General features: G+C 38.4%; 1 pseudogene across 1 annotated transcript; it reads right to left on the reverse strand.

Annotated features, from left to right (window-relative positions):
* Positions 1-26,798: 26,798 nt before the first annotated feature.
* On the reverse strand, positions 26,799-38,142 carry LOC114314307 (E3 ubiquitin-protein ligase DA2-like; annotated as a pseudogene). Its single transcript, XR_014341249.1, has 9 exons — positions 38,037-38,142; positions 29,838-29,888; positions 29,548-29,741; positions 28,878-28,929; positions 28,741-28,786; positions 28,524-28,606; positions 28,276-28,420; positions 28,098-28,161; positions 26,799-26,850 (listed from the first exon to the last, which is right to left on the reverse strand). The product of XR_014341249.1 is annotated as an E3 ubiquitin-protein ligase DA2-like (transcript).
* Positions 38,143-72,089: the final 33,947 nt, after the last annotated feature.

The raw sequence follows: 72,089 nt of genomic DNA on the forward strand, positions 1-72,089 counted from the left end.
AACTAGCCCATGGCCCTTCGCAATGTGGGGCTTGGATATAGTAGGACCACTTCCAACAGCACCCGGCAACAGAAAATTCTTCCTTGCAGTGATAGACTACTTCACAAAGTGGGTAGAAGCAGAAGCACTAGCATCAATAGAGGAGAAAGATGTGAAGAAGTTCATCTGGCAGAATATCATCACTCGGTTCGGCATACCCAAGGCGTTGATATCAGACAACGGCACCCAGTTCGACGGCAAAATTTTTAGAGGCTTTTGTGAGAAGTACAAGATAGAATTCTACAGCTCTACCCCGGCATACCCCCAAGCAAATGGCCAGGCAAAAGCATCAAACAAAGTCGTCTTGGATGGATTGGAGAAAATGTTAGAGAAAGCAAAAGGAAAGTGGGTTGAGGAGCTTCCTCATGTTTTATGGGCTTACCGTACCACACCTCGACAATCAACAGGAGAAACACCATTCTCCTTAGCCTACGGCATGGAAGCAGTAATCTCACTGGAAGTTGGCCTCCCCACCATTCGAAGCGAAAATTTTGATCCAGACTTAAATGGAGAGGCCATCGCATTAGAGCTCGACCTTGTAGAAGAAAGAAGAGAAAGAGCACTAGTTCACATCGCCTCATACCAACAGGAGTTATCTAGGAAATACAACAAGACCGTACATCCAAGGCAATTCAAGATCAGAAATTAGGTACTGCGCAAAGTAATGGGGAACACCCTGGTACCCGGAGATGGCAAGTTAGGGCCCAATTGGGAAGGACCTTACAAAGTGGTTAGATTAGCTGGCAAAGGGGTATACCACTTGGAAGACGAGGACGGCAAAGCCATTCCCAGGCCATGGAACACTACCAATCTCAAACTATTTTATTTTTAGCTTTTCTTTCAAGTATTTGTAATTTTTTCTTTCTTAGTAAAACACGTAGTTCCTTTTCAATATAGTTGTTTCCTTCTGTAAAAGATTGTTTTAGTAAGTTAGGCGCACTGAAAGCATAGTTGGCTAGAATAACCAACTTTACACTCTTTTTAACTAAGATTAGGATCAGTACTTAAGAAGTTGGCTGGAAAAACCAACACCCCTCCTAAGCCCAGGATAAGGATCCAGGCTACAAGACGTTTGGTTGGAATAACCAAACACTTTACTCTAGGTTGGCAGGAATAACCAACTTAGAGGTTGGCTGGAAAAACCAACACCCCTCCTAAGCCCAGGATTAGGATCCAGGCTGCAGGACGTTTGGCCGGAATAACCAAACACTTTACTCTAGGTTGGCAGGAATAACCAACTTAGAGGTTGGCTGGAAAAACCAACACCCCTCCTAAGCCCAGGATTAGGATCCAGGCTGCAGGACGTTTGGTCAGAATAACCAAACACTTTACTCTAGGTTGGCAAGAATAACCAACTTAGAGGTTGGCTGGAAAAACCAACACCCCTCCTAAGCCCAGGATAAGGATCCAGGCTGCAGGACGTTTGGTCAGAATAACCAAACACTTTACTCTAGGTTGACAGGTATAACCAACTTAGAGGTTGGCTGGAAAAACCAACACCCCTCCTAAGCCCATGATAAGGATCCAGGCTGCAGGACGTTTGGCCGGAATAACCAAACACTTTACTCTAGGTTGGCAGGAATAACCAACTTAGAGGTTGGCTGAAAAAATCTACACCTATTGTTCTTCAACCGAGATAAGGATCTCGGCTGAAGAGGTTGGCTGGAAAAACCAACACTTATTGTTCTTCAGCCGAGACAAGGATCTAGGCTGAAGAGGTTGACAGGTATGGCCAGTTAGATTACAAAGTTAAGACCGGGATAAAGTATCTTGGCCAGAGAATATTATACTTTATTCAGATTATACCATAGACATAAACCGAACAGACAGTTGAAGAAAACAAGAGACGATTTCATTGAGAATGCAAATCAAGAGTTATAGAAGGGTGAGATTTCAGCCCGGTTACAGTTTTCTTTCCAAAAGTAAAAAAAGAAGAAAATACAAAGTCAAGCAAACAGGTCGTTAAGATTAGCATCCAGTTCAACTCAGAGCCCGGTTTTAGTGGGTAGCTCGTAGGGGTGGGTGCGGGTCGGTTGCAGCCACGGAACCTCCAATCCGCCATCCGTCTGCCAGCTTGGCGAATTTGAGAAAATCAATCCGCATCCGTCCGCCAATCTGATGGATGTGGATTGAGCGGATTGGCAGTTTGGCGGATGGATGCGAATCGGTTTGGCGGTTTATAATTTTATAAATTTTCAACATAATTCAACTTGTACACTTCCTCAAAAAAAAAAAAGAAAAAAAAAGAAAGTATTACAGTTAATGACTTTAAAAAATATTACAATCACTGTATGCTTCATCTAAAACAAGAAAGTTTGAAACCTTAGAATATCACAATCACTGCATGCCTCATCCACATACTATAATCACAGTATGCCTCATCCACATAAAGTATTAGAATATGTGGTTCTTAAAATATAAAAACAATTCAAACCACCAAAGCCATGAACAGAGCAATAGGAGAGATTGTATGTCTTTGTATTGTTACATCTATATCTGTTTTTGAAAACAAAAACCAACCAACATATATCATATTTTCTATTTATTATTTTTAGAAATAGATTTAAACATAAAAAAATATAGATAAATGATACGTTTATTTTTTTCAATTCAAAAAAGATATTCAAGTTAAAAACTTCTTTTCAACAGAATATTTAAACTTTTTTTTAATTGAAAACACAAACAGAATATTTAAACAAATTGAAAACACAAAGTCTTATAAATTACTAGAGGTGTTCGCAGTTTGGCGGTTTGGTTGCGGCCAAAGGAATTTCAAATCCACCATCCGTCCGCCAGATTGGCGGATTGGAGAAAATCAATCCGCAACCGTCCGCTCGTCATCACGCATCCGTTCAAAATGTGGCAGATTGGTTCAGTTCGGTCGGTTTTGGTGGATTGGTATATCCGCTGCTCACCCCTAGTAGCTCGGTTGTCAGGTCTTCCACCGGTGGTTCAACCCGTACTGACTGGATGGCAGGATCATTGATGACCGGGGCATTGTTAGGCACGGTCTCTTTATCATCATCCTCAGATTCAAGGAATTTTTGTTGAATGGCGGCTGCATACTCTGCCATACAGCTCGGTATGAAGTACGATGGAGGGTTCATGAAAACCTCAGTCTCTGGACCGTGACCGAACTGTTCCACCGTCGCCTTCCACCCGCACTTAAAAAATAGATCCTTGGCAGCTTCGCACTGCAGAATGTAGGTTTCTTCACCTTTTTTGAAGTCGCGGTCTTCTGCATCACCGATCTTCTTCTCAAGGTCAGTTATCTCGGCCGTCTTCTTCTCCTCAATGGTGGCAAGCTCACGCAGGTAGTAGTCTTTCAGCTCGGTCAAAGTTTTTTATTTCTCCATTTCGGCTGTGTTAACTACACCGGTGAGGCAGGCAACCTCAGATTGAAGCTTGGCCATTTTTTGTTTGGCCTCGTTTAGCCTCGTTTAGCTCGGTCGTTTTCTGGTTAGCCTTTGCCAAGGCTTGCCTTATTATTTTGCGTAGCTCCAGCACACGCTTATGAGCAATCTGGTTCTTCTGCATGGCCTACATAACTATGGTAAGCAAATTGGAGTAAGAACCGAGCTAACAGTTGCACAAAAAAGGAAGATAAAGGAAATAATACTCACTAGCACCATTGATTTGGTGGCCGAACGGATAGCTTTTAGCTCGGTTAGGTGGGCATAATGATCCATATCAGGGGGCAGACACATGCTCTTAGCCAGATTGAAGACCAGCATGTGATCTTTGTCTGCTACCACTGAATCTGTGTCTCGGATGGCTCGGTTCTGGTATGATAATTTCGGTGCCCAATCAAAAGAGTTAGCTCGGTCCGAGCTCTCAGGTTGCGGGCTTGGTACTGCGGTTGGAGGAAGCACGGTTTCATCCTCATCGACAAGGCGTGGCTTGGGTGGAGAAATCTGAGCACACTTACTTGCCCGAGATGTTGAAGGCTGATGGGTTGGCAGGGTTACCACGGCCTCTTGTGTTTGGCCGGTCGGTGGTACCTCGGGCTGGTTTGTTTCGGTCAGAAGGGCTCTTATGGCTCTCTTCTTGGCCATTTCTTGTTCAGCAGTTAGTCGGATCAGGTTAATTTTAGGCAAGGATGGGTCCGGTTTAGGAGAGGCTTCCAACAAAAAGTCAGTCACCCTGGTCTTCCGTTTACTACTGTGTCTATACGTCGGTTCAAATTCCAGTAGTTCAGCCCAACTTCTATTGGGATATCGCAGTGCGGCGCGAAGCGTGTTTAACTTGGGGTAACTGTACTGGGACTTGAGAAAGTTCAAATTTGCAAGAAGTAAAAAGTCAACAGTTAGTGCGGTTCAGCGTATGAAAACCGAGGTAAAAGAAAGCATAAAACTAAGCCGAGGTAATTGTACCAGCAACTCCTTTGTCCCAGTTTATTCGGTCGCCTGGGATCTGGGCCTCATGATCTTCAAAATTCGCAGAAACCTAGAAAAAATCATCGTCGTTAACATCCTTATCCGGGGTATCTTTTATTATCTTTTCACGTTGGCGCCTTATTCTTAAATAGTAAACCCAGCCATCTTCATTTGATCCTATGGAGTATTGGTGGAAAAGCTCTGCTAAACCGAGGTTAAGGCCATCTTGGCGGTTTAGCTCGGTGATGCCATTGATTATGCGGTATGAATTTGTGGAAGGGTAGGGCAGAGGTTGGTTTGTCTGAGGAACTCGCATAGAAGGGGCTATACAGGGAATATTAGTCCGGTTTCTATAATGGAAAGAAGTGTAAAGGGAACAAAGCCAGGGTTTCCCCAGGGTATGGTATCTAGTTCGGCTAAAGTGAGATGAACGTCATCAGGGATATGGTAGTCCCTTCGGAACTCAGCCATAGTGCCTGGTGAGTTCACTAAAAACCTATATTTACCCATAAAGATTTAAACTATGTATAAATTAGCTTGCAGTATTAGCTCGGCGCCAAGCAGATAATGGGTATCTCGGTTGGACGTGCAAAGGAGTGCCTGGGCAACCTAGTCAGAGTCTGCAAAGTGAAAAAGAAAGGTGTTAAGCACAGATCGTGGGACCGTGCTACAACAAATATAGGCAAGATAAATGAAGTCCTAGCTTGGTTACGTGGAATGCTATCCAGTCTTAGCTCAGTTTAAGAAAGGGGCTTTAGCCCGGTCAAGCCATTGGGGCAGCATTCTTAGTTCAGTTTGAACTAAGGGAGCTGGTTTAGCCCTAAGATTTAGCTCGGTCGGTGGTTGAGGCTTTCTAGCATGGTATTGCGCAAACCTAGTACAGTGCAATAGCTCGGTTAAAAGAAACAAAAGGTCCCCAACTTATGGAAACCACAAGTATGGCATAAGTTTTAGTGCGGTTGTTGGTTGTGGCTAGGCTTGCATCTAATACAAACAGTATCCTAGTTCGGTTGATGTATGATTTTGGATCAGATACATCGTTCTTCAGTTTATTCGTGAGTACTAGTGGTTATATTACAAAGGTTTTTTTCAGAAAATGGAAGCAAAAATGGAACATATGCTTTGAAAAACATAAACATGCTTTGTGTTGCAAAAAGGGGTGCGAAATCAACAGAAAGGAAGAAGATTCAAATCACTTACCAGTTCAAGATGAAGACACTGAAGATGGAGGTAGTATCAGCAATAACACAAGCTCCACAGTTGCAAGAGAATAAGGGAGAAGAAGTTCGAAGAGAGAGAAAGTAATGAATAGTGGAGTGATAGATTCAAAATGAAGGGTTTGCTTTGTGTAAAGGGAAAGACAAAAAGGTAGGACTGTTCAAAAAACATGGAGTACGAAGACGGCGTGACAACTGCATTTGGCTAATCAGAGTCTACCACGTGTCCTTGGAATAGAAATCAATTCAGTTAGAGACTGAAGAGATGTTTTGACCGGACAGATTGGTAGCACGGTGTAAATTTAGCTCGGTTGGAAGGCTAAAGTTTTTTAGCTCGGTTGGAAAGCTGAAGTTTTTTTTAAGCTCGGCTGGTAACAGGTAATCCCTATCATGCTGCGTAGATAGAATTAAGGGGCAATTAAGAAGGTAATTTATATATAAATTGGGCCAATCTGGGTAATGGGCCATTCTGTGGCCACAGTAAGAAGGGCTGAGTAAAAGGGCCTTGTAATTAGTCCGGTCCAGAAGAGCCTTGCAGATAGCCCGGTCCGAAGGAGCTTGGTGGTTAGCTTGGTCACCACTGTCAGTGCGGTGCCAATTAGCTCGGTCGTACTATATTGGGCTGAGGTATGTTGAGCTTTCCTCAGAACCTTGCTATTGGTTAGCTCGGTCCAAGCTCGATGTGATTAGTCCGGTCTCAGACAACACAGTTGGAATATGTCAAACTGAGGTACACGCAGTCAAAGGAAGAACCGAGCTAAGTAGGAGCTCGGCCTAGTCTGCGACTTTAGCATGGCCATGTTATCTCGGTCGTAGTGACATCTAACCGTGGTAGAACCATCTCACTTGGTTTAAGCAGTGAGGGGGGTGTTGAAGGATAAGCATTATCTTTCAGGAAGGTGATTCCTAGGAGGACTCTACATGGAGGAGTAAGAGTCCTACTTGGATTGTGCCACACGGAACCTATAAAAGCTCACAACATCACCTATGGAGAAGTAACATAACTTTGATTCTCGAATACACAAAGCTTTTGTCTATTTTGCTGACTTAGGCATCGGAGAGGTATCCGGTACACACCTGCCGGCTAGCTCACGTTTGTGTTTTCAGGGAGTAAAGTGACGACGTTTGGAGGAGCACGGACATGATCAACAGGATTATATGAGAAGATTATTTCTTGCTCGTACAGGTAGTAACTGTTAATCCAAACAAACAAACCAAAGAGAGCAGAGATAATGAGAGTAGAGAAGTAGAAAGGCAGCTAAGGTTTCAGATCCAGAATCGGCGGTGGCTTGTTCTTCACTAGGAGCCTGATCTAAGTCAAGAGAATCGTTGACATGCTAGAAACCCCCTACCCCCATCACCGTCTGTTCCACCAAAGGCAGCCGCCGCCACCACCAGTCGCCGTCGTTTCACCCCTCTCTTCTCGGCGACGAGGATAGTCAGTTGGACACCACCATGAATACTGTTTGTGGCAGTTGGGAAACGAGACGGCGATGCCGAAGGAGGAGAGAGGGAGCTTCTGGAACACTGCCAACGAGATCTGCTATCACCGGTGAAATTTGTTTGCCGATCGAAATGGAAGAGGAGAGAGACTATTCGACGATCGAAATTGAATGGACTACTGCGACGATCTATTCACAGTGACGATCTGAGGAGACGCCGCTGACCTCGGCTGTGATGGAAGCGACGTCGTTGACAGCGGTGGTAAGGAAAGCAACACTGCTCAGAGTGAGAGGGGGATGATGAGAGAGGGTGGTTTGAAAGAGGGTTGAGAGGCAGATGTGTATAACGATATGTATATGGGGATAATTAGGTCATTTCGGTTAAACATGTCCGTATAATGGGAAAGAGTGCTGCTATTAGTACCTGTCAAAATTCTTTGGACCCCCATTTTATAAATTTTTTTATTACAATTATACCCTAAAGTAAAATTACATTAAAAGACATTATTAAATGATACACCCACCTATCAATAAGAACTAATACTCTATAATGTTGGACCCCCACCCCCATCCCCACCACCTCCAACTCCAACTATACGTATTCCATGTTTGTAAACCCAAGCCTATTACTTTTCATAACCAACTAATATAAACCCTAAATCTATTATTTTTCATAATCATCTTAAATCCTGAATGTGTCATCTTCATCACCATCATCAATGCTATTGAACTTGAAAGTTTTGCTTCAAGTATAACGTATACTTCATCACTTATTTCACTGTGTAGAGCAATGAAGGACGAGGACAACAATTCTAGTGAGACCGGCGTTCCATTAATAAGTTTATCTGTCTTGTATTAACATTTTTGGTCATTTTCGGTCGTTCTTGTTTCGTTCGAGTTGTTCGGTACTAGTTTGCTGACTGTTAGAATTATGTTCGGTAATACAGTATTGAAAAAAATCCTTTCGTTCAATACATAGTTTCCGAACATTAATGCAGATAGTCAGTTATGTAATTTTCTTTGTTAAACTAACTTAGAATGACAAAGAGTGAATTGGAATGGATTCAAGTTACACAGTGATGAACAAATTTTGTTCAGACATACAGTGCTGACAGGATCATTATTGTTCGACAAAACAGTTCTGAACAAAATACATTTTTTCTGCTACACAGTGGTGAACAAATTGGGTGGGTGTGCATTTCATTGTGAAAATATTATGGAGATTAGTTTTCTATTACGAAAATATTATGGAAATATTATGGAGATTAGTTTTCCATATGTATACATTGTTTTCTATTCCTACAATTTGTATCAATCTTCACTTTCTCATCTGAATTTCCCAATCAATGGCAAATTCCACAGAGACCCACGTCGTCGAAATCCCAATCGACGAAGAACACCAACCCCACAAACTAATCTCCACAATTCAAAACCACCCATTAATGAAAATCGCTCAAAGCCCAGGTCACCTCTTACTTCTCAAGCTCTTGCAAAGAGAAGAACACTTCTGTGCTCGCCGAATCACAATTAAAGAAACAAGAAAAGACACAATTGGAAGAGAAATATTCCAACTCTGTTTTTTCTTCTTCATTTTCCACTCCTTATTCTCAATCATTCTCTTCACTTCAACCACCAGAAACCAAAATGATTACAAATCTTTGTGTGAAAAATGGTGGGTTCCATCGATTTTGTCGGTTTCGGTTTCGATTGTTGTGATCTTCTTGGTTCAGATTAAGTTCTGGAGGTATTGGAAAGTGGAGAGAGAGTTACAAAGACAGAGGAGCAATGACAGAGCAGTGACGAGGTGGATTCAGAAGATGAGAATGTAAGGCGCGAGTTTTGATTTGTCGAAGGAGAGTCAGGGAAGGAGAGGGATGAAAAATTAGGTGGGTGTGCATTTCATTGTGAAAATATTATGAATATGGGTAGATTTGGTAATAAGTGGGGTGTCTAAAAAAATATTATTAAAATTTAGGGTTTAGGGTTGGGGTCCAAAGAAATGGGGGGTCCAAAGAATTTTGGTAGTTGCTAATAGCAGCACTCAATGGGAAATTCTATTTATACGCACCTAATTATTTTAGTGCACACACTTAATGAAATATTGGAGTAATTCTATTTCCGCACACTAATTCTTCTCAGTATACACACTTAATGAATACTTTCTCAATACACACATTATAAAAATATAAATTCTCAGTACACATCTCTATATTCCAATATTACCCTCATTTTCAATTTTAAAACCCTAAGATTATATTTGGTTTCAATTTTTGAATCAATTTTTTGACATTTTGATGAGAAAAATATAAATTATTGTGACAAAAATAAATACCAAAAAAATATTTTTTTATTTTTAAATTTGTTTGCCCCTAAAAAGATGAAACCATATTAAGATAAGAAATTTTTTTCATATTTATTTTTGAAAACATATTCTAAAACTATACTAAATAGAGTTTATTATTTATTTATTTATTTATTTTTTCACTCATCTTTTTCTGTCGTTGCCGCCACTTTCAACCTTCTATCGTGTGATGACCGAGCCTTTCCTTTCTTATCTTTTCTTTTCTTTCATCTCTTTGTCCTTTTTTTATTTTTGTTTGGACTTGGAATGCTCGAAAACTGTTTTCAGAAATTTGAGTTCTTATTCTTGTTTTGTTCGGTGATTGAATTTCACCCGTTCCAGAGAGGGCGCGGTCGAGTCCGGGGTGCTCGGGAGCCGAACCCGAGAATTTTGGTCTGCTGGGCCAAGGTCGCACGTGAAGGGCCTAGGCCGTACGTGCGGGATGGGGGCCGCACGTGCGGGAGGCCAAGCTGCACGTGCAAGAAGAGGGGTTTTTCAGTGGGTTGCACACTGCAAAAAAAACACGTGTGTGAGGAGGTGCGGGGAGGCGCCGTACGTGCGAGAGTGATGGCCGCACGTGCAGGAGGTACTCGCCGCACGTGCGGGAAAAGCCCAGATCCGAGGCTCTGTTTTTATTTCTCTTTTTGGCCGAATTGTACCTCATTTTTGGGTCTCTCTCTCTCTCTAAACCCTATTTTCTCCCCCTTCTCTCTAGAAAACTCCCTCAAACATCTAAAACATTTAGATTCTTGCAAATCTTGAGCCAAGATCCTCAACATTTTCCCCAAATATTGAAGATCCAAAGTTAGGGCTTCACTTGGGTGGTGGAGATCCGAAATTTCTCTCATCCTTGAGGCTAGGTTTTCATCTCTCTCTTTATCAACAAGCTTGAGGTAGGGATTTCTTGAGTTATATATACTAGTTTTTCTATATGGATGTTGATTTAAAAGTGTTCTTGAAGTTTTGTGTTAATTTTAGATTTTGGATTCAAAATGTAGAGAGTTTTGAAATGTGGGTTTGTATGTTTATCTTTTTACCACTTCTTGAGGGTTTCCCTCTATTAAACTCAAGAGCAAATGGTTTTGGTGGAGTTTTCTTGGAAAATGATGAAGATGTGTTTTTTTTTTTGAAAAACCCTAGAAATTGGGGATTTTTGAAATAAAGAAGTGCCTTTGAAATTATTTGTTTTCTTGTGTTATGAGGATGTGTGGGAGTGAGTTTCATCAAAGGTTTAGCAAAAAAAAAAAAATAATGTACTTCATGTATGAGATATGAGATGTTAGCTTAACATTTTTGCCAACACTTAAAACTTGTAATGTTGTAAGATGGTAAGTTGTGAGTGCCATTGATAATGTGAAAATGCTTAATCGTAATGTAATGGGAAATGAAATCAAAGATGGCATGCTAGACATATTGAAAGTTTGGTCATGATGAATTATCGTTGAAGAATTGTTGTGGTGTGTCAAAGACACATGATTATTTTGCAAAATGGGAAGTTGTAACTATGTGTTGAAGACATATGGATATCTTGTGGAAGAACATGGAAATAAGGAAATAATAGTGTGATTGTTGAGTGTTGTTGTAGAGATAAATTTGATTATAGAGAAATGCTATGAGTTAGTAGTTATTGCATCATATTCTCAATTGTTTTATTATCATTATTGCACATCTTGACTTGAGTTGGAAAACATATATTTTGAGAAAAATCATTGTAATGAGAACTGTGAAATTGCGTATGGGGTAAATACGTTGGTAAGTCCGGATAGGGGGTGTAGTTGAACTTGATAAGTTGGCCTGAGTGTCCTTGGTGAAAGACCAGAAATCCGCGCGGAGAGGTGTCGAGCTTCCGGTTAATACCGATAAAAATGACAATTTGGTAGTACTCGTAGAGTCTACTTGTAGGCACAAGCCTAGGGATTACCAGTGTTGTTTTTACCGCCCCTATTGATTTAAATATTGGAAGTTTGAAATTGATGAGATTACAATTTATTATTGAGAACGTGGTGATTTTGAAATAGTGCATTGAATATATTATTGAGAACATGATGATTTTGGAAATAGTGCATCGAAATAAAATTCTCCTCCATTATTAGCACTTGCACGGCCTTCATTATTAGCATTCGCCAAGCTAAGGGCGTGGAAATGCTTTGAAGAAGAGTAGTTTAACTCTTATTTGTTGTGATATTTTTTTTGTAAGCCAATGGCTAATGTGTTTGGGTTCAAGAGACCATTATTTGTAACCAGGCTATTGCCTTGGAACTTGTAAGCCCTTGAGGGCCTTATTTGTTGTGATTCAATGATTTCTTTTACATGCTATAGATTCATGTACTAGTTTGTAAATAAATGTATAATGGCATATGAGAATACTTTGGAAAACATTTGGAACTATGTAAATGAAAATTTGTTAATATCTCATTTTGGAAGTGGGTTGATGTGATAGTTATGTGGGATTATTTCAGGGCGTGACTTATCGTCACTTCTAGCTCATCTCCCTCAATCCTAGACATCCACAGTTAACATTGAGTGATTTGTGAGAGACTTGTAGGAATATATGATTCATGATAGAAAGTGATCGCAAGTGGATAAGAAAAGAAGTGACATGAGGGGATAACGGATAAGAGAGGTGGCACTGGCAATAGAGGACGGTTATGGTGTTTTAGAAATACGGTTTGAGTAGAAAAAGATGAGAGTATTATGGTATTTTTATTTTAAGACAAAATTGTATTAATGAAAATTTTCATTAGTGTGTAAACTGAGTGAAATTAGTATGTGGAAATAAAATTACTTGAAATATTTTTTTAATGACAATTATACCCTAAATTAAAATGACCATAGTAGACATCTGCTAACACCCATAGTATTATATGAAAATATTGTCAGTACACATCTTTTAAAAAAAAAAAAAAAATCTCAATATACACCTTTTGAATAAAAAAAAACTAAACCCTAATTTATGTTCATGTCATCTCTTGATGAAATGAATAATAAAGACATCAATCTAAAAACCCACAAATTAAAACATCTAACTGCTGATAGTCATGGAGCATACCAGAAGACTTTTTGGTTGCTCTTGCCCCGTTTTCACATTTATAGAAGTGTTGATTTGATTAACCCACATCTGGCATGCATCCAAATCTTTGTGACCAAAGGTGTATACAGATGGGGCCCAAAGACAAGGTTGGGACTTTGACCTTTGGAACCCATGCATCACAAAGCAGTATATCTTCAATAGAGGATTTTATCTACAAATCTAGAAGTCGGGTCACTCAATAAGTGTGTGGAAATGAGGGTTGAATGGTATGTGTACAATGGTTATTAGTGAAGGGTATAATTATAACTTTTAGTTTGTGGATTGAGAAAATTAATCAATAATCAAATTAATAAGTGTGTATACTGCGAGAAGATGTGCACTGAGATAATTCAGTGTGTGAAAATAGAATTTCTCCCGTATCATGGACCTATTATTTTCACGGGTGGACTGCTGGCCAAAGGAAATTCAAATTTGGACTTTTTGTCCGAGCATCTATTATGTTTTTAAAAAGTGGGCATCAATTCTTTTGGATAATTTTTTTTTGGGTAAATTATAAATACACTCTTGAGATTTACTCAAATTATGAATTACCTCTTGTGGCTTTAGAAATTACATTATGCCTCTTAAGGTTTCTAATTTCATAATAAATAGGTCATTTTATTAATAAATCAAGTTAATTAACGGTTTTTGATAATATTAAAATTTTATTTCAATTAATAATTCAGATAATTTTATTATTATATAGGTGAACAATTAGAAATTTTACTTTTTTAATTAATTCTGTTAAATAAAAAATTCTGATAGAGAGGTATTTGTAATTTATCCTTTCTTTTTTAAGGATACAAGTAATTATTTATAATATTTTTTTACTTATCTTTTACAATGGTTACTTGCTTGTCTTTATCTAGTATTATATACAGAATTTCATTTATAATTTCTAATTAATTGTGTTTAAATTTTTCGTTAATTTTTTTTATAACTTTGTGAGACCATGAAATATCCTCTTACATGGATTGTCGGTGAGATTCAACGAAGATGGTTCCATGAACCTGTAAGAGATAAATATGGTTGATGCCACCCAACTGGGGTTATTGGCCGGGGACACTTCAATGATAAAGTTAGAATCCATGAATGAAGAATCAAGAATTATAAAGAGTGTTTGTGTGTTGTGTGGAGTAGAGAGATCCCCCTTACATTCCATGAGGTGCCTTTCTTTTATAGATGTGGAGTGAGCCGAATAGGCCCAACAGTTGGCCCCCTTGGTAGGCCTTATTTGGGTTAGCCCAATAAGCTGATATATATATTTTTGGCTCCCACAATTGCCCCAAAACTTTCATTGTCTTCAATAAAAGGAATGTGAGGTTTTATTGTTGAGTTATGCTGTTCAAACAGATGCTAGGTCTCTTGACAAAGAATATAGTTGATAAATAAATAACATGAATACAATTCATAAATGAATGAATGAATGAATGACTGGATGAATGTATGTATGTATGTATGTACAAATATATGTATACGAGTGAGAGAGATTAAATAAATGATGGTGATCATAGTACGAAATTATATCACATGAGTTCCAAACAAATCATAATGATGGGCCACGGTATTGTTACCCCTGGGTGAGGGTGTAGGACATTGCCGAGTGCGAAGAGCGCTTCAAAATATGGATTTTCGTATCGAGCTAGAGATATTTCTATGTGCCGAGCATGAAAATGATTTCCTGAACCAAATAATGTAAATTAAATAAAGTAGATATATCGGCCAAAAAATGGATCACGGTATTAGTACCCCCAGGTGAAGGTGTAGACCTGTGGTATTATAACCCCCGAGTGAGGGTGTAGGTTGCGGTATTCTAACCCCCGAGCATGGGTGTAAGCCGCGGTATTCTGACCCCCAGGTATGGGTGTAGGCCGCGATATTCTAATCCCTGGGCATGGGTGTAGGCCGTAGTATTCTAACCCTCGGGCATGGGTATAGGCCGCGATATTCTAACCCCCGGGTATGGGTGTAGGCCGCGGTATTCTAACCCCCGGGCATGGGTGTAGGCCACGATATTCTAACCCCTGGGCATGGGCTCCATGCCGAGTGCGAAGATTACACTATGCTTGGAGACTTTTACCGATTTTAAGTGACGATCAAGTGCCAATATTACAAGGATTTTGAATAATGCATCCTGTCAATGATGGCCTATTTAATTGCCAAGTAAATGTTGAGCCAATTAGCATTGGCCGATTTGCAGTTTGCATTTAGTCCAACGTAGACTTGCCCCATTGCTTTCGAATGACAGGTATTAGTCGAAAGGAATGCAGATTGGACTGGCCCCATTGCCCTATGTTATGGGGAAGACAGAGGATTATTTCCGAGCCCCAGGATCTTGTAGCTGAAAGTGCTTGCCGATCGGGTATGATGTGAACGTTGATTTTGCATTTAATATTCTCGATTGGCCGATGTATTGAGTTTGATATGCGACTCAGAATTTGCAGAATTGGATTGTACGGATGTATTCAGAAGGGTCCAAATAGTTGGAAATGACTAGGGGATCCCTATAATCGGACTCCGGATGGCGTAGTTGTAGCCAAAATAGAACTGAGAGCTCAGATTAGTAGGGTGTAATTCAACCGTGAAGCACAGGATAGTTCCTCTATTGGTTGGCTAGCCGTCTTCTCTAGCGAACCTGTTCACTTTCTACGCAAACATTGATCGGCCCGTATGGCTTCGTTTTAGCTCCGATTTTGACGCGGCTTATGGCATTGGACTCGTCTCAATGAGGACTTCATGCCAGTATGGTCAGAACTTGATTTTGACAATTTTGACAATTTTAATTTTTTGAAAATTTGGACTGTTTTGCAACTACTGACAACCTTTGGTTAGTTCTTGGCTCCTCCAATCGGTGGGTTTGGACTCCTTGAATTGACACAAATCCACTAGTATTTTTAGATGTGGATTTCGACAAGCCGAGATACGAGTATTATGTCGAGATATTAGTGCCGAGCAAGATTGTTTATGCAGTCGATATAAGATACGTGTGCCATCCGTGATTAGCATTGCTGTTGAGCTTGATGACGACGTTATAGCCACGGAATTTTGGAAAGCAAACTTGCATGGATTCAAGTTGGTAGCCAAATGATTTGCATGTGATAATAATTTCAAGTGTTGCCGAATAACAAACATGGCCGAGCTATCTTGCCGAATAATGGTGAGGGATAATGTTGCCAAGTAGGGAATGTTAGCTGAATAAGCCATGAATAATGTTGCCAAATAGGGAGAGTTAGCTGAATAAGCCATGTTGCCGAATAATGTTGCCGAGTAGGGAGAGCCGAGCAAAAATGGCTGCACTTATGAGAATTAAATCATGAGATTGTTACAGAAAAGATAAATGAATTAATAATTGTAAATATACTTGAGTTATTGTTTGTTTAGTTATTTATTTTTTTATTATTCATTTATTATTATTTTTTGTTTGATTTTCTTTTTATTATTTATTTATTTAATTTGAAGATGACAAATGGTGAAGAAGTTCAAGTTGTGGGTCTTGCCCCAGGTGGTGGTTGATGGCCTAGCTCCAAGAGCCTACTGGTGAAATTGCATGCCGATCGAATATGATTTGTCCGTTAATTTTGCTTTTAATGTTCCCAATTGGCCTATGTATTGATCTCAATATGCGGCTCAGAATTTGCAAAATTGGACTCTAAAAATGGATTCTACACGGCGAAAAACTTAAGGGTAGTCGCCCCCAAAGTCACCGGACCACCCGATTAACCCAAACACTTTAAGATATAACGATGCACCTTGCATCGAGAAGCACATAATAAATTCTCATGTCATCTTCTCCATGCAACACATCGCGAAAAGCAGATTTTTTTTTTTTTTAACTTCAAACTCCTAACTTTGAGCCTTTGTATCTCCCTCGTTTTAAGTCCGATTTGCCTCATTTTTGCGGTGTTGAATTCGGCTCGTAACCTAGTGTTCATTTCATCAGTTATACGCCTTATGCCGGCGGACCTTCCAATGTTGACTAATAAGATGGTTTTACTTCTTTTTGTTGTTGTTATTTTTGTTCGGCTCTTGTCCTCGGCAAAAAATATAGTCGGTGGAAGAATGTGCTTGGAGGGAAAATGTACTTGGCAAACTTGGTGGCTCATGTTGTTGGCTTTGCACTCGGCGGCGAATAATCGAGGTCGTTTTCGTTGCCAAAAAATGGAGCTCGGCGTCATAGATCGGCCGAATAACTCTATAGTTGTGCCGAGAAATTTGCTATAAGTTACGGCACTGCCGAAATGCATATGCATGGGCTCCAACGTCGAATACAAATGTAAAGTTGCCGAATCAGCCATGTTGGGTTGCCGTACAGCCTTGGTGGATTGCGAAACAACATTGGTGTCCATTGTATATATAATGTGACTTTGCCGAGAAGTTGGTCAGCAATACTTGGGCCTGTGATTGTGCCGATCTTTTGATTGGAGATTTTTCTTAGCGTCACGGTGTGCCAAAACACTTGGTCGGCATCTCTTTGGATTTGGTTTTGCTAAGAACTTTACTGGCAATGGTTGGCAACTCATCTTGGCTCTTTCTTGCTGGAGCATTTGGTTGGCTTGTTCTTGTAGTGTTGTCTTTGCCGAGAGTTTGAGTGGTAATGCTTGGTAACTTTTGGCTTTGCCGAGTGCACTTGTTAGATGAGAGAAATGTTTGAATGCTAGGAGGCATTTTAAATTATACTAAAGTAATAATTGCCCAAGTTCTAAGAATAATTTCTGTTGATGTTGAGGAAAACATATTCAATTAATAATTGTGATAAACAACAAGTTGAAATTAGATAAAACAATGTAACTCTTGAATTCGTCCTTTATTGTGGTGCCAAATAATAATGTTTAATCTAATCAAGATATACCAAGACACAGAAGTGAAGACCCAGCAAGGGGTCTGACTATATGCCTAGTTCTTAAGCCAAACAGGTCATGAAGGCATGTATGTGAGAGATATATAAAGACATGCAAATATTAGCTTGGTGGTGATTAATTTCTAGATCGGCAAATTATTATTATTTATTTACTTTTTTTTATTTTCAATAGATAATATAGTTGTGAAGAAATTGGTCGACAACTCAATAAGGAGCTGACTAACACTTGTTAAATGGCATGCAGCTCTGCTATTATGTTCGGCCCCACAAGCAATTGTTGCACTCTCAAAACTCAATTTGTATGTCACTATTGCTAAAAAAGCTATGTTTGGCAGAGCAAACTCTATGCTAATAAGAAAATATATTATACATGTAATATGGATTAACGATTATACTTAGTACCAATTGGCCTCTTGATCGGCAAGTCAGCAATTGTCTCGTTGACTTCTTTGGTTGCCAAAGTGGATTGCCAACTGCCTTCTTTGGTTACCGAAGTGGTCGCTGCAATTTTCTTGACAAACTGAAATGAGCATCTAAACAAAACAAAAGGTTGCCACAAGGATCAAGTTGCTAAATAAATTTATATGAAAAGACTACAAAAATGAGTCAACTGTGAGAGAGAGGAAACAACAAAACAGCCCATTGAATTGTTTTCTCTGTATCTAGTTAGAAAGTCCATAGTACATGGAGTGCTTGAAATGGAAAGCAAGCTTGACATGGAAAGCAAAGCTTTAATTATACTGATGCAAATGACATTAAAATATAAATAAACTTGCAGTAGATGAGAGCAAAAGCAAATAGTGTGTATTTATCATCTTCTTCGTTGAACTCTCTCAGACGATTACCACAAATGGCGCAAATTGTGAGACCATGAAATATCCTCTGACATGGATTGTTGGTGAGATTCAACGAAGATGGTTCCATGAACCTGCAAGAGATAAATATGGTTGATGCCACCCAGCTGGGGTTACCGGCCGGGGACACTCCGATGATGAAGTTAGAATCCATGAATGAAGAATCAGGAATTATAAAGAGTGTTTGTGTGCTGTGTGGAGTAGAGAGATCCCCCTTACATTCCATGAGGTGCTTTTCTTTTATAGATGGAGAGTGGGTCGAATAGGCCCAACAGTTGGCCCCCTTGGTAGGCCTTATTTGGGTTAGCCCAATAAACTGATATATATTTTTCTGGCTCCCACAAACTTAATTAATATATTATTTTGTTATATTATTATTTATAGCAAATTATTATTATTTAAATTGTCTGAGTCTATTTCTTCAGTATATCTATTAGTTGTATAATTTTATTGACAATGCTAAGAAGTACTAATTTAAACACAGTGTAATAAAACACTTTTAAAGATCAAATAAAAATTTAAGATTTTTATAGAATAAAATCTTAATTAAATAAGGTCTTTTATTAATTTATAATACTTATGAGTATATATTTTATTTTTGTAATTCTTTTTAGACTAAATATATTTGAATTAAATATTTTAAGAATTTAATAAACATAATTAATATTTAGACATAAATATTTTTAATATTATTAGTAAAATTTTAAATGGACATAGTATTGCTCATGACTTATACACAAGTTTTCTTTTTGGTTTTAGGAAAATTCATAAAAAGTCGACACAAAAATTGATCTTGGGTCTATGTAGGGGTGTAATTTGGGTGGGTTCAACCCGAGCAATCCGAATTCAGCTCGATTTTTTTAGGGCTTGGACAAGATATTTTTAAATTCGGTACGGGTTTGGACAAAAATTCAGAAGTCCAAATTAAATTTGGGCTGGCTTGGGCAAAGACGTCAAACAACTCGAGCAACCCGAATCCCGAATTATACATATATAGATATATAAAAATATTAAATATACATATAAATTATTAGTCATTACATGATATTAAAGTAATTTAAATTATTAAATCATATTGAATATATATTATATATACAAATAACATAAAATCTTACTTTTTTATTTTATTTTTTATCTTCCTCATAAATTGTAAGGACTACTATGCGGCATTTCTCTTACATTTTATAAATTATTTGTTTTGATAGTATTAATGATTTTCTATTAAAAAAATGTAAATAGAGTCAAATTTTAATAATTTAATAATGTAGCTGTAAAAAAAAAAAGAAATTCATTTATAATTCGGGTAATTCGAGCAACTCGGACAATTAGGGTTTAACTCTGGTCGGGCTTGGGTAGACAATCTCGGGTTACAATACGGGCTTGGACGAGCCTGGGTAGATCTCAACACAACTTGGGCTGGGCTTGGACAATCTCCCAACTCGACCGAACACGCTCGAGTTGCACTCCTAGGTCTATGTCCCACCTTATGAGTGCTCTAGTGATTACTTAAGTTATAGCGATCTTGGTTTTCCCTCCATTGATTATAGTATTCCGGACTTGGGTTCCGTGGTGTTGGTTGTTATTATATCTTGTTTCCGTCTTTCAATACTTTGTATTTGAGTTATAGGATGTTTTGGGCAGGATTGTTACAGGTTGGGGGTGATTGGGAGCAAATGGTTGCTACCTAGAATTTTGGTTCTTCGCTCGAACGAGGCTTTTGTCGCTCGAGCGAGCTCTATGTTTTAGCTCCTTCGCTCGAGCCAGGGTTTCTTCGCTTGAGCGTGCGTCTGCGTCTGGGTTTGGACCTGAGAGTTGTAATTCTTGGCCCGAGCGAGCTTTCCATCGCTCGAGCGAGCGAGCTATATGTTTTGGGTTTCTTCGCTCGAGCGAGCATTCTGTCACTCGAGCGTGCTTCTGGGTTACAGACCTGAAGCTTCGTATTGTTGGCTCGAGCGAGGCTTTCTACGCTCGAGCGAGGGTCCTTTGTGTCTGGTCGCTCGAGCGACCACTTCTTCGCTCGAGCGAGCCTCTGTTATTTTAGCACACAGCAGCAGCTTCTTCTTCACTTTTTGAATACACTTTTCATCTCAAACCCTAGATTCGACACTCTCTCTCTACATATATCTTCTCTCTAGGGTTTTATCTATTTTTAGTGATCTTCTACCCTAATCTCTTTGTAGGAAAGATAGAGGGTCGCGAGGGCTTCACTTTAATTTGAAAAGTTGTGGATTTGGAGCACTTTGGGTTTTCACCATCTTCTCCTTTGGGCTTCTAATTTCGAGGTAGGGAAACCCTACTCCATCTTATGAGTTTTGACATAAGCTTTGGTCATTTTGATTAGTTGGTGTGGCTTGGTAATTTTGGGAAAGTTAAAGTTGATTTGTAATTTATAAAAGAGGGGTTTTCCATGTTTGAGTCAAATTTGTGTTATATACTTGAAATGGAGGTTGTTTATAAATTATGGGTGAAAAATGACCCTTAGGGCTATTGTTGGGAAAAAGGGGGAAAATGCCCTAATTGTATTGAATAATTAATTTGGGGAAATGTGAAATTGAGTTGTGGATAATGAAATTGGAGAATTATGAGATTGAATGGTGTAGTTGGATTAATTAATCACTCACCTATGAAAATGTTGATATTATATCTGTTGATGCATTTATTATCTATTTAGAAATAACTGCTTTGGGCTATCGGTGGAGGATAGTCTTGATTGTTGTAGACACTGTATGTTGATTAGGGAAAACTGAAACTAATTGAACATGTTATGTCATTGAATATGACGGTTGGAATAATACATCAAATATACGTATTGAATGATCATTGCATATGATAAGTGTTTATATACATTGTCTTATGTGGGAGGAGATACTGGATGTACTCCACAGTTTGGGAGGAGATAGGGGATGGACTCTCAAACCGGATATTATTTGGGAGAAGATAGGGGATGGACTCCATCGATACAGCAAATATGTGTATCTATTGTGAAGTATGGAAGTGTTTTAACATGACATTAGTACAACAAATATGTGTACTTATTGAAGTATGGAAGTGTTGTGGAAGTGTTTTGATATGAGCTATAATCTCATTGAATTGTTTGGCCAGGTTCTGAGCCATGTTTATGAATCGAAATTGTATAAGTAATGGAAAGTGAAATGAAACATGGACTTGACTATCATGGAACTGTATTGTGATATAAGTTGGTTTATGAGTGTTAACCATCTATCGAATGCTATTGTTTTAGTCATTGCTTATATCTGGTTTAGTATATCTCTACTGGGCTTTGGCTCACCCTATATAAGACATCATTTTTAGGTTCAGGTGATATGCTACCTCCAAGGACATAGCTTGGAAGGTTTTGGGAGTGGAAGACTGTTTGGGTTGTTTAGTTATTTTGGTATTACATGTAAATTCAAGCCGAGGGCTTAATGCGTATGAGTTAGCACTCTCTTTTTGTAACCAAGTATTGGCTTGAAAAGTTGTAAGCCCATAGGGCATTTACTTTTGTTGTCAACATGTAATACTTTTGTAATGAATACTCTGATAAATAGAAATATGCTTTATTCCCTTATGTCTATGCATGTCAAGAATGTGGGTTTATATATATTATTTTGAGGGCGTTACATAAGTCACATAGGATGCAGCGCCATCACAATTTATTTATTTTTTTTTTGTGGCCATAAAAAAAAGATATTTTGTGGAGATATCATAGCATTTATGGACTCTGGTTCTGAGATAATTGATTGTCGGTAAGATTTAACTCAACTTATAGGAAGGGATCTACCATCGAGACATCTAATTGACCTCATCCATGCACCACAAAAGGGGCCAAGTATCGATCGGAGTACAGTGCAGAGTCTCCGCAGAGAGACCGTGCCTCTTAGGATTCGATCCTGACTCACCCCTATGGAATGCAATGCGTTGTCCACGAGGCCACCACCCTCGGTGGTAACAACACCATCACATTCATGAGTGGTTATTGGGTGTTACTAGAGTATGGTCATATGGTGTTCCAAAGTGTTGTGATTGGTAGAGAAGGTAGGGCCCATGATTTTTTATAGGGTGATTGAGGAATATGAAGGGGTATGATATATGATGATTAGTGAATGAGTATGAATACATGACACTCCAGGAGGATTGAATAATTTTTTCATATTCACCATCTCATTCATTTATTTTCTTCTCTTTTCAATATTTAATTCATAAATAAACCGATTAAATGTTTTCTTTAAAACTAATTTAAGGGCTCGTTTAGGAACATATTATTTTAGCAATTTTTAACTTTTTACGAAAAGATATATAGAAAAATAAAGAGAACGATGTGATAACTTATAGTGATTTTTTAATTTTTTAACTAAAATATTTAGTCTCCAAATAAGGCCTAAATATTTTTAAAAAACCCAAAACATGCCATACATTATTTTGAATTTTTTTTCCAACATGTAATATTCTTATATTAATTTGTTTTGAAGAACTTCTTCTTTATATGTGCTCATCCCCTATATGCATAGAGTACTAGACCATCGAACATGAAACCACTTTATGTAATACCAACTGATGAGGACAATGTCTCACATCGCTTGGAAGGGACTTCCACTTCCACCTTATAAGCGTATTGGCCCCTTCACATTGTATGAGGCCTTTTCCCTTTAAGGAGGAACAAAACCGTGAAGGGGGGATGACAGATCTATCCTTTAACTTCAAAGCGGAAAATATCTACAGGGGTGTGAGAGGGCAGGTACGTAAATTTGGCGTTAGAAGAAGGGCCATCCGGCAAACACTTCCGCTGTTGCAGCCCAGTACGCTAGGAGGTTATGATGAGGACAATGTCCCACATCGCTTGGGAGGGACTCCTACTTCCACCTTATAAGCATCTTGGCCCCTTCTACCTTGCATGAGGCCTTTTCCCTTGAGAAGGAACAAAATCGTGAGGGGGGGACGAGAAGATCTGTCCCTCAACCCCAAAGCAGACAATATTTGCAAGGGTGTGAGAAGACAAGCACGCAAATTTGGAGCTAGAAGAGGGGCTGTCTGACAAACTCTCTAGTTGTTGCAGCCTAGTACGCTAGGGGGTTATATGATGAGGACAATACCTGCAGGGGCGTGAGAGAACAGGCACGCAAATTTGGCGTTAGAATGAGGACTACACAACAAACTCCTCCGTTGTTGCAGCCTAGTACGCTAGGGGCATATATAACCCCCCAACGTACTGGGTTGCAATAGTGGGGGAGAGATGAGCCCCTATAACATAACCTTTTTTCTAGCGCCACATTTGCGTGTCTATCCTCTCATACCCCTGCAGATATTGTTCGCTTTGGGGTTGAGGGACGGATCTTGTTGTCCCTCCTCACGGTTTTGTTCCTCCTTGGGGAAAAATGCCTCATACGAGGTGGAGGGGACCAGTACACTTATAAGGTGGAAGTGAGAGTCTCTCCTAGGCGATGTGAGACATTGTCCTCATCATAACCCCCCGGCGTACTGAGCTGCAATAGCGAGAGAGTTTACCGGATGACCGTCCTTCTAGCGCCAAATTTGCATGTCTGTCCTCTCACGTCCTTGCAAATATTGTCCATTTTGGGGTTGAGGGACGGATCTTGTTGTCTTCCTGTTACGGTTTTGTTTCTCCTCGGGGAAAAAAGCCTCATACATGATGGAGGGGGCCAGTACGCTTATAAGGTGGAAGTGAGAGTCCCTCTCAAGCGATGTGGGACATTGTACTGGGTTGCAACAACAGGTGAGTTTGCCGGACAACCCTCATTCTAGAGCCAAATTTATGTGTCTTTCCTTTCACGCCTCTACAGATATTGTTCGCTTTGGGGTTGAGGGATGGATCTTGTCGTCCCCTCCTCACAATTTTGTTGCTCCACGGGGCAAAAGGCCCTATACAAGTTGGAGGGGGCCAGTATGCTTATAAGGTGGACGTGGGAGTCCCTCCCAGGCGATATGAGACATTGCCCTCATCACCAGCACTAGTAGTAATGCTTTTTTTTTTTTTTTTTTTTTGGGGGGGGGGGGGTTTGAACTAGCACTAGTAGTAGCTTGATAAGGCTTTTCTATAAATAAACTCATGCTCTTCAGAAAACACAAGATAACATATAGAAAAGAAAAACCTAATAACCATTCTTGCTTTTCATATCTTCAGTTCACTTATCTTATGATTGACAACAACTTTTGTTAAAAATCTAGCAAAATAGGCCTCCCATGTCTCCTTTTCGACAAATAGAACTCTAGCATTACTAATTAGTAAATACAATTTATCCTGCGTTATATTCTTAAAGGTTGATTTTTCATTAATTTTACTCATACGAGGCCAGTGATAGAATCAAATATTGAACTCTTGATTCATTTTAGTACATAACGATATAAGCCTCCTTACCCCGTAGTTTTGCCGCCTTAGACCTGATTAATATAATGTTATTATCCGTCACAAATTTATTCTTCAACATCAATTATGCATGGGGGTGGACGAAGCTTGGAACGGCCCAAGTTTACCCTATATAGTAAAAGAATATCATCCCAAAGTTAGCTCAATCTGACATCAGACTTAATCTAACTATCCCAAATCTAACCCTAGGAAAAACTTAAATTCCAAACCCACTCACTTAACTCAAATACATGTAAACTATTAATTTTACAAAATTCAATGGTAAAATAAATATGATTTTTAACAAATGTTTTAACTTTTTTTTACCTTTTATATTTTTTCTACTTTATTTTAGGGTACTTCGGTCAAAAATTCAAATTCAAATTTTCTTTATTCATAGGTCCAAACACTAAGGGTGTGTTTGGTTTGTGTTTTGAGATAAATTTTCAAAAAAATATTTTGAGGAGAGTTTAATTCTTTTTTGGGTTTGTTTGGTTGAACATTTTGAAAATAGTTTTAGAGTTTGGGAGTTTGTGATGATTTGATATTTTGTTATAGTTGAGTAGATGTATGTAAGAGAAAAAGTGATTGAGAAGAAGAGATGATAGAGAAAAAGTGATTGATTGATGTGTAATACAGAGAAATAATTTTGAAACTTTTTTAAGAAAATTTGTAACCAAACATATTTTTGAAAATTTTCTTCCATGTTTCAAAACACAAATCAAACACACCATATGACACTTTGTTTAGAAGGACAAGCTACTATAAAAAGACAAAACTATCCATGTATATATATGTACTAGCGTATGCCCGTGCCTGAAGGCACGGTACAATTCATGATGAAATTAAAATATAAATCAAAGTTAGAGAAGAATGTATTCAAATTTATTGTTTTTTGTTTTTTTTATTTTCTTTTCAAAGAGTAGGTAATGAATTCACAGGAAGGAGAAAAATTCCTAAATGAAGACATGAAACTCAAATGAAACACCAATTTATTAGTATTCTAAATAAATTTCAGGAACCCCCAAAATTAGAAACCTCCATGACTCCCAAAATGATGTAAATCAATCATATATTTTTATTGTTTTTATTTCCTTCCTGGACCAATCACAGGTGAGTGAGAGTTATAAAGTTGTATTTTTTTAAGAATATGTAGCATTTTTTATATTTTTAATAAAAAAAGTATCTTCCCAAGATAAATTGCACTTTCCCCAAATTGCAATCTCTCAATTTTCTCACCCACTCTCTCTCTTCTTCTCTATTTCCTCAATCTCTCTCCCTCAAAGACTGTAAAACATTAATCTTCTCAACTGTCTCTCTCTCTCTCACCGACTAATATCCCCCCGTTCCTCTCTCTTCTCAAACGAAGAATCTCTGTTTCCTTAAGTTATAGATGATAATATTAAATTTAAAAAAAAAAATAATTGTAAACTTAAAATAGATTGAATAATTTAATTCCCAATAGAACCCAATCATCATATTAAAGAATATTAATGAGTTAACATTGTGCACTAAAATGCTATGAACAACTGATAAAAAAAATTTAAAAAAAGAATCAAATAAAACTATCCATTTGGTTTGTTCAAATGAACACACCATGAAATTGGATCAAGGGACTGGAACAATAAAGCAAGGACCACAACAACATCCATCCAACAATGTGTACATCAGCATGTTTTGTAGATCAAAAGAGAAATAGTTGTATAACTTAATCAGCATAATCCACAAATCTAAAAGTAAATATTTGTAATCTTTGAAGGAAAAAAGAAAAAGAAGAAAAGAAATCTCTCTAGGAAAAAAGAAAAAGAAGAAAAAGAAATATCTCAAAGAAAAAGAAAGTCCTGATTTAAGTGTAGAAAATAAGGCGAAAATGGCCAAATAATGTTTCATAGTAGCGGAAGCAAAACAATTCCAAACCAAAAATTAGTATGTGAACACAGTTTACAAACCAAACCAATATGAAGGACTCCACATCTCTGCCAAAAAAATAATGTTCACACCACAAAATCTACACATAAAGAATCCAGATTTAAATTAGACATGCTCAACCCCAAAGTCAGAACCAATGCAATTCAAAATCTGTCACATTAGTTAAAAAAATACGCAGCATCAAAGAAATAGCAAAAAAAAATTATGAGTTCACCACATAAGAAGTACTGTCTCCTCTCTTCTGCATCAACATGACAGAAAAAAATTCTTTTTTGCAACGCATGAATTTATTGCTTCAAATGATCAGGCCGCTAAAATTCATCGTCTCCAGCTAGCACAGAGGAATCAAGAATCTTTACTCTGCTGCAACACAGAAACAAATTCCATGAACCCACATCTGAGATTTAAAGCCACAACATGCATCCACCACCAACCCTTGAGCTTTATACTGGTTTATAATTGACAATTTGACTAAATTACAATTACCCACAAGGGACCAACCCTCCAAACCACCACACATTCTAACCTAAACAAACCCTAACCAAAAACACATATAAACCAGCCCACGCACATCATCATAGTACAACTGAACCTCTCTAAAATTACATTATGTGCACAATTACACAATATCTGAACCAACAATCTTTGACATTTGAACCATCTACAATATTAGTGTACTTACAATGGGGCCATTCTAGAATACAGAGCCTTACCATATGTACATTTTTTATATTAATTACATAAATGTCATAACTAAATCATTTTCAATCATAACTTCAAAAAAAGTGTCACAACCAAACACCACGAAAATATATCCAAAGTCATTTTCGATTATAACCAAGATCACCATAGGTCATAACCAACAAAATAATAATCCTGATAGTAGTGTCTAATCATCACCAATCATCTCTTCCACACATCATTGCATCTAAAAAGTAAGTCTAAAAAATAAGCTTCTATATCATTTTCCTAATCACAACAGGTCATAAACACCAGCCATGACCAAGTCATAACATAGGAAGTAACCAAAAGACCACAAAATCATAATTTGGCATATGATGCACTATAAAATTTTCTTCTCAACTAATCAACAATTTTGAGAGTATGTTAGATGTTACTTGGATTTTATAATTGAAAAATGTAAACCATCAAGAATTTTGTAACCAGAAATTTACTTATTGATTAAATTTTGAGAATAAAGATTAGCTTTCCAAGACACATTGACTGCTGCTTTTGAAATGAGGCTAATGAGAATAAAATTCGTAATTTTGATGCTCTACAAATGATCAATATCATCCCATTCATATATTCTGAGTACAATGTGTCATATGTACAGTGACGTCCAAAAACACCAATGTTAACTAAAATATATTTTGGCTAACCACAAATAAGACAATGTCATTATGTGAATTAAAAAATGACATCATAAAGACATAAAGGATGTTAAGTAGAAACTTAAATGGGAAACAACAATCACAAAAAGAAATTTCATGCCATATATAAAGTGAAATAGAAGAAGCACAATTCAGACATCTTGAGCAGCATCAGATATATAATTGGGGGGGGGGGATGGAAGGAACAATAAAAAACTACATTAAATATATAAATACCTGTTCTGCCTAGGCCGTAGAGATTGTCTTAGTGGTATTTGAGAAGAAACAATTTCCTCGTCCACTGCAGGAAAAATAAAAGTAATGCACAACATAAAATATTAGAAGGAAAAAAATAAGGTATACAATAACCAAAGCAAAGAATATAGATAGCCTTGAACCCAGACAATGAAAATACCTTCCCCTGTGCTATATCCAACCTCTCCTGGTAACATTGATCTGCTTGAAGAACTTATTTCTTGCCTTGTCAGCATTCTCAGTTCTTCATCCTGAAGTTACTGTTGCCGCATCCTAATTTTTGCTTCTATAACCCTTTGTTCTTCCTATTAGATCACACATAATGAAAATTTGATATTCTGAACATATTCAAAAATTCCCTTTAATAATAGAATTAAATAAAGGATACTATGGTAAAGAAAATCTTACAATTTGCTCGATCCCCTTTTCCTCCTTTGTTTTCACCCCCACGATACTCCACTGCATAGTTCAAGGTTTTACAGAATGGACACCTCATATGGTTAAAGAATGCAAGTATAGAACATGAATTTGGAAGAAAGAATTAGAGATTCTCTAAAACATAGTAGTTGAAATTATCACCAAAAAATGTAGAAACATAGTGCATACATCATAGACTCAAGGATACTGAGTAGGCCGAGTCGAATTCGGGGTCCTCATCTGCAGAAAACACTCTATTGCAAAGAGAAAACAAAAAAATTAAAAAAAAAAGTATCCAAATTAAAATTACAATAATTAATGACAAATGTTATAAATAATAAGAACCTGTACAAATGCCTTTCGTGCAACATCTTGAGCAATTGAGACTTGGATAATACTGAAAGCTTTCAAACCACACAGAAAAAAGTATACAATTAGAAACTTCAATAGTAGAAAGAATGAAACCAAATGCAAAATTAGTTGCAAACTTAGGGTTGCTATAGTTTCGGTTCGTAGTTGGTTAGATAAATCAGCTCCTTTTACGTAATGCAAAATAATTGAAATGTTGAACTGAAACATATAATTAGAACCACACATACTTCAGTCATGCATTGAACAATTACCTACCACGAATGAAATTTTAAAAACTTAATACTTTTTTTTTCTTGTTTTCACTCCAAATCAACCCAACCCATGTAACGTGCAGTAATTTAGCCTCATCAAGCCAATGAACTTTACTTTCCTTTCCGCAAATTTCCTTTTGCTTTACTCAATTTGCTATAAACTAAACAGAACCCAAATGAAAATAATTTGAAAAAGCAAACAAAATGAAAACTTCAGAATTGAAACACAAACCAAAAAAGAAAATTTGATTACTCAATTTGCTATAAACTAAACAGAACCCAAATGCAAATAATTTGAAAAGGAAACAAAATGACAACTTCAGAATTGAAACACAGACAGAAAATTGGGCCAAATGCAAATAATTTGATAGCTTGAGAATTGAAACACAAACCAAAAAGCAAATTGGGCATTCTTCGAGATCAAATCCACATTCTTCGTCTCCGGGATAGCACGGAGCGAGCTTAGAGTCAAGTATGAGCTTCCTAAGCTTCTTATGATCCACATCTCTATCTTGATACAGTCCCTGTGGCCTCGTATACTTCTCGTCCACCATTTTCTCTGACTTGCGTTGTTCATTGTTCATCGCTGGAAATCCAGATCTAGGGTTTCGAAATACAGAAACAGAGAGAGACAGAGAAGTAGAGGGAGAAAGTGATCGAATTTAAGCGGGGGAGAGATTACCTTTGTTAGTTGGGTCGCCTGATTTCTTTTCAGCAGCAAGATCTGAATCTTCTGTTACAAACGCAAAAAACTTAAATTGAGTTATATAATATGATAATCCAATCCACAAAACAGAGAGAGAGAGAGGTTTTACTTTCGGGTATGGCAAGGGTTTTGGAGAGAGAGGATTGGGACCAAACTTTTCTCATATGGTGCGGCCGTCGGATTAGCTTCCGTTTCAACTTTCATGTTTGCTGGGAATCATCGGCCACTGAGACTCTGCTGTTGCTGCTACTGCTGCTTTCTCTCTTTCGCCTATCGTTGAGGAGGAAGAGGGTCTGTTAAAGCAGAAGAACAAAGAATGAGAGAGAGATAAGAGGGACAGTTGCGGGAGAGAGGGAGGGAGTCGTAGAGACGTGTTTGGGCAGACGTGGGAGAGAGAGAGAGTTTCAGCGAGAATCAAATTGATCTGCACCCTTAATACATTTGTAGGATTGATCTGAGCCTTTAAACCTAAATGTATCTCACATACATTTTATACATTTTCAAAAACCTTCTTCTCTTATTATATAGATTATACGGTATTCACAACCAGACTTTTAACCCCCTTCTCTCTCTCTATACCTCATTGTTGTAGCAGAGCCGCTCGCCGTCGTTGCACGCCGTTGCTATCTTCTCTCTTTCTCTGTCTCAATTGATGTTTTTGAAACCCTACCTACCAACAATGTCGATGAAACGAGGAATGAAGATCTGGTGGAAAACGGTGTAGTAGAGAACGGAGTGTATTCCTCAGAATCAGTCAAAGGAGCTCGAGATATTTGGGGTTCTAAACAAATCTGATGCTTCTTCAGCCGATCATCTGGTCGTCATGATGCATGAAATTCTCGGAAGATTGTATATATATATAATCATCCAGCAGACATAGATATATACACTTACATGTTCTTAATTTATGTTATTGTTTTGTGAATTGTTTCATTGAATCTTGGTTTTGATGATATATATTTGCTTTAAATTTGATAGATTTGAAAGACAAAGTTCAAATTTTCAATTACTGTTTCATATGCTATACACCTTTTACTTTTTTTGTTCCCCTAATATCTTATATTTCTCGATTCAGAATTTACACTGGCGGAGGTGGTGGAAAACTGTGAGTGATGTCGGTGGCGATGCTAATCAGCTGCGTAGTGGTGTAGAGGCAGAAGCCGATCTATAGATTTACAGTTAGGGCTCACTTAAGTTGTATCTATATGTCGTATACACTTCTATCTGCAGATCTGTAGAAGCTAGTGACGGTGGAAGAATTGGTATGCCATCGGTGCCGGAGATTGGAGACGGAAAATGCTTTGTGAAGATACTTGTTTACATAGTCAGAGTGTATATTTTTTTTTATTAGTTTTGTTTTTTTTCCCCCTTCCTTTTTTGGGGTTATAAAACAAACAAATATTTAATGTGTTTGGTTTGAATTTTTTGAATTAAGTTTTTTAAAAATTGAGTTTTTTAGTTTTCGTGTTTTTTTGTTTTTAGTAAATATTTTTGAAATTTTAAACATTTTTTTTACTTTTTCAGATGCACCTTACTTAGATGTATCTAAAAAGTAAAAAATTTGTAAAAAAATATTTTTAAAAATTAATAAATACATAAAAATATAAAAAATATATTGAATTCTTGTATTTTTTTTTTTTTGTATTTTTGGAATTTAGTGAATTTTTTTTTCAATTTTTTTTTTTACTTTTTAGGTATATTTATGTTAGGCATGTCTAAAAATTAAAAAAATTGCTTAAAATATTAAAAAAATTCAGTAAAAACAAAAAATATGAAAAATAAGAAAGTAGAATTTTCTGAAAAGTGTTTTTGAAAAATGATAACCAAGCATGTTGATTATTTTTTTGTTGTTGTAGAAATGTTGAAATTTGTTCAAAGATTATAGAAAGGGATAATCTATATATAGAGAGCAAGAGAAAGATTATACATGTTGAAATTTGTATAATATGTATAAATTTCAACAGATAATTGTTGTTGTAAAGAGAGAAAGAGAAAGATTTTACTAACAGAGTGGGGTTTGTATATATATATATATATATGTGTGTATGTGTGTGTGTGTGTGTGTGTGTGTGTGTGTGAGTGTATGTATGTATACCTGTGAGTATGTGTATGTATGAGACAAATCTGGAAAAAAAAAATGATGTTGATAATGATGATTGCAATAGATAAAAAACTTGACACAGATTTTCAATTGATAGAAAAAAATTGAACAAATAGATAGAATTTAGGGGAAAAATTGAACAGATAGTCAAAAAATTCAAACGATAGATAAAAAATTTGAACAGATAGATATAATTTTGAATAGATAGTTAACAAAAAGTCAAACATAGAAAAAGGTCAACGGGTAAAATTAGAAACAAAATGTCTTCTAGGACTTTGCACCAAATTATTTCACAAATTGTGGACTTCTCACTAAATTATTTCATAAAGTGTGGATTTGTAACCAACAAAAAATATTGACTGGACTTAATGTCTTACACCCTCTTTAGATTAAATTTATCAATAATTTTTTCTTTATTTTATAACTAAAATAATATAAAATTATAATAATATTTTATAAATGGTTAGGCTGGATTAGGTTAGGTTAGAACTTTTTATATGAAATGCAGCCCAAATATTAGATAGGTATAAAATCTCAACTCAATTATATCTTATAGAAAAAATAATTTTTATAAATATTAAAAATATCGAGTTAGATTGTATTGAGTGGATTGGATGAGCTACCGAGACGATGTCGACCCCTAATTAGGCTGTAGACACCCCATTTTTGACGGCTAAAATAATATAAAATTATAATAATATTTTATAAATGGTTAGGCTGGATTAGGTTAGGTTAGAACTTTTTATATGAAATGCAGCCCAAATATTAGATAGGTATAAAATCTCAACTCAATTATATCTTATAAAAAAAATAATTTTTATAAATATTAAAAATATTGAGTTAGATTGTATTGAGTGGATTGGATGAGCTACCGAGACGATGTCGACCCCTAATTAGGCTGTAGACACCCCATTTTTGACGGCTAAAATAATATAAAATTATAATAATATTTTATAAATGGTTAGGCTGGATTAGGTTAGGTTAGAACTTTTTATATGAAATGCAGCCCAAATATTAGATAGGTATAAAATCTCAACTCAATTATATCTTATAGAAAAAATAATTTTTATAAATATTAAAAATATTGAGTTAGATTGTATTGAGTGGATTGGATGAGCTACCGAGACGATGTCGACCCCTAATTAGGTTGTAGACACCCCATTTTTGACGGCCCTTACGACTTGGATGTCTTGGCATACACACCCGATGATGAGTTTGTTTGCTCACCAAGTGCTTGAGGTCCTCAGCGGAATGCCACAACTTTGAGCCTCACAAACCCTGATAGCCTTTCAAACCCAGCTTTGGACTAAGCCTATCTTTTTCAGTTTGAAACCTCTGGTGACCTGTCGGCCACTAATAGAGACTTGTCGGCCATCACCTTTTGCTTGTCAACCTGGTGCCAGCCACCAGTGTATTTTGCAAATATTTTATGCCAGTTGTGTCAGCTGTTTGCATAGATGCATGTATCTTCACCTATGTGTAGGGCTGGATCTCCTTGAGGGAATTTTACGTTTTCTATATATAGGGACCTCTTCTATCTTATAGCAAGGTTTGAAAGTTTTGAACTCAAAAATTTTCCTCTCTCTACAATTCTCTCTCTCTACAAATTCTCTACACTTTTGACTACAATTCCTTATCCTTTGCCTATACACCCTTAACCAAATCTCATCATCTTTGAGCTGAGGTATTTTTTAGCTTGGTTTGAGCTATAGAGGGTGTTGTTTGCTTGGTTTTGTTGCTTGGAGTTGCTCTTTTCTTCAAAGGTATAAGACTTTGCTTGTAACTTTATTTTATTTGCTTATATTCCTACTGTTTTTCCATTGTTTTGGGTTGTCAAAACTTTGTGCTTTTTTGGGCTGAAGCTTGGGTTTAAGGCCATTAAAGGTTGAGGGGTTGATAGCCCTTATTTGTACCTTGTTTTGGAGGCCTTTGCGCTTGTGTTTCCCACCCTTTTACTATCTTTTTTCAAACTTTTAAACACTGATTTTCAGAGCTTTTTCGGTGGCCAAAATCATGTTTTGAAGTTCAAATTTGGAAGGGTTAGCCTTCCCTCCTTGTGTCTTGTTTACTAGCCTAGTTAGCTCTATGTGTTAGCTTAATTTTCTAGCCTTTTGTAGCTTAATTCCAGCATGTTTTAACCTCTGATTTAGACTGTTTTAACTCTGTTTTGGGCTGTTGTTTGCATTTGAGCTTTGTTTTGTATGCTTCTAGTGTAATAGTTCTCATAAGCTTGATGTTTTAGGTCTTAGACATCACTTGTTTGGGTTGATAGCACTTATTTTTGGCTTTTCATACTTCATTTCAGCATTAATAATCTCTGCAACCTCCATCCTTTTAATACTTAATGGTTTAATCCCTTAGGGCGTTCATTATCAACAATATGATACTTCTTTCATACCCAAAGCAACTTGTGTTTTGAGCCCTCTTTCCATTAGAGGACTTTAATTCACCTTTTGGACTTAATTGGATTAAAGAATGGTTGGTAAATTAAAATGGGTAACTAAAACTTGGGACTAAAAGTGACCAAGATAATATTTGGTTGTGTTCAATCGAGCGTTAATTGAACACATGCAAGCTTGAACCATTTCATACTTGCTAGTGATGAAATGATTCAAGTCTCCAAGCTCAACCACTTCCCTTGATCATTTATGAAAGGGAGGAGGTTTGTGTCTTTTTTTCTTGCATTTATTGAACTTGCACTCTTGGGTTCACAAGCTATCATGCAATGAAATTGCTTGAATTGGTAATTTGTGGCTTAGGTTCACCACTCCTTGGATTTGTTCATGAAAAGCAAGGGTGAGTTGTGCAAACAATCCTTGAAAATACTCTGTATATGCTCTATTTGTCCTCTGTTGCAGCAAGATGAACTTGTGCATTAGTGGCTGGCGGGCCACTTTCCATGGCTGACAGATCACCATCCATGGCCAGCAACCTTTAACCATGGCCGGCAACCATTACCAGTGGCCGGCCAGCTACTAATGCAAAATTCAGCAGAGTGTTGGTAAGATAGAGCAAAGTGAGCAGTAGTGTTGGTGTTCAACTGCGCAAACAGAGGCATTCGGAAGCAAAACGGTGGTCTTTTCGGGTAGAAACTGAGTATACGCATGAACATCCCTTGCTTCTCGAGGCAGAGTAGTTAGCTTAATGCTTAAATTGTTTAGCTTACTTACTTATTTTAATTGCACTTGTGTTGTAATTATTTAATTAGTTTGTTAATTAGTTGGTTAATTTAAGTGTTGTAATAATTAGTAGTTTAGCTAGTTATTCATTTCGTTTTGTAATAGTTAGATTAATTAGCTTTAGCTCTAATTAGTTAGCTAGATAGCTTAGTTTGTTTGTTCGGACTCTCCTTCGTCAGAGCGTAATGTTGTAATAATGTGTATGTCTTCTAACCCCACATCTTTCTCTTTTTTATTTATCTGCTTTTGATGGTTAGATTAGGGACATCACGTTTCAATTAGCATATCGCATATTTGCATCCATTCATTTGTTTTGCATGCATTGAGGCTCAGTTCATCATTTAAACTTGCATTGGCATTTATTATCTCGTTAAATACATGTTTAAATGCATGCTATGAAATTGTTGAAAATAACATGTTAAGTAGCTGAGCCTATTTTAGTTGCATTAGCCATCTCGCATAGTTAACTCATTTGTTTTATCTTAGCTTGGAGTACTATGTGAGTTTTTAGTGCTTTAGCATCTTGCATGAAATGTTGATGTTGCCATGACTAGCATGCTTGCCATAAGGCTAAGTGCTTACTTGTTAAACTGTTTGAGTGCTTGTGAATGAAGGCTTGTTGCTTGAATTGGAATGATTCAATGAATGTACGTTTAAGCCCACTTTGTCAAGTGGCAAATTCACAAACTTTAAGTCCACTTTAAGTGGCAAAATCAAACCCTTTTCAAAAAACAAAAATGAAATTGAATTGTTCCAATTTGAGCAAACTAGTTAATACTTTGTATGCGCGCATCATATAGTAAATGCTAGCCTAATAAACTAGAACAAGAGCATATAATGTACATAAAAATCATATCATAATTAGTAGATGCCGATATTTAATCGGGCGAGTGTGGGTGCTCAATTCATGACCTTCCACTCTCGTACCTAAGTTCCCGAGCCGAGACAATCTTGGTGATGACGGACACATAGCCTTTAGCACAAGTCATAGGTTTCCTAAATTTCTCCAAAATAAAATATTTAGGTGGCGACTCTGTATTTGGCAAAGTAGTTCAATTTTGACATTTTTTTATTCAAAATCAATTTTTCAAAAGATTTGCCGAATTTGGACTCTTTGGTGTTTATCAATTTTACATTGCACTTGTGAGATTAGATTCAGAACCGCGAGAGTCCGAACTGTAGGGCTTATTTTTGAGACTCCGAAAGGGGGCGTGAAAAAGTCGAACTACAGTTTCTGGCGACTCCGCTAGGGATTTAGAGAACTTGACTCGAACTCAAGATATGAAGTTTTATCTACACTTATATGTTTCTTTGCATTCCATTTGCATTGGTGTGCCTAAGTCACTGTGTTTGCCATCTGCTATTCCTGGACGGTTTGCAGGAGGCTTGCCTAAAAGCTTGCCAAAAGGCTGACCGGTCACGGGCTCTGCAACGATGGGAAAACAACCCTTGGATCTGGACTACCGTTGTATCGTTTGATCATCTTTTCACTTCTTGGTGTTAGGTGTGAGAGGTATATTAGGTAGTCTTGCTGAGGTACCTTTTTTGACCATTTGGCATAGTTGCATATTGAGAGCCATAGAGACTATTCCAAACTAAGACAAGATGCTCACCCGAATACAGAATTGTGTGAAACGACTTTACTTGAATAGTGAACCCTAGTTCTTGACGAAACTAGGACATAGTAATCTTCTCCCCCCTCATAGGGGTGTTTTGGCTCTCACTTAATTGGTATGTGCTTTTAGAGTGAAACTCTACAGGAATGTGCATATCAATTGCAAGTTTGGGTATCATATTTGAGGGCAGAAATCAGTGTTGAGTGTAGTTCTGCAGTTTTTTATTACAACTGTGTGTTGTTAACATCTAAGCTGAGGTGCTGTGCGGTTTCTGATTATTGCTTTCCTTTTTGCTTTATTTCTTTTTGCAAGGTAGTTTATCACAATAGCTTCAAATAGTTTGGATACCCCCCAAGCACTCTAGACCTGTGTAAGGAGATTTTACAGATCTGGAGATCTTGTTAGGGGACAACCTGTGTTTGCTTCACTCCCACCGGTTACTAGACAGAGGAGAGTTAGGCACAATTCACCAGTTCAACAATCGCCTGCATCTAGTCAGGCTCAATCTTCTACATCTAGGCTAGTAAGAAAGCACTCGCCTATTCAGATGACTCAGTGCCCTACAGTCAGTATGGAGTACGGGTGTAACTCAGGCGGGTTCGGTCGAGTTGGGAGTTTGTCCAAGCCCAGCCCAAGTTGTGCTGAGATCTACCCAGGCTCGCCCATGCCCGAATTGTAACCCGAGATTGTCTACCTAAGCCCGACCAGAGTTAAACCCGAATTGCCCGAATTGTAAATGAATTTCATTTTATTTTTTTTGTAGCTACATTATTCAATTATTAAAATTTGACTCTATTTACATTTTTTTAATAGAAAATCATTAATACCATCATAACAAATAATTTATATAATGTAAGAAAGATGCCGCATAGTAGTCCTTACAATTTATGAGTGAAAATATAAAATAAAAAAGTAAGATTTTATGTTATTTGTATATATAATATATGATTTAATAATTTAAATTACTTTAATATCTTGTAATGACTAATAATTTATATGTATATTTAATATTTTTATATATCTATATATGTATAATTTGGGCTTCTGAATTTTTGCCCAAGCCTATACCGAATTTGAAAATATCTTGTCCAAGCCCTAAAAAATTTCGAGCTGAATTCGGGATGCTCGGGTTGAGCCCGCCCAAGTTGTACCCCTAGTATGGAGGACTTGATTCGTTATCTCCAACAAACAGTGGAAACCATGTAGCAAGATGCTGCCCGCCAAGCTAAAGTTACAGCCCATCAAGCCAAAGTAATAAACAGGCCGCAACAACAGCAACCATAGCCGGCAGCGGCTTCTGCTTCCCATGCACCTCCTGCAGGTATCTCAGCCCTTGGAATCACTGCCAATGTCCAAGAGAATCTGGGCAATCCAATAGACCCCATCCCACCGCAAGCCTCTAAGGCACTAGTATACCAAACTGAGCCTCCATTTGAATTCAAAGTTGATCCTACTGTATTGAAGGTTAACAAGCTGGAGAAGCTTCTCAAGCGAGCATAGAGTTTGAACTCAACCCCCGATATCTAAAATGGATACATCGACTCCGCAGTAACTATGCTGGATCGGTTCAAAATGCCACACATCGATCAATTCGATGGCTCTAGAGACCCCATGGTTCACCTTCGGCTCTTTCCAGACATCCTGTGGCCGATGGGCCTTACTAGACTTCAAAAGCTGTCGCTTTTTAGTCGGACCTTGTCAGGAATAGCGGCTATCTGGTATGCAAAGCTGGAGGACTCTGTGAAGCGGAGCTGGGAGGAAATGGCCGAGGCCTTCATCGTACAATACTCATACAACATGCAGATCAAGGTCATAACCCGTGATCTTAAGGCAACCCATCAGGAGCCAAAGGAAGGCTTCTCAGACTTTATAACGAGGTGGAGGCCAAGGCTTCGATGATGACTACTAGGCCATCCGAGAAGGATCAAATCAGGATGGTGGTCTGCAATCTGCAAGGGAAATTATTGTAGAAGATGATTGTCTTATCGTTGTTCACATTCACTGAGCTCCATGAGATAGGGGTTCAAATTGAAGATGCAATGAAACAAGGGTTTATAACCGAGGAGAAGGAGCAGGCCAAGAGACCTTTTGCGCACAGTTCCAATGAACCACTAGTGGAAGCACAACTGCGCGGCCATTTGATGTGAATGTCGTCACCAATACTGCCAAGACTGCCAACCCTTTCGCCAGCACAACTCTACAAACCTTAAACAACCAAGCCCGATCCCAAAGGGTCTTTACCTCACTTTACATACCTTTACCTCAAGCCATGAAAGTGCTGATAAAAAAACGGCATCTTAAGCCATTAGAGCCTCGCCCACTACTCGATCCTCTCCCACCTAAACACAACCCAGCCAAATACTGTGCTTTTTACTAGCAGAACGGTCACGACACCGACCAATGTTTCAGGCTGCGTCATGAGATTTAAGATCTCATCGACAACAAGGTGATAGCACCACCTCAAAAGCCAAATGTAACCATGAACCCTCTCTCGACCCACAATCAAGTTCCCCCACCCCGGAACCTAAACCTAATCTATATACTGGCCATCCCCTATGACCCCAACGTATATATTACCCATTCCCACCTACCCAAACCGGCCGTGTTCATCCCTAAAAGCACGGACTTGTGCATGATGGACACATCTACACTTCAACCTGAACCCGTGGTGGTGACAATGGTAGAAGGAGGGAGGTTGGCCTTGGCGGAAAATGTCAGTCCATTGCCTGAGAGCTCTGCGGACTTATCTGAGGGGTTGTATGATCCGAGCTGCTACATTGTGCCCAGGGGTGTGCGCGGTGCGGTTCGGGCGGTTTGAGAGTAAAATTACAAACCGAATGGCGGGTTGGCGGATAAGCGGATTGACAATTTGCGGTTTCGGCGGTTTTTGGCGGATGGCGGATTGAAGAATATTCTAACTAATTATCATACATTTGCATAATATATAATACTAATTTGTATAATATTTTTAGATATATAACACAATCTATTTTTAAATAATATGTTTCATATATATAACCACTAATTTATAATAAATTTTATGTCTTAAATCTCTCTCACACTCATTTTTACATTAATATTTCATTGGAGGTTAAAAAATATATATGTATTAAATATAGCGGAACGGAGCGGAGCGGTTCGGTTGGCGGATTATAAATTTTAAAGTTTAAACCGCCGTTAGTGGTTAGAGCGGTGCAGATAGATGCAGATCGGTGCGGTTTTAGCGGATTGGACGGCATTTTGCATAGCCCTAATTGTGCCAACCGATCAAGCCAAGCCAGAAGTGGTTAGTGTCGTTAAAGAAGATGGCCCGAGCCAAGGTCTGGATGATCTGGAGGAATTAGAGGAGGACTTAGACAATTTGTAGTTCTATAACGAACAAGATCAAGGGGATGTGTAGATTGACTAGCTTGATTTGAACGGGTTGACGGACAACTCGGGGTGGTTAAGTGATGAACCTGATAAGGAGGAAGGAACTAAACCAAAACTTGAAAAAGAGAGAGCAAGAATAGTTGCAGTGGCCAAAATAGCCGACGAAAAGGGGAAGCTGTCGGAGAACACTAGCGTAAATGATTCAGTTCAGGAACTGGGCATCGTGAGTACTGCAGACACCGAATAAGAAGCTGCATTGAAGTAGTTTGAACGAGAGAGGGTTAAAGACACCCAGAAAGCTGGAAAAGCCCAACACCCTATGGGGGATATTTCTGATGTGAGAATGATCAGAACGGAGCTGGACAACAGTCTGTCGGCCGTCGGAGGTGCATGGTGGGAAGATGACGATCTACTTCTGGCTCACACCGATGAAGATTGAGGTAAAGATCTGCTAGATGATACTTGGTACACTGAAGAGATTGACCACATGATAAGAAGTGGGCGGTATTTCCAATCGCAGCACTTGGACCAAGCTGAAGCCTCTGGGAAAGATAAAGAGGTTGAGAAGCAAAAGAAAAAATAGTTGGAAGAAGAGGTGGTGCTAAAATAGCTAAAGAAAATTCAAGCCGATATTTCAATCTGGGGTCTGCTCATGGCTTCTCGAGTGCATCGACATGCTGTACTATCAGTGATGGATAGGGCCAAATTGTCCATTGATACGACTCTTGAATAGCTTGTGGGGCTGGTCTTCTTAGGAGGCGCCATGCCAACTCTAACCTTCTCAGACAAAGAACTGCTGCCACAGGCTCAGCACACAACAAGCCTCTATACATATCTGTTGAGTGTAGAGAAAAATAGGTGCCAGTGGTATTGGTTGATACTGGGTCAGCTATTAATGTCTGTCCATCGCACATAACTTATGCTATCGGCTTGAAACCAGCAGATTTTGTACCCACAGCCCAAGTGATCCGGGCATATGATAACACCAGCAGGGAGGTGATAGGCATAGTACAAATCTGAGTTTAGGTGAGCCCAGCGCAGCAGGATATTGAGTTTCATGTCTTAGATGTGCCGGCCACTTTCAACTTACTACTAGGAAGACCCTGGCTACACCTGGTGAAAACAGTCTCTTCTACCCTTTATCAAATGCTGAAATACCCCCACGAGAAGAGAGTGGCGATCATCTTTGGAAATTCATCCATCCATCCTCTGCCAGAGGTAACTACACCTGTGCTGGAAATTGTTCAAAGCAAGGAAGATGCATTCTTTTGAGGGTTACTCTGGTTGAGGCTCGAGCAGCGCAAACCATCTTGGCAGCAGATGTGGGCTTGTATGTTAGCACCCAATCAATCTATTTCATGAACAAACTCCAATATGTGCCAGGAATCGGGTTGGGAAGAAGTGACCGGAAAGGCGTCACAGCATTGGCCGATGTGCCACATAATCTGCATGCCTTTGGTCTTGGCTATACACCCCCCAAAGAGGATTGGGTTAGGAAAAGAGAAGAGATAGCAAGCAGAGTTAGAGCTAAGCAGGTCGAGAAACACTATGAGCTTTTTCACAGGCCAATCTGGGGGACGCTAAATGGTTGTTTTGTTCAAGAGGGTGAAGACTTCCCATTTTGTGGGTTTTCCGAGCCCTGGTTGAATTCTGCAAAGCAACGTGTCTTCGACTTTAAGATCTTCTTCGACCTATAGTTGTAAGATAGTGATGCTAAAGAAAAGGCTGAATTGAATGCTGAAGCTGAACAAAGCGTAGAAAATGACTCCGACAACAGCAAGCTTGGAGTAGTAGCAGCACTGGCATGTCTCCTTTCAGATTCTCCGGCTGATTTAGAGAGCTTGGGGGATAACCTTACCATCTCCCTGATCGGGGATCAGCCGGATGTTAACCCATCTAGCAGCATTTTGGATGTATCTGAAGCACCGTCTCTCGTTTGGCAACTGGAGGAGGGCTACCTGTCTAGTAGTTCAGAGTCAAGTAGTGAGCCATAATCTGATTCCATAAAGTCTGAGGAGTCGGAATTAGATTCCAGTTCTTCTAAGTCCGAGTTCGGTATTCCTGGCGGTGATAACCCGGATGCCAAGGTCTTGTCCAGGTCCTCTTTTTCTTTTGTTTTTGAGTCGGTTGTAACCAAAGAGTTGAATGAGTTGGACTTTATGAATGAGAATGATTCTGCTGATTCTGAGTATTTCTCTGTGCCGCTTATTTATTGCATTAACCAGAATTTTCAAAATTTTTAATGAAAACGAAGAGGAAGGAATCCCTCTGGTTTTGAAGAACTTGATTAATGAAGAGGAGGAGAGGTTGTGAAACCCTTTGCTGATGAAATCATTGCTTTTAATGTGGGTACTGAGAAGGATCCGAGTCTAGTCCAGATCGGGTCCACGTTGTCTTCGGAGGAGCACGAACGTTTATTCGCTTTATTAAAAGATTTCAAAGATGTTTTCGCGTAGTCTTACGAAGACATACTTGGAATCTATCCGGAGATTGCACAGCATCGAATCCCTCTTGACCCCAAGGCTCGACCTGTCAAGCAGAAGTTCCGGAGAATACATCCGGATTAGGCTTTGAAGATTAAGGAAGCGGTCACCAAGCAGATCGACGCAGGGTTCTTGGTTGTGTCTGAGTATCCAACATGGTTGGCCAACATTGTTCTAGTCCCAAAGAAGGATGGCAGAATTTGAGTCTGTGTGGACTTTAGAGATCTGAATACAGCTAGTCCGAATGATAACTTTCCTCTACTGCACATCGATGAATTAGTGGATTTCACTACGGGTCATGCATTGCTCTCCTTCACGGATGGATTTTCTAGGTATAAGCAGATTCTGATGGCATCTGAGGACAAAGAAAAAACCGCTTTCACTATGCCGTAGGGAACCTACAGCTACAGGGTGATGTCGTTTGGGCTGAAGAATGCTGGGGACATTTATCAAAGGGCTGTAACCACTATTCTGCATGATATGATCCACAGAAGTGTATGTGGACGACATGATTATTAAATCCAAAGAAAGAGAGGGCCACTACACCGCCTTAAAGAAATTCTTTCAACGGATCAAAGAATATAAACTAAGGTTGAACAAGCTGAAGTATACTTTCAGCGTGACAGTAAGGAAAATGCTGGGTTTCTTAATCACGCAGAGGGGCATCGAAGTAGATCCTTCAAAGATCAAGGTCATCCTAGAAATGCCACCACCAAGGATTGAAAAGGAGGTGCAATGGGTAAAATGCAATTCATAAGACGGTTTATTAGACGGTTTATTTCTAAATTAACCTTGAATTATGAACCACTTTTTGATCTCTTGAAGGAAGGAAAGAAATTTTGATGGAATGATCAATGTCAATTTGCTTTTGAGTAGATCAAGTAATACCTTTAGAATCCACCTGTGTTGTCACCGCCAGAGCCGGGGCAGCCTTTGATTTTGTATCTGTCAGTAACAGACACAACAATGGGATGCATGCTTGCTCAGGAATCCGAAGATAGAGTGGAGAAAGCCATTTACTACTTGAGTAAGAAAATACTAGATTATGAGACTCGCTACACTCCGCTGGAGAAAGCTTGCTTGGCCTTGGTATAGGCTACCAGGAAATTGAGGCACTACTTGTTAGCTCACTCCGTAATTCTGGTTTCGAGATTAGATTGCATCAAATATCTCTTTGAGAAACCAGCGCTCACGGGTAGGCTAGCCCGTTGGCTGCTTTTTCTCTCCGAATTTGATCTGAAGTATGTCACTCGCAAGTCAGTCAAGGGGAGAGCTGTAAGAGAATTCTTGGCAAATCACCCAGTAGAAGGAGATGAAACGGTAGAATACCTATTCCCAGATGAAGTTATTCTGCAAGTCGAGGAGGAGACTTGGACAATGTACTTTGACGAAGCGTCTAATCAATACGGTTATCGGATAGGTGTGTTGCTGATAGCACTCGACAACTCTAATAGACCTTTAGCCTTTAAACTCCGGTTCAAGGTCTCCAACAATGAAGCAAAGTATGAGGCGTGTATCACTGGCTTGGAAACTGCCCTGGAACTAGGGACAAAAAGGTTGGACATCATCGAGGACTCGAACCTAGTTGTTTCTCAAGCAAACGGAGACTAGAAGGTCAAAGAAGAAAAAAATGAAGATCTATCACCAGACCTTAGACGTTCTAATTCCTAGGTTTGAAAAGCTGACTTTCACGCATCTACTAAGAGAGAACAACAGGTTCGCTGATGCTTTATTAACTCTATCTTCTATGATAGACATCCTGCTTGGAGTCTAGATGCATCCGATCATCATTGAGCAGAGATATACGTTGGCCTACGAAACTATCGCAGCAATAGATGAAGCGCAAAATCAAAACCCTTGGTATTACGATATTTGAAACTTCTTGGAAAAAGAGGTTTATCCACTAGGGGCAAATGCTAAGGATAAGGGGGTAATATGGTGGATGGTCATCTAATTTATCGTTTGCGGAGGTAAACTGTACAAGAGAGTTTATCTGGGAATGCACATGTTGTGTGTCGAAGAATAGGAGCCAAAGCGCTTGATGGAGGCAATCCATGGGGGAGAGTGCAGAGCGCACATGAACGGAGTAATGTTAGCCCGAAAGATTCTTAGGTAGGGTTACTACTGGTCTATTATGCAGGAGGATTGTATTAGTTTTGTTCGGCGATGCCACAAATGCAAAATTCATGCCAATCGCATGAACATCCCGCCATCAAAACTGTACAATATGACTTTACTATGGCCTTTCTCTGTCTGGGGAATTGACGTCATTAGCGCGGTCACACCAAAAGGGTCAAATGGGCATAAATACATTCTAGTGGCAATTGACTACTTTACAAAGTGGGTAGAAGCTCAGTCTTACGCAGTGTTGAGAGCAGTGCATATGGGTAAGATCATTGAAACAACATCATTTGGCACTATGGGGTCCCAAATGAGATCATTTCAAATAATGGTTCCCACTTTAAGAAAGAGGTGATCGATTTGTTGGAGAAATACAATGTGGCTTTTCATAAGTCATCTACATACCAGCTGCAAACCAATGCAATTGTTGAAGCCGCCAACAAAAACATCAAGAATATTTTGCACAAGATGGTTGAGACCTACAGGACTGGCTAGACAAATTTCCATTCACACTCTAGGGTTATAGAACTTTAATCCGGATGTCTATGGGGGCAACTCTTTATTCTCTTGTCTATGACATGGATGCTATTTTGTCGATTGAAATAGAAGTCCCATAGCTACGAGTTATGGCTGAGTATCAAATAGCAAAGGTGGACTAGTATCAGAGTAGGTTTGAAGAACTGATGTTGTTTGATGAGAGAAGGTTGAAAGCATTGTATCATGTCCAGGGCTATCAACATAGAATTGCTAGGACTTTTATTAAGAAGGTTAAGTCTCGGAATCTCAAAGAGGGGGATTTGGTGTTGAAAGACAACCGAGCTTCTATCCATGATCCTAGGGGCAAGTTCAGACCCAATTGGACTGGTCCTTACATCATCAAAACTATGTGGTCGGGTGGAGCTGTCATTCTCATGGACCTAGATGGCCTAGAATTTTCCTAACCAATCAACATAGACAAGTTGAAGAAATACTATTCCTGAGAGGCTCGCTAGGCCAAAAACCCAAAAGGGCGACCTAAGCAAAAGTTAGAGCACAAAAAATTAGAAATAAAGAAAAACTGAGCTCGCAAGGTTGAAAATCCTAAAGGGTAGCCTTGGAAAAAGTTACAGAGCAAAAGGAGAGAGTTAATACTCAAGTGAACCTGAACTGAACTACGTAAGGCTTGATTCCCATTTTCGAGATACGTAGGCAACTTCATCCTGAAGTCCGGCCGTAAAAATCTCAAACTCAACTGTCTTGTCCATGTGATTGATCAGGTCATCTTTGTCTTTTCTTTACTTGAGAGTTTGGTTGTGATCTTTACTTTGAGAGCTGGTTACAGTGCTGAGTAGTGTTATTCAGTCAAAGGAGCAATTTGTGATCTTTGGATTCGGGGTTGTACATCTTGAGGATTGATTCTATGCATGTCAAGTGGTGGTCCTTTTCGGAAATGGTTTTGGAAAGTTTTAATAAAAGTTGATTTTGTTCAAATTTTACCTTTTACAACTTAGGCCATTTTTGGACCAAAAGGAAAATTTTCAATGCTTACAACTTTAATTTCATTGATTTCAATACAAAGTTCTCTAACTTTCTGATACAAATCAAAGTTGCTTTTATTACATTGAAAAAACTTGAAAAGAAAGGTCAAAGCAATAAACTAGGGACATAGATGAGTCAGGTGCTCTTGCATCTGCCGCTCGTGCTTGTGGAAGCTTCTGAAGCCAAAGTGAGCCCGGTTTGTGCTTCCCTATCGAGCCAAGCCAAACACTCGCCAGAAAGGGTGTAACTGAAACTAGGGGTAGGGGTCAGAAGCTCTCTTGTCCTCCAAGCAGTGAGGTACCTAGCCAAATGTGAACCTCAGATGGGGAATGAAACCGGGTACTCTACCCTCTTCAATGGGGGTGTCTAGTCATGCCCGAACTGACGTCTGAATTGAAACGGAAAGTAGAATACATAGTGTGTAAGACCGATCATCTGAATGCCAGGTTGCCAAGTCATGTTGTAGCTCATTTCGGTCAAATAAAGCCAAAGGCAACGCCAAGCAATGTCAACAGCAAACCTGTTGCACGTCTAGTGGCACCACCATCCCTCATTTAGGAAATCCACTAGTCAGTGGTGGAAGAAATAGCCTCGAGCTGAGTACTTAGGGCAAGAATCCATAACCTTCAGCTTGTCCATAAGCCACACCTGGGAAGGGATAATAGAAAAAAAAAGATTAATAATAGAAAAATGTATGTTGAGAGAAAAGTGAAAAAAGGGCTTTGAGAGAAAAACAGAGCATGAGTGCTGAGTGATGTGAGAAATACATATAAGAAAGGGTGGGAAACAATACCTGCAGAAGTAGTGGACTCCTTGCAAATTTGATAGTCTCTTGCCGATGTAGACGTGCCCAAACGTCCTGAGAAAATCCCGTTTTGTTCATTAGGCTCACTACAGTTCGGACTCAAATGTCACGGTTCTTAATCTGATCTTGCAAAGTACAATGCGAGATTGATAAATCATCAAAGAGTCCAAATCCTGCAAATTGCTTTGAAAAATTGATTTTTAGAAAGAAGTGCCAAACATGGACCGTTTTGCCAGATACAAAGTCGCCACCTAAATGTTTTATTTTGGGAAATTTAAGAAACCCTGACTCGTGCCTAAGGCCACGTGTCCATCATCACCAAAGTTACCTCAGCTCGGGAACTTGGGTACGAGAGGGGAAGGTCATGCAATGAGAACCCCCGCTCTCCCGATCAAAGATCGACCTTTACTAACATAATATCCTGTTTTTGAAAACACATGTGCTCTTATTCTGATTATTAACCTAGAATTACTATGTGATGCGCACAGCATACAAGTATAGACTGGATCGCCTAAGTTGGAACAAAACATCTCATGTTTGTTTTTGAAAGCGGTTTAATACTCGCAAGTAGGCTAAAATGCGGATTTTGCCACCCTCAAGTGTGCTTTAGAAAACATGGTGATTTGCCACTCTCAAGTGGGCTTAAGACTCACAATCAATGAATTGTTCCAATTCAAGTAATACAACCTTCACCCACAGGCATTCAGGCAGTTATATCACATAAGCAGCTAGCCTCATGGCAAGCATGCTATCATGGCAGTCACTCACACACATGCAAGGAAGCTAAAGCATAAACACTTACTGAGTACTCTGAGCCAAAAACAAAAGCTATGTTAGAAATCAATGCATGATCCTAGCTATGTCAAGAATGCCTAATGCAACACATTCAAAATGCAACTAAGATAGGCTCGATTATTCTAAAAAATGTCATGTGAAATACAATTTGATACATGTATTCAAACAGGAATTGAAATACAATGCAGTTAGCATGATGCGTTGAGCCCGGTGCATGCAAGACAGATGAATGGATGCAAACATGCGAGTGTAAGGATGCTAATTGAAACATACCCTAAAACTAACCATCATAAGCTGGTAAATAAAAGGGAGAAAGAAATGGGGGTTGGAAGACATGCATCATACACACGCACACTTATTTACAACAGTTGTGCCCTCTCGACGGAGGGTCCGAATGAATAATACAGAACCAACTAGCTAATCTAAGCTAATCTAGTTAAACTAGTTAGTACACAACGGAATGAATAACAAGCTACAACTAATTATTACACAACTCTAACTAATTAATCAAATTAACTAAGTTAGCAATTGAATAAGCATGTAAACTATATGAAATAGGCTACCTCAACTCTGCCTTGGATGACGAAGGATGCGTGCCTAGTAACCTCGTGTGAAAATCTATTGCGATGCCTCGATTTGCCTCTGTTTGTAGCTGGTCTCAGAACACTGCAAAAGAGCTCCAGAAGGCTGAAACTCCATCATGGGAATCTGTAGGGATGCTGCCGACCAGTTGTTGACATTGGAGACCACCTACTGACCACTTTTTATGCTAAAAACCAGAAAAAGTGGACGACCAGCCACTTTATCTGGTCGGCCAACCAGTTTTTGCTGCTGGTTTCTGGTTTGCTGCAACAGAGAGCAAGAAAGGGGTATGGCGAAGTATTTACAACACATGTATGCACAACCACCCTCCCTCTCATTACATAAGCTCAATGGGGTGTGGTTCTCGGCCCTCGGGCCACCAATCACACATCTCGATGCATGATGGCCGAGGAGCCAAATTGCACAACTCAATATGAAATGAATGCACATACGAACACATAAAGCCTAAAACTCCATCATGTATAGTCAAGAGTGTCGGCGACCGAGAATTGTGGCACGTTTCATCACTTCGAGTATGAAACATTCCTGGTTTCTCATGCTTGGATTGACACTTAATCTAAACAAATGCAAGCAACAAGTAACATGGCATACACAATGCAAGTACCAATTAGCATGCACAATGCAATGATGGTATACTCAATGCAATGTGACCTAAGCATACACAATGCAAAGGATAAGGCATACACAATGCAATGGACAACATAGCATGCAACCAACATGCAATCAATCATGCTTAATAGACTTAGACTAAAGTGAACAGACCTCAGCCATGCCCAAATAGAGGCCATTTCACACCAAAACGTAGGCGCAAAAAGGCAAAGAACTTGTGCTCATGCAATGGCTTATCAACAAGGCATAAAGATGAACTCTTAAACAAAATGAAGAAGTGACGAATATGAGAGTATGGCATAGGTACAAGTACTAAAATCATCTACCAAGTGATGTCATATCATGCAAATAGCTCAAATAGAGCATGCCAAGAGACCCGAAATACAAAGCTAGTCGAGGGCCTTACACTACAACCATACCAAGCAATGTTTAAATGACCTAAAGCACTCAAAACAAACCTAAGGTAGGTCAAAATGGCAGCAAATCAAGCTAAACTCGTAACAAAGATGGCAAGAAAGATAGGCCCCCGAATTAGCTCACAAACAAGGCATAAGGGCACAACTCTTAAACACAATGAAAGAGTGATAATCATGAGAGCATGGCAGAATTTTATGGTCTGAAATTACCTACCAAATGATTCCATATCATGCAAATAGCTCAAATATGACATGCTAGGGGGCCCAAAGTGCAAGGCTAGCAAAGCCAAATACACCATAGCTATACAAAACCAAACATGCATGACCAAAACCACTTAAATTAGACCTCAAGCATGTTAAATCAAAGTCAAAAAAGTGCTAGAGTGAAGCCAAAACATGCTAGAATAATAGGCTACAACATCAAGCATATAAGGCTAGCGAAGAGGATTTACACTACAAGTGTATTAGGCATGCAAGAAGTGACAAGACCAAGCAAAAACAGTGATATGCCTCAGCAAAATAAGCCCAAATACAAGCTAAGATGTGGCCAACATAAGCTTAAGAAACATGCTCACACATGAGGTAAATCAAAGCAAGTATTGAAGACATTAGGAGAGGGGGTAACCCTCTCCTCTTTGGGACCTTAAAACACCACCCTCACCACTGAAATCCAGAGAGTGGTGAGAAGACGAAAGCAAGGTGGTCCCAAAGGCTTTAAATGAAAGCTCAAAACAAGGAAAAATAAGGCACAACAGGTGGTAGACTACCCCCAATACCAACGAGGCCTCAAACAAACATGTTAAGGACTAAAAAGTAAAGCTTTTTGTAGTTTAATGTTAAGCCAAGAAAAGCATGCAAATATGGCTAAGAGAGTGATCAAAATAGAGCTTAAAAGGGGGAAAAGAGGGCTATCCTTGAAGCACTGCAAAACCGGTATATTTTTTGAGCCAAAACCAACTTTTGAGCTCCCACAAAACCCTCTAGCAACTCAACAACAAGGTAAGAGTGTTTGGCTAGGAGGTTGTGTGCACAAATGTGAAGCAATGCACTAATATAGAGAGAGACATAGAGGAATATAGAGAGAGTGTAAGCCTATGCTCTCCACCAAAAATCAGAACCCTTGCCATCCCTCTCTTATAGAAAAACCAAAGTTGAAGCTTCTTAGAGAAGTTAAAACTTGGATGCCTATGGAGGATACAGTCTGTGCTCTCCAGGTGGCACAGCTGGCATCCACATAGTCTGCCAAAACAGGGGGAGAGGTGCCGACCACTTAAAGTGGTCAGCCTGCTACTTGCAGTGGTCGGCCGACCACTTCAAGTGGTCTCCAAAAAAAAAGTGGTCGGCCAAGGGAATTGGTGGTCTCCACATTGAAAGCAAGCCAATGATGGGGGGGAGACCAGAAAAGGTGGCCTAAAGACCAAGAAAACCAGTTTCCCGACCAGAAAACCGGTTGGCGAGAAGGAAAGTGGTCTCCAAGGGGAAAAAATGGTCTCCCATCCTCGTACCACCTTCCAAGCAAGGAAAACAAGGTTTGTACCAAAAAAAAACTAACACGGATGCAAAACAAGAGTTCACGAGGCAAAGCGCACAGCCGAGAGCCTCGAAAACTAGCTGTCGAGCACCAAAGGTGGTACATGACCACAAAAGTGGTCTCTCAGACCACAGTGTCCCTCTAGGGAGATAAAGCAAGGTGTGGTTCAAAAATCAAGCCAAACGGAGAACGTTAAGTGGTCCCGAGACAAGGCGCACAGCCAAAGGCTCCAAAAATCGGAAAGTAGTCTCCAAATGGGAAAAGTGACCTATGACCACGAAAAGTAGTCTACAACCACAGAGAGATGGTCTACAAGACCTCTCCCTACCTCCGGGAAGGGAAACAAGGCTTTGGTCCGCAAACCAAGCCGAAGCACAAAGAGATCAGAGACCCGGAGGCAAGGCTCTCAGCCAAAACTCCAAAGCTCGAAACGAGTACAACATGCACTATCACCGAGTGCTTAATCGATGACGTCTGAGTCTTAAGGTCGGTCAAAAATGGGGTGTCTACAACCGATGGAAGGCGTTTAAGCCCATCAAAGTCTCGGCCAACACCAAGCCAATGTAACTCTTACCTTTTTTCAAACATTGGGCCACTTCAATCAGCTGAATGCTAGGCCTGCCGAAACTAGGGGCAAGAAGGAAATGAGCCAGCATACATAAGTAAAGGGCGTGTTGCCAAAAACCCCACCAAAGAAAGTTACCTCGGTCACCGACGTTACAAAATCGATGAACCAGGCTGGGCATATCCAGCTCTCCGTTATAAACCAAGGATTGAGCCTCATGTAGATTAAGCCTACACATTTGTCCCAAAGCTTGGATATGGCCAAAACGGAGCTGAGGTATGATTTCCTCATTGTGCCAGGATTCCATTAATGCCTGAAACTCTTCAATTGTTGGGCACATTTCTTGTCCCCTGAAGCTAAAGATGTGTGTAATCGAGTTCTAGCATCTAGCCGCGGCATGAAGAAACGGAAAACAAAGTGGAGAACGGCTCAGCAGAAGAAGTGCATTTATGCCGAAACCCAAAAAATTCACATTTTCTGAGTCGTCTAAAGTTGCAATCCAATCCGATAGTCTTTCGGTGAAAAATGGCTCCATTGTGAAGAATTTACAGCTAAAATGAAGAAATCACGAGGCTCAACCTTTTGTATAAGATAAGACAATGAATGGAAGCCAGGTGTCAACAATCTGGAGGTCCTTTACATTGATGGCTGGCAGGTAGCCAGCAGGCCGCATTGGTGGCTGGCAGGCCACTTCTCATGGTCGGCATGTGGCCGGCAACCCCTTTTCGTGGTCGGTAGTCTCTCACTCTAACCTACTGTCCACCTGTGTTTTGGGCAGTGCTGGACGTATATGCTTTGCTTTGATCTTCGAGTGTTTTAAAGTCTTGTTTTGAGTCTTTTTGGTTTTAGCAAGCCTGTTGATTTGCATTTGAGTCGTTTTGTTTATCGAGTTGTTGTTTTGTTTATCAAGTTGTTGTTTTGTTTATCGAGTTATATGTTGCATTTTGTATTTTGGTTGTTGGTCGGTTCATTACCCGATTAAGAACGTTGTGCCAATACAAGTGTTTAGTTTTGTTTGCCAATTCGATTCCTTGTCCTTATTTTTTTTCTCATGCAAATATGGTGCTCATGATGCAAAAATGACAACAACACTTTTTCATAAAAATTGTTTTTTATTCCGATCATGGTTTTTGCAAGAAAGAAGTACAAGTTTTAACAAAAAATGGAACCTGTCTGAAGCTATACAATGTGCTAATGCTATAAACAAAGAAACTAAGCAAAAATACAAAAAAATCAACGCCAGTCGCCTCAGGCTCAAGAGGCCCTCTTCGTTCTCTTCTTCGGAGGAGAAGACTCTGGGGCACTATCTCCATCAGAGCCACTATTTGAACCTGAACCAGAGCCCGAGCCGGTGTCATCTCCGCTCTTTGCCTCAGAGCACGCCTCGGCATCATCTCCACTCTCGGAACCCGAGCCAGCATCGTCTCCACTCTTAGATGACTCTGAATGCTGACTCATTGCCGCCTCAGAGTCGCTTGTCTTAGCATCATCATCACTCAGAATGGGCTCTAAAGGACTGCTCTTGTCTTGGGTGCCCCTAGCTCTGCCTCGGCCGTATGTTGGAGCCTGTCTCTTTTTCCTCCCTGTTGTTGAAGGAGATACTGCTGGTGTTGCGACTGCCGTTGGTGCCATCGATATAAGTGAGATTTGAATAGACAGTTGTCACATATGAGTTCTAGTGTGTATATCAGATGCAAGTATGGTATGTAATGTGTGTATCAGATGTAAGCATGGTATGTAGAATGAGCTTATGTAGAAGTTAGATATAGTGTGTGAGTGCAGTGTGTCAGATGCAGTGCATCAGTGTAGTTTGGGAAGTTTTCACTTGAAATGTCAATGTCAACGTGTCAGTGGAAATTTGATGCCTGGAGTGCAAATTGAAGAAATTATTGGGATGCCATGGAGACCGAGCAGCGTTTCCCTTCTCTATACTATCCTTATCAACGAGGCTATCAGCTCAAGAGCGCCTCTTGTGTACTTGATGGATGCCTGCAAATGTATTTGAATGATCAATGTTCGTAGTGGATATATCTGAAATGAAATGTGAAGTGCAAGTGGTAGAGTGTGGTCCATACCTGAGTCGGGCCTTTAACCCCGACAAGCTCGTGCTCGGCTGTTGCGGGCTCAATCAGGACCTGGTAAGCATCCTTGGTATGCCGCCAGCATGTCAGCGTGGTAGGAAGTTTGGCCAGTTGGTCCTCTGCTTCACCCGGGAAGCACGGCCCCTGATCGCCCTAGTCACTCTAAGTGTCTCTCTCGCAATAGGGGCTCTTGTCTCCTCACATCCACGAGCATCGATCAAAGGTGGCATGAGATGTGTCTGGATGAAGGCTGCATAGTCACCCTCTGCTCGGAAGTAGTCGGCATCCAGGCCCACCATAAACTAAATGACCTCCTCAATGGATAAGCTATCTGCTGCTCGTATGGACTCTAGCGGTGCCATCAGAATGATTGGATCAGGTAGGCCCACAGTCTGGCGCATGAACCACTCGCTCAAGAACCAGGCCCAGTAGACTGGGCCCTCGAGTAAGATGTAAAAGCGAGAAGTGGCCTAGGCCCCGGCATACTGGTCCTGAATCCTGACCGGTATCATGGCCCATGGCTGCCCCATAATCTATAAATAGAAGTTATAAAAATTATTTGTTGTTGTCAGTTGCTAAATATGAATCACAACAGTTTTAAAGCAACAATGACTGTGTTTCGGGTCACCTCATGAGCAGCCACGGTGTCGAAGTAGTGGCGGAAGAATGTAAAGGACTCCCCTACGTTGGAGGCGGTCGTCATACCTCCGTGAATAGGGGACTACCAATGGGAGCTCTTCTACAAGCCCTGGTGCTAGAGTTGAAAATTATGCATACACCCACAGCTACAGAGAAAATGTAGTGATATGTGTTAGCATAATGTATGAACAGTGTCTAAACAGATACAGAAAGTGCAAAGCAGAAACTACAAGTATTGAACAGATATAAAGCAGAAATGTGAAGTAGAAAATGTAAAGTGCAAAGAGAAAACTAAGATATATACCTCCCAGGCTCGCCAGCAGCCCCCAATTAAGTCTCCACTCAGACGGGAAGTCGAGCTCATGTATCCGTATAGGGCAAAGAGGCTAGCTTCGCCTAATCGTAGAAGCGCACTCGAGGAAGGGTCACTAGGGCGCTCAACAGATATAAGCCGACGCTCTTTCACCTATTTGAAAATAAGGTGGTACCGAAGACAAACATCAGAAAGCCCCTAGCGTACTGCTTCATCTCCTCTACGGTCTTGGGCTCACTCCCTCTGAATCGCTTGGTGAACTAGGTGTATCTGACCATGCCTGTTTGATATATGGGTAGATGCGCTTCCAGTAGCTCAACCCAGGCCCCCTCCCACTCTCCTATATCTGAATTGAGAGGGATTGGATCACCTCCTACATCTAAGCTGGTGATCATGACGAAATCATAGGGAGTCATCGTTATCTTCCCTGTAGTAGAAAAGTAAAAGGAGTTTGTGGTGTCTCACTATCTCTCCATGAGCACTCCCAAGAGAGGACGGCTCGCGATGACCCGTGTCAGGCCAAAGCAGAAAAGGCCAAAGCCAGCCTCATCTATGATGCCACGAACTCCAGCGGGGAGCTCGTCGTACCACCGTACCCTTTGAAGGCACGAGACTTGCCCTGTGGCAGAGAACAGATGCAACAGATAAAGGACAGATGGATTAGATAAAGCAGTGATAATAGTATAGTCGAATAAAAGGCAGTGTAAGAAATACAAGTAAAGAAAGGCAGAAATGCATGAAAACAGAGTTCTTACCTCAACGGCAATGGCTGATAGGTGAGAAGCCAGCTCCCCCAGCAGGAGGCCCTTCGGTGCACCGTGAGCAAATTCGGTGAAGCGTCTGATGCCTCCGGCGGGCAATGCATGTGTCTGGGGATGGTATCTCTCTGGATCGAAAGGCCGTACCCTCAGCGGTAGCGGCTTTGGATTGGCCTCAGACTCGAACTCTGCCTTAAGGTCGCCTCAAGGTCAGCTGCTAGCTCTACTACCTTAGGAACAGGTGAAAATACAGGGGAAATCTCTGGAAGAGCCCCGTCATGTGGTGAATCATCCGCCATCTGAAAATGGGTATGAAGTAGGTGAAAAAGTGAAAAAAAAAATGTTGAAAAAAGGGTAAACTTGGAAGAAGTTAACCCTAGGAGAGAGAAAATGAGAGGAAAAGTCAAAGCTCAGGAAAAGGCACAAAACCCAAGAGAAACTTGAGGGGAACAAGCCTCATGTGGTGAAACTCCAAGAAAAAACACTGAAATCAAATTTCAATATGTTCAAAACGGAGGAAACAAAGAGGGTTTAGCGAATCAATTTCGTGTGGGGCGTTGAAAAACGCGTAAAAAGCGCAGATCTAGAGAGAAAGAGCACCTAGAGAGAGAGGGAGAGCAATTTTGACTTTAGGGTTGCGAGGAAATGAAATGTTGAGTTGTATATTTAAAGACCCATGGTGAAAAAACAAAAAAGCCCCCCAAACTGCCATCGGTGGCTGACATGGGGCCTGCAAGGCCTATCCGTGGCCAGCAAGGCTCATCCGTGGCTGGCACATGGCCGGCACCCTCCTCCTGTGGCTAGCCGGTGGCTGGTGGCCTCCCTTGGAGTCCTGATGCTGTTTTGTGTCCTTGGTTTCCAAGATGTGTAGGGATGTTTCACTGTTAGGTTTAGATTGTCTCTGCGGAAGCTCAAAACTGTGTTTTCAGTGCACGATGTTCGTCACTTCTCAACACGAATGAGGTGTATCCTTTAAACATATTGTAACTTTTCCGAGAGGTAAATCAAAAGTTGCTACTGAATTTGTTTTTGTCAAATTATGCTTTTGTACCTTGCGTAGAATATGCATTTCACTTTGTTGCATAAAATGTGCATGTCACTTTGTTGCATAAGATATGCATTTCACGCATATTGCATGCGTGTCTTGCATCCGTTATGAATCACGCATAGAATATGCTTTCGCTCTTGTTACACGCAAAGAATATGCTTTTGTTTCTCGCATGGAACATGCCTTTAATTAACATTGTATCTCGGTTGTTTTTCTTGCATAGAACATGCATTCTTACTGTATCGCACTTGATAAGTTTCTTTCTTACACAGGCAAACGATATTGTATGTACAGTTCATTCAGAGGAGTTCCAGTTGAAGTCTTTGTGCATCTATCGCACTTGTTCACCTTCGTGCATCTATCGCACACCTCTCTGTTGTTTTACCTTGGGACTTGTGAAGCACATGCCCGAGTGGTTGTTTCTTAGGACGTGTGAAACGCGACCCTAGGCTGGTTTTACCTCGGGACGTGCGAAGCACACGCTCGAGTGGTTGTTTCTCAGGACGCGGGAAATGCAGCCCTGGGCGGGTTTTACCTCGAGATGTATAAAGTACGCCCCCGAGTGGTTGTGTCTTGAGACATGTAAAACACGAGCCCGAGCGATTTTTGTTCTCGTTTTCTCAGGATGTGTGAAACGCAACCTTGTGCGGTGTTTTCTTTTCTCATCCCGTGTCTTGGCATCGTTAGAGTGTGTTTTAGATCTTTTTGCTTTTTAAGCTTGAAGTTGCTTATTCATATGTCATTATCATATTCTTGCTTATTATACTTGTTATTTGCTTATTGCATCATCTCGCATGATCATAAGATTTCAAAGTCACTGGCTTCGCGTAGTGTGTGAGTCCAGCTTTCAAAGTTGCATTGTGCATTTTGTTTGCATCTTATCCCAGAACTACGCTAGTTTGATTCCTTTGTAAAGGGATATGTAGGCAGCCTGTGAGTGCAACCATTTATTTCTATTTTGATTGTTTGTCCAAGTCTTATGGCCTTGTCAAAATGGGTCGTCTTTGGGCTTTGACATTCACTCACATCATTTTATGACTCCGAGTTCTGTCAAAGAGGGGCAACTGTAGACACCCCATTTTTTACGGCACTTACGACTTGGACGTCCTTGCATGCACACCCGATGATGAGTCTGTTTGCTCACCAAGTACTCGAGGTCCTCAGCGGAATGCCACAACTTTGAACCTCGCAAACCCTGATAGCCTTTCAAACCTAGTTTTGGACCAAGCCTATCTTTTTCAGTCTACAACCTCTGGTGACCTGCCGGCCACTAATAGAGACTTGCTGGCCATCACCTTTTGCTTACCGACCTGGTGCCGGCCACCAGTGTATTTTGCAGATATTTTATGCTAGCTGTGCTAGCTGTTTGCACAGATGCATGCATCTTCACCTGCGTGTAGGACTGGATCTCCTTGAGGGAATTTCATGTTTTTTTATAAATAGGGACCCCCTCTCTGGATCTCCTTGAACTCAAAATTTTCCTCTCTCTACAAATTCTGTACACTTTTGACTACAATTCCTTAACCTTTGCCTATACACCCTTAACCAAATCTCATCATCTTTGAGCTAAGGTATTTTTTATCTTGGTCTGAACTCTAGAGGGTGTTGTTTGCTTGGTTTTGTTGCTTGGAGTTGCTCTTCTCCTCAAAGGTATAAGACTTTGCTTGTAATTTTGTTTTATTTGCTTCTATTCCTACTATTTTCTCATTGTTTTGGGCTATCAAAACTTTGTGTTTTTTTTGGGCTGAAGCTTGGGTTTAAGGCCATTAAAAGTTTAGGGGTTGACAGCCCTTCTTTGTACCTTGTTTTGGAGGCCTTTGCCCTTGTGTTTGCCACTCTTTTGCTATCTCTTTTCAAGCTTTTAAACACTGATTTTCAGATATTTTTTAGTGGCCAAAATCATGTTTTGAAGTCCAAATTTCGACGAGTTAGCCTTCCCTCCTTGTGTTTTGTTTACTAGCCTAGTTAGCTTTATGTGTTAGCTTAATTTTCTAGCCTTTTGTAGATTAATCCTAACATGTTTTAACCTCTGATTTAGATTGTTTCAACTCTATTTTGGGCTGCAGTTGGCATTTGGGCTTTGTTTTGCATGCTTCTAGTATACTAGTCCTCATAAGCTTGATGTTTTAGGTCTTAGACATCATTTATTTGAGTTGATAGTACTTATTTTTGGCTTTTCATACTTCATTTCAGTATAAATAATCTTTGCAACCTCCCTCATTTATTGGCTTTTAATTTTGCTTTGAAAGTGGTTTCAAGTCACTTGCTTGCCCAAGTATGAAATTGTGGTTTCATACTTAATGGTTTAATCCCTTATGGCGTTCATTACCAACGGTATGATGCTTCTTTCATACCCAAAGCAATTTGTGTTTTGAGCCCTCTTTCCATTAGAGGACTTTAATTCACCTTTTGGACTTAAGTGGATTAAAGAATGGTTGGTAAGTTAAAATGAGTAACTAAAATTTGGGACTAAAAGTGACCAAGATAATATTTGGTTGTGTTCAATCGGACGTTAATTGAACACATGGAAGCTTGAACCATTTCATACTTACTAGTGATGAAATAATTCAAGTTTCCAAGCTCAACCACTTCCCTTGATCATTCATGAAAGGGAGGAGGTTTGTGTCTTTTTTCTTGCATTTATTGAACTTGCACTCTTGGGTTCACAAGCCATCATGCAATGAAATCGCTTGAATTGGTGGTTTGTGGCTTAGGTTCACCACTCTTTAGATTTGTTCATGAAAAGCAGGGGTGAGTTGTGCAGACAATCCTTGAAAATACCCTACATATGCTTTGTTTTTCCTCTGTTGCAATAAGATGAACTTATGCATTAGCGGCCGACAGGCCACTTTCCATGGCCGACAGACCACCATCCATGGCAGGCAAACTTCAACCATGGTCGGTTGATGGTCGGCAACCTTTACCATGGTCGGCTAGCCACTAATGCAAAATTCAGCAGAGTATTGGTAAGGCAGAGCAGAGTGAGTAGCAGTGTTGGTGTTCAACTGTGCAAACAGAGGCATTCGAAAGCAAAATAGTGGCCTTTTCGGGTGGAAACCGAGTATGCGCATGAACATCCCTCGCTTCCCGAGGCGGAGTAGTTAGCTTAATGCTTAAATTGTTTAGCTTACTTACTTATTTTGATTACACTTGTGTCGTAGTTATTTAATTAGTTAGTTAACTAGTTGGCTAATTCAAGTGTTATAATAATTAGTAGTTTAGCAAGTTATTCATTTCGTTTTGTAATAGTTAGATTAATTAGCTTTAACTCTAATCAGCCAGCTAGTTAGCTTAGTTTATTTGTTCGGACTCTCCTTTGTGAGAGCGCAATGTTGTAATAATGTGTATATCTTTCAACCCCACGTCTTTCTCCTTTTTATTTATCCTCTTTTGATGGTTAGATTAAGGGCATCATGTTTCAATTAGCACATCACATGTTTGCATCCATTCATTTGTCTTGCATGCACAGAGGCTCGGTTCATCATTCAAACTTGCATTGGCGTTTATTACCTCATTGAATACGTGTTTAAATGCATGCTATGAAATTGTTGCAAATAACATGTTAAGTAGCCGAGCCTATTTTAGTTGCATTATTGCATGAGTTGCATTAGCCATCTCGTATAGTTAGAAATCATGCATATTTTTCTAACTCTTTTGTTTTATCTTAGCTTGGATATCTTGCATGAAATGTTGATGTTGCCATGACTAGCATGCTTGCCATAAGGCTAAGTGCTTACTTGTTAAACTGTTTGAGTGCCTGTAAATGAAGGCTTGTTGCTTGAATTGGAATGATTTAATGAATGTACGTTTAAGCCTACTTTGTCAAGTGGCAAATTCACAAACTTTAAGCCCACTTTAAGTGGCAAAATGAAACCCTTTTCGAAAAACAAAAATGAAATTGAATTGTTCTAATTCGGGCAAACTAGTCTATACCTTGTATGCACGCATTGCATAGTAAATGCTAGCCTAATAAACCGAAACAAGAGTATATAATGTGCATAAAAATCATATCATGATTAGTAGAAGTCGATCTTTGATCGGGCGAGCGGGGGTGCTCAATTCATGACCTTCCCCTTTCGTACCTAAGTTCCCGAGCCGAGACAATCTTGGTGATGACGGACACGTAGCCTTCGGCACGAGTCATGGGTTTCCTAAATTTTTCCAAAATAAAATATTTAGGTAATGATTTTGTATCTGGAAAAACAGTCATATTTTGACGTTTTTGATTCAAAATCGATTTTTCAAAATATTTCCCGAATTTGGACTCTTTGGTGTTTATCAATTTCACATTGCACTTGTGAGATTATATTCAGAATCGCGGGAGTCCGAACTTAAGGCTTATTTTCGAGACTCTGAAAGGGGGTGCGAAAAAGTCGAGCTACGTATGCATAAGAAAAGTACATACTTGTTAAATAAAAGGGCAAATTACATATACCCCCTAGAGGTTTAGCAAAATTACAAATACTCCCCTAAGGTTTGAGAAATTACAGATACCCCCCTGAAGGTACTATTTGCATAACAAATTAGGGGGCAAATTGTTATGAAAATATAAACCTCAGGGGGCAATTTGTTATGAAAATATAAATCTCAGGGGGGATCTGTAATTTTCGAAACTTCAGGGGGATATCTGTAATTTTGCTAAACCTCGAGGGGGTATATGCAATTTGCCCTAAATAAAATGAACCCATGTGGGTTTAGGATATTGAGCCTTAAGTCATCCTACACTCTATTAAAGAAGGATTGGAAATAGCTTGATGAGATTGTTCTACAATTAAGCTCATGCTCTTCTTCACAAATAGCACACCACCCAATAATCCAATATATCAATAAAAAAAGAAGAAAAGAAAACCTCTATTGGTTTCGCTTTTAAAATCTATTTTTTGATTTTTTAATAAAAAAATAGAAATTAATTTAGGAGCATTTACTAATAAATTCTATATTCATAACTTATGAAAATAAATACTAAAAATATATTTTAGCCCTAAAAAAGAGAATATCAGATAAAAATGGTGTTTTTTTTATTTTTATTTTAAAATAAAGAAATTATTTTGTAGTCTTTTAAAAAAAAATCAAAAATAAACTTAAAAACAAAAGCAAGCAGAGTGATTGCTTTATATTTCTCCAATTCACATGATGAAAATTTTCGTAGAAAATGTTGCAAAATTAGGCATTTCTATGCCCTTTTTGACAAATAATGGAAATATGTTTGGCATGCCCATTTGGGCTAAAATAGCCATATAGAACAAAATTGGTTGTTTTAGCCAAATAGGACAAAATGTCACATCCAAACTATAATAATTTTATTTTTTCTCTCACAAAAGTCAAAAAAATCAAAAAAACTATCATAAATGAGGCTTTTTAGCCCCAGGTTAACATAGCTAAAAAAAACCAAAAAGCCAACTCACATTCCAAACGAAGGCTATATATGGTGGTTTGTAGCATTGAGATGGGTTGTGAATCTTATAGTTCAAGCAACCTAAAGCAATGAATCCTTAGAAAGAAGCATGTCTTTGGGCAAATATTAGAAAATTAATTTGTTAATGCTAAATTTTTCATGTACCTGTCATACTTTTCCACTATTTTCTTCCATGATGGTTCTTCATTTACACCAAAAATGCCTTTAACAAAGGCCTGACTTGGGTATGTCGTTAGAAGCTGCGTTTCAACATTTTGTCAAAAAGCCAAACGTTGGCTTTTTTATGCAGAAACCCATTTGGGAAGCTAGTTAAACACGATATGGCACTTTACGAATATATCCTCCATTCACTTTAGGGTTTGCTGAGACAAACATTTCACCATTCTGTATCTCATGCCTCTTGATCTTGTCTCCCTCTTAGATTGTTTTCGCACAGTTGCGTCGCTGCTGTGGACGCTGCAAAAAACTCGTTTCTAGCGTCGGCCATCGACATTGCCACCAACTTCCCTCTTCCAGGTCGTCTTCCTCAGTTAATCTACACAATCATGAAAGCCTCCTCTCTTGCCGGTGTTCTGTTACCAGTGATTTGCAAATAGGTCTGCTAGTTTTTCATTTGTATTCATAGTTGGGTTTTTTTAGGGTAAATAGTTGTCATCGATTTTGCCTGAATTCATATTTTCTTGTTTTCGGTTGTTTTGTTCAATTTCCAATCCCTCACATTAGGCTTAACCTCTTCCCACCCACTGTGTGCTCTATTCTTTTTTATTTTACTACTTGTTCTGGCCTTTTTTGCTATGAAAAAAAAATTAACAAATACGTACCTGAGCAACCTTTGCGACATATGGAAACCCTAAACTAGCTACGATCATTTCTACCTGTGAACAAATCAGTCATTAACTTGAATCACAGTGTACATGGTTGCATATATGGATTATACCAAGAATCTGTCAACATGGGCTATTGGGTATTGATAGCCATTGAACTGAATCCCTAACCATAGGAAAAACACAGTTCCTTATTGTAGTGTTTTTTTTTTTTTTAGATGATGTAATTATTTGTTATAGTTGGTCTTTTAACCAATATGGGTTGAAAGTATTATTGTGGACTCTTACTGTATCCATAGTTGTGCACTTCTCAATTTTTTTCCCCTAATTTTGGAAGTTTGTAGTATAGCCTAAGCATGTATTTCAAAGGATGTGTGCATGTGCCTTTGGACACTGCTTTGTAAAGATTTCTACATCTAACAAAAACCTAGGTCGTGCATACTATGTTTGCCCTAGTCCAACAGTGTGTATCACCCCTCTTTTATGCATGTACTAATGTACTTGCCATTTACGGTTATGTCATAAACAAATCAGTCTAACTACTGAACTTGTGTATACCAGAGATGTGTTTTGTGGGTAGGTTGGTATGACAAGTTCCATATATAAAGGGTTGCTAATCACCTCCCCTTGAATGATGTCGATATGGGGTTATGTGGCGACGTTGATCGCATTGATCAAAGCCTATATTTGCTTTGGACAGTTGTCGGTGTGTTGAGCGTCATAGTGATTTTGTTGTTGTTTCGTATGTGATGCATGCTCATTTTTTGGGTTTTTGTGTTATTTTTGTATCGTACACCCTTCACGCTATACGTAGTTATATGTTTAACTTGCATGTTAAGCCTCTTTTATTGTACTACATATGTCGATGGAACGCATGCTAAACTTTTGTATCCAACTATGTATTGTCAAATTCAAGAAAGCTTAATTTTTGTTGTCTACAACCATTGCTACGTTGTTGTACTGTGAACACATTAATTAATTGCATTGCCTGTGTTGTTGTATTGCTATTTTTGTTCCTTTAAATTCTATGTTTTTCATTGTGTGCTTATTGTCTTCTGACCTACACTTGTGACCCACTCATAATGTTATGGAAACCACTCATACTTCACCCCGTATCCCTTCAAAAACGCATGGCAAGGGTGTAACATCAAGCCAAAACTCACATGTCCACAAATGCATCTGAGATAGTGACAACAATAAGCTGTACTTACAACTTGTCCTCGGTGAAATAAAGGACGGTAACCAACAACTATGTGGCTTATCCAACACTGGGTGTAAGAATATGGTAAAGAAGTTCTATGAGAAAACCAGAATGCGACATTTGGCCAAACAAATGAAAGACAAATATGACAATTTGAAAAAGATTAGGTTACCTAGAAAAAGCTGTAAGATGCTAGTCAAGGCTTCATAGGAATATGATATGACCAGGCCATAGGTTTGTTCATAGCACTTGAGCATTAGTGGGCAAAAATGCAAGCGGTATGATATACTTTAGTATTGTCAGTAACAATTGCCTTGTTTACTATAATGTTTACAAATTAATTGTTGTTTGGTTGCTTGACACTATTTTTCGATTATGTCAGATGAACCATCGCTGTGCCAAGTTCAAGACAAAGCCCTTAGAGCACTTGCAACTTATGGAAATGGTGGCACCTCCACAACAGGAAAACATGCATGGACCCCAACTAAAATCTGTGATGATGATGCTGTCACCAAAGATACAGACACAAACAATGGCATGGCACCTCTCAGTGATGGCACACCACCTACTACTGTGCTTGATAGGATTGGCGAAAACATGGTTGATTGTTCACTGTTTGATGATGCTCCCCCCCAGTCCATTACAGACGGATTAACTAATGCAGAGCGTCACAAGAGGGCGACCTTTGGTAGCATGGCCAATAGCATGGACAACCTTGTGGAGGCTATCAATAAACAAAGCAGGGAACCAAAAATCACCCAGTATGTTGTGACAGGAAAGGACATGAAAGGGTTGGAGGGTGGTGGTCCGTTATTTTCTTTTACAAGCTCGCTAATGGATTCACTGGACAACCGCAACCTCATAATGGGCCTCTCCCTTGATTACATTGTTGTGTGGCTACAAGAGAAGCGTGCTTTATGTCAGCCAGCTGTTGTCTGTGGTAGCTGTGACGTGTGTCTCTTTAGACATGATGGGTTGGTTGACCTGGATTGAAGCGTAGAAGGAACACTTGCAATGTTAACCACTTCATGTTTTTTATTTCGGTTCTCTATGGCCTTCTGTTTGCTTTGAACTTCGATTGTTTTCTTTTTTTTTTTTTTTTTTGGAGAAGGGGGGAGGGGGTTGTTTTTTTTAATGTTATTTTTGTGTAAAACCCAGCTGTTATGGTATGTTGAATGTGGGACAAGTTTGAATGTTATTTGTGTGCGCGTTTCAAATAATAGGGGCCTATGCGTGTTATGCATGTTGTTGATGTTATTGCTGTTGTAATTACAGTTTGTTTTAGGTATGTTACTACATGTTTGTGTAATAAGTTTGTTGGTGGTACATGGCTATGACAAAGCTGTTGATAAAGGGCTGTTGTAACCCTATTTTCTTTAATTTTTTTTCATTTTTCATTTTTCATTTTCCCTGTTGCAGGTCTGTGCATTGTACTGTAATGTTGAATTCTATGTTTTCCTTGTTTTTGTTAAAGGGTTGGTAGTAATTGATTGTTGCATATCCAATAGTAATGGGGTGTTTTTTTTCCTTTATTAAATGGAATATTATACATTTTGTAAAAGTGATGTGAATTGATGTATCTGCTGAAGAAGGGTACACTTGCCCATGTGATTGCTCTCATATGCATGAGGATGTACATTACTTTTGATGGTGCACAAATACTTGCAGGGGTGCATATTTTTATTTGGAAAAAATCCTTGCCTAATGTATGGGATCACATGCACATAGTAGTGAATTTGTAAATAGGAAAGCCCAGCTATTTATTTGTACACAAGGGTATCCAACACATATACGCATCACAAGGGTAAGCAAGTTCAACAACAGTTTAGGCATTCACACTTTAGTTGACGTTCCCTTGGTAAAGGTATGTTCTCATTATTCGCTGCATCAACATTTTGTAGCAGTAATGTTTAAGTGCTGTTTTTGTATTTGTCAACAATAGTTATGCTTCAACAAATAGGCAAAGTGTTTGCCACAGGAAACGCTTACGCATTGCGGTCACAAATTTTTTTCCCCTCTTATTTCTTGGTTGAATTTGTTATGCAACGTGAATGGATCCGCAAGAGGGTACTAGGTCAGGTGTTGTGCGCAATGGCCAAATTAATGCGTGGATACGAGAGATGATCGAAGAGATGACAATGAAAACATCAATGATATGCACGCGTGGGCAATGAGTACTCATATGTTGATAGGACTCTGTTTCATACATTTGCATTGACCAGGAGATTAGGGATGCAAGAAATGCTTACAGGCCATCCTGAAGCATTTCAACGAAATTTTAGGATGCAAAGGGATGTGTCCTTGAAATTGTGTAACACATTAGTAGCCGATTTGGGCCTCGAACTTCCACAGTGTCTGCATGGTGTTGATGTAGTTGAGAGTGTCGGGATATTTATATAAGTGTTGTGAGGCTTTCCAAGTTGGGATATTGAAGATTGCTTCCAACACTTAGGGGAGACAGTGTGGCGTCATTTTAATCGTGTTCGTAAAGCAATAAAGGAATTTACAAGAGCCCACTGTCGACTGGCGAGGCCTCAAAATAGCAGACATCCATACTTGGAGTCACAACCGAAATATTTTCCATCCAGGGTGAGATTTTGTACATTCATGAAAATTACAATTGATAATTTTTCCATGTGTCAAAATAGTTGTATATGTCCGAAAGGTCATTGTCATTTTCCTGGTCACTTATGGCATGTTTGCGTTATGTGAGCGCTCAGGACTGTATTGGCGCGTTGGATGGGACACACATGGAGACAAATTTGAATCTGCAGGAGACACCGCCATATTTGGACGTAAAGGACAGCACAAGCAAAACATCATTACTGTATGCGATTTGACTTATGTTTTACTTTTATCTCCTATGGCTGGGAAATTAGTATGCACGACAGCCGAGTATTTAACGAAGTCACCCAAGATCTAGCAAAAAAATCCCCACACCCAGCGGAAGGTAAAATGAATTGGAAGTATTCAATGTCAAGACTGATTTATTGTTTTTTCTTAACCAAGGTTAGTGATGACAATTATTTTGCCACATATAGGAAAGTATTACCTTGTTGATGCGGGGTACAAGAATTAGAAAGGCTCTCTTGCACTGTTTAAGGGATGTCGATACCCCTAGGAGCAGTTCCGTGTGACTGGACGGACACACAACGCGAGCGAAGTTTTTAACACGGTGCACTTCTCGTTAAGGAGTGTAATTGAACGTACGTTTGGAGTGTGGAAAGCGTGCTCGGGTTTTCTACATAACATGCCCCGTTATGATTTTGAGGAATTGCAAGTGCCATTGATTGGGGCATTAATGGCACTATATAATTTCATACGCCGCAACTCAAACGAAGATGAGGCTTCAACAGGGTTGCCAATGCGGAGAATTTTATTTTTAATGACATGCCCAATGCTACGGGTATTGGTGATGACGATGAGTGTGACCCGACAGGCGTAGAAATGAACAAATTTAGAAAATTCATCATAAACGTGTTGGTGCAAAACCCCCATCAGCTAGGGCTGTAATCATGTAGAATGGTCACCTGGTAAATGGGAAATGCTATCAATTTTTACCAATAATACATACAGTTACATATGAGCAACAAAAAAAATCATAAAATGTGTGTTGGTGGATTTTTACATCTCATTCATTTCAAAAAACAACCAACAGAGAAAAATTATATGAAACACATTTAAAGCAAATATATATATATATATATATATATATATATAATTGAAATACATTGCATACAAATCATATATACATTTCATGAGAGGAAAGAATGCCATGAATAAGTCATTTTATTTTTTTAAAGTGCTGGGGATTGAGAGGAGGGTGTAATTTTGTAATTACCAAATGGAGAGGGGGGTATTTTGGTCTTTTTACATTATGGAATAGTGATATGATGTCATAAACAAATATTAATAAAAAAAAGTAAAAAAGTTACTTTTTATCACATTCCCAAATCATTTTCTAAAAAAACCAAAAAAATTAATTAAAAATCAAAAATTAATTTTTAATAATCTTTCTAAAACATCCCAAAAACAGATGTTCTTTATAATCATGCTTTTATGTTTCCTTTGAGTGCAAAAAGGAAAAGATGATGGCATTGACTAGCTTGCAAGGTCTTGTTCCAATTTCAGTAATTCATTTTTGGATTATGAATTTGTATAGAGCGAATGAAAAATGCATAGGCGATTCAAGCCTATTTTAAGTCCAAGGTGAAATATCCAATTGGGTCTTTATAATTTATTACACATGAATTTTATGGGTAAGGTTAGGAATATTAAATTTTCTACTAAATAAATGATTAAATGTCTCATAAGGGTGTGGGGTCCGCAAATAAATGACCAAATGTCTTATAAGGGTCACAAGGGTGTGCACACCCTACACCTTTGTAAAATATTTGGTCATTTATTTGGTAGAAAATTTGGAACCTATATCATTTTTTGAATTTTATTGCTATTTTGTACCATTTTTAATTAAAATTTTGAATAAATTATAAATAAACCCCTTGAATTGTCCCTTGTAATTACAAATCCAGTCTTATTAGAACTTTTTTATTTAATAGAATTAACTGAAAAAATAAAAAATTTAACTGGTCTGCTATACAATGATAAAATAACTTGAATTATTAATTGAAATAAATTTCTAATATCATTAAAAACTGTTGATTGACTTAGTGACTTATTTATAAAATGAGCCATTTGTTATGAAATTGGAAACTTCAAGAGACAGAATGTAATTTTCAGAATCACATGAACAAATTATATGTTAATAAATCTCAAAAAATGTATTCATAATTTGTCCTAAAATTTTTAACAATATCTCTAACTTTCACAATCAAAATATTTCGCATAAAGAAGTTTTTTTTTTTTTTTCTTTTCATCATGACTAAGAAAACGAAAGAGGTGTACTGTGGATGGAAGGAAAAGTTAGTAAAACATTCCTCACCAATTTTGTGTAGTAGGAAAAGTTTAAGATATTTTTTTTATTAGCTAAGGTCCTTCAACATTTTTACAAAAAAAATTTGACTCAGAGAAATTTTCTCCAACTCGGAGAAATTTCGCCCGACTTTAAAAATTTTCGACCTTGACTCAGAGAAATTTCAATATTCACAGAGAAAAATTTCTCCGTAAAATTAGAGAAATTTCTCTGTGAAAATTGAAATTTCTTTGAATCAAAGTCAAATTTCTTTGAGTTTGGTATAATTTTTCTGAGTTAAATTTTCTTTGTTAAAATAGGGGTCTTAATTATTATAAAAATATTGTATATCATTTATCTTATAAAATCTTAATATCAAAAATTAAAAAAAAAAAAATCCCCCAAATAGAAATATGAGACCCTTTTCATATCCAATAAAAGAGGATGTTTGCGCTCTATATATCCATTTATGATATATATATATTAACTGAGGAAATGATTTTTTGCCCTAGGAGAGCCCTGAAAGAAAAAGTGCAAAAAAATTAATTTTTAAAGTTAGAATTGAAGGAAATGATCCTTGTTTAATTTTCTTTTGATGACCATTTCATTATAATATAATAAATGATAATTTTATTTGTAGTGTTTTGATTATTTTTCAGTGAGTCCAATCGTAAAAATAAATATTTAAATATAATGATTATTCTATTGATTACAATTTACTTGGTTAGAGTTTTCTAAAATTACTTTTCAAAAAATTCTATTTTTTTGTTTTTCGTATTTTTTTATTTTTATTGAATTTTTTGAATATTTTAAGCAATTTTTAAAATTTTTAGACATACCTAACATAAATATACCTAAAAAGTAAAAAAATTGTGAAAAAAACCTTTTAAAAATTCACTAAATATCAAAAATATAAAAAAAAATACTAGAATTCAATATATTTTTTATGTTTTTATGTATTTATTAATATTTTAAAATATTTTTTCACAATTTTTTTACTTTTTAGATACTGGTGCATCTAAAAAAATAAAAAAAAAATGTTTAAAAATTTAAAAATATCTACTAAAAACAAAAAAATATGAAAACCAAAAAATTCAATTTTTAAAAAATTTAATTCAAAAAACTCAAACCACACACACGCCTCACCACAAATTTTCTTACAAATTCAAGATTCAGACAACCATAGAGGCCTTTTGCTTTCTTGCTTTATTATTTTGACGAGAGAGAGAGAGATGGCATTTGGAGAAGGAAAAGAACGACCAAGGATCTCCTTAGATCCTTTCTTTGATTCTTCATTTGGTAGGTTATTGAGCCTATTTTTGGATTCAATCTTAATGATTTTAACCGTTTATATTTTAAAATTTATCATGTATATTATATTTATAAAAAATTAAATTAATTGGATATTATGAGAATTAAAAATCGTTTATTAAAAAAATTTAATTAATAATTTTATTGTTTTAGTTTGGTAATCCGAATATATGATTTTCGATATTTGATTGATTTGATCTTTTATAAATATGATATATATGATAAATTTTAAAATATAAATAATTTAAATTATTAAAATTAGACCCAAAAATAAAATCAATGACTTACGAAATAGAAAGCAAGGAGAGAATCACTGAGAGGATCCTTGCTCGAAAAGAACTGCTCCTATATGCTATTTTCATGGTGTGGATGACAAGAAGTGTGCTTTCAAAAAGTCCCACTTTGCCGATGTGACTTTCCCCCTTCTTTTTACTCGTCGGATCACATGCATGGCTTGTGCATAGCCACTTATTTTACTTGAATATAAAGATAATGTCCCCGTTTGGTAGAATTATGAGAAAGTGATTATAATTTATAACTTAGCAGCTTATAACTTATACCTGTAAATATAAGTTGATTTTTGACTTATATATTAAGTTTCTCCTTCTTTACTCAAAGAATAAGTTGATTTTTGACTTACAAAAAGTTATAAGCTATATTGTTAAGCTGAACCAAACATATCAAAATAGATTAAATTAACCTAAAAGTTGAAATAAGCTGGAAATAAGCGTTACCAAACAGGACCAATTTCATGGTCCAAACTTGTCCAATAATCTTGGGTATGTTTGGTTTGTGTTTGTAAAATAATTTTTAAGATAAAAAAGAATAAAAACTTGTTTGGTTTATCTTTTTTAAATATTATCTTTAAAATATTTTTAGATTTTTTTGTAGAGTGGTTTTTAAGATAAAAAGTACAAAAACTTGTTTCGTTTGTCTTTTTCTAAATATTCTCTCTAAAATAACTTTGATTTTTTTTATAAAGTAATTTTTGAGATAAAAAAGTACAAAAACTTATTTGATTTTTCTCTATTGCGTATCAAGAAATGAGATCTCCAGTACATTTGGTATGAATTTTACTTTTCATTTCAAAAAAAAAAAAAAAAGAGCATGAAGCAGAATCATGGAAAGATAAAAGAATATCATGAAGGAATCCACATTCCACATACCATGGCCGTGTGTGTGTTTGGGAATTAAAGGACGGCAACATGTGAGATCTCTAATGGATTAAATTTGGAGTTATTTTTTTATTAACTGAGGGTCTAGACTAGTTTGTAGAGATCTCTATTAATTGTGATCGAACAAATTTTTGCATCTCCTTTAAGTGATTTGAATTTAATATTTTTAATTTTATTTCAATTTTTACCATTAAACCAACTCCTGAGATTAAATTTGGAATTAATTTTGTATATACATCAAATATTTCATGGTATAAAAAGAATATTTGCACGCATAATTTTACTTGACATTTTACCTCTACTTCCAATCCCCAAAAACAAACACGAAGAGAATTTGGATTCATGCATAAATATTATGGACTTGCTGTTCAAAAATATTATGTTGGTCTTGTTTGGGGTTTGGTTTTTTGAAACAACTTTTGATTTTTTAGTATTTCTATGATATGAAGAGATGTGTTTGTCAACAATTTGATTTTGATTTTTTATAGTTTTATGACCGGTGTATATGATTGAATTTTTTTTTTTTTTTTTTGTGATTTTAAAATTTTTTTAAATCACATTAAAAAAAAATTAATTTTAATTTTTTTAATATGGAAAAAGGTTGAGATCCTCTTTTTCCTTGACCCACACCACTCCTAATATATTGGGATTGGCCAACTTTTTTTTTTAATTTTCCCACTTATCATTTACTAACACGTGTCTGTGGGGGTTGCGAGGGTTAAGAAAAAAAGAAGTCTCTATCATTTCTGATGTATGATTGGGTCCTAAAAAAAGTACTTGACTTCTGTCCAGTTCATTGGAAGATGCTGTTTGGGTTTATGTAGGGCTTATCATGG

This window comes from Camellia sinensis, chromosome 9 (genome assembly GCF_055761805.1).
Source record: "Camellia sinensis isolate YWXY chromosome 9, ASM5576180v1, whole genome shotgun sequence".
Taxonomy (NCBI): Eukaryota; Viridiplantae; Streptophyta; class Magnoliopsida; order Ericales; family Theaceae; genus Camellia; species Camellia sinensis.